This window comes from Tenrec ecaudatus, chromosome 1, assembly GCF_050624435.1.
Source record: "Tenrec ecaudatus isolate mTenEca1 chromosome 1, mTenEca1.hap1, whole genome shotgun sequence".
NCBI classification, from domain to species: domain Eukaryota; kingdom Metazoa; phylum Chordata; class Mammalia; order Afrosoricida; family Tenrecidae; genus Tenrec; species Tenrec ecaudatus.
Genome location: NC_134530.1, coordinates 59,821,900 through 59,893,988, shown reverse-complemented (window position 1 = coordinate 59,893,988; position 72,089 = coordinate 59,821,900). Strand labels below are relative to the sequence as shown.

Here is a 72,089-nt window from a genome sequence, read left to right as displayed (position 1 = left end):
GGAAGAAGTACACCAGCCTGTTTGACCATGAGGTGCTGAAGGGATCAGTTATCAGACAATGGGACTGATGGTTGGTGGGGGGAACACGGGTGGGGGGAACACGGGAGAAAGGAAGTGGGTGTTAACAAACCCAGGAACAAGGGAACATCAAGTGATCTAAAATTGATGGCAAAGAGGGCATAGGATGCCTGATAGGGCTTGATCAAGGGCAATGTAACCGAGAGGAATTACTGAAACCTAAAGGCTAAGCATGATAGTGGGACAAGAGGAAAGTAAAAGGAAATAGATAAAAAGAACTAGGAGGCAAAGGGCATTTATAAAGGTTTAAATATAGCCATGCACACATATAAATATATTTTATATAACTATAAGGAAATATATCTATTTACATATTTCTATGTTAAGTATCAAGGTAGCAGATGGACATTGGGCCTCGACTCAAGTACTCCCTCATTGCAAGAACACTTTGTCTTAATAATCTGGCATTCCATGATGGTCACCTTCCTGACACAATTGTTGAAGATGAAATGGGTGCATAAGCAAATGTGAAGAAAGGTGATGGTGCCTGGCTATCAAAAGATAAAGCATCTGCAGTCTTAAAGGCAAACAAGTGGGCATCTAGCTGAGAAGCAACAAAGTCCACATGGAAGAAGCACACCAGCCTGAAGTGTTTATAGGATCGGGTATCAGGCATCAAAGACCCAGAACAAAAAAATCTTATCAATGTGAATGAGGGGGAGTGAAGAGTGGAGACCCAAAGCCCATCTGTAGACTATTGGACATCCCCTTACAGAAGGGTCACAAGGAAGAGATGAGCCAGTCAGGGTGCAGTATAGCACCTATGAAACATACAACTTTCCTCTAGTTCTTTAATTCTTCTCTCCACCACCCCCCACACTTCATGATTCCAATTCTACCTTACAAATCCAGCTAGACCAGAGCATGTACATGGGTACAGATAAGAGCTGGAAACACAGGGAATCCAGGGCAGATAACCCCCTCAGGACCAATAATGAGAGTAGCAATACCTGGAGGGTAAGGGTAAGGTGGGTGGGGGGTTAGAGAGTCCTCAAGGAGATGGACTAATACAATGGCTATAAAAATGGGCTCAAACATGACAATTCTGAGGATGGTGAAAGACCAAGTAGTGTTTTTTTCTGTGTACATCACCATGAGGCGGAACTGACTCAATAGTACCTAATAACAATTTCCACTAGATGTACTAAAGGGCAAGGAACCCAGTTCTTACTGCCAATGAGTAGATTCCAACTCAAAGCAACTCTGTAGGACAGAGAGTAGAGTTGCCCCAGTAGGTTTCTGAGACTGTAAATGTTTATGGAAATAAAAAGCCTCATCTTTCTCCCACACAGTAACCAATAGTGTTCCAAGTGCTAGGTTTATGGTTACCAGACAAAAGCTTAACCACTACTCCATCAGCGCTCCAGAGTTCTCATTCAAGTGGAGCTTAATTTGACGCCAGTCATAGCAGGTCTTGCTTCTCTCCAGTAGAGGTAGCAGATATCAGAATCACCTGGAAGGCTTGTTAAAACACAGCTGAACCTTGCGTCCCAGGTTTCTGATTCAGTAGGGCTGGGGAAGGGCCCAAGAATGTGCATTTTTATCAAGTTCTGTTTCATTTTCTGCTTTTCTGATTATAGCCTACGTGTAATAATGTGGCAAGTTACCGAACTTTTCTGTCTCTCAATTTCTTCCCCTGTAAATTAGAAATGATCCTAGTACCTCCTCACTGAGTTGCTGTTGAATCTTATATTAGTTAATAAAGATCTTAGAATAATGTTTAGAAGAATGCAAACAAAATGTTAGCTATTATTATTATTGTCTGCTTTTCCCATTATATGTTTCCTAAGAATAGTGACCATATCAGTTGGATCTCTCCCCCTTTACTGCTGACCAAAAAGATGAATCTAAAATTATAAGTAATTTTACTTGACTTGAATCAAACAGATGGCTCACAATGTTCTCAGAGATAGTAAGGTCCTTGTCCTGGTGTAACTCAACTGGGAGGTTTGTATTCTAATTAGAGGATGAATGCCCTGTTCTAAATCACCAGGCTCATACTTAACTTTGTGGAAAGGCACTTGGCCATTATTCTGGCCCATTTATGAAGTAGCTAGTGGAGTCAATCTGGATCTTTCTGCAGTACCTCCAGCATCAAGGATCTTACTCTTGCCTTGACAAAGTAGAGGAGCCCTGGAGGTGCAATAGGTTACATGTTGGGGTGCTGACGAATCCCCTAAAGACTGATAGCTTTGGAAATCCACAGGGCAGTTCTACTCTGTCCATAAGGCCACTATGAGTCAGAATTATCAAGATAACAGAATTATCTTGAAAAGTGGTGGAAAATTCACCAGATAGCATATAAGGAAATATAAGGAAAATCCAGATAGCATATTGCTTTTTATGCTGAGAAATTTCTTCCAGTAATTCCTGATCTACAGTAATACTCAAGTATAAGCCCACCTGAATATCAGCTGGGGCACCTAATTTTACCACAATAACTACATTAAAAATGTGCTGAAAAACTCAGCTTATCCACAAGTATGTATGGTACTTTATACTTTTCAGCACTGTATGTCTCCTCTCTGTTTACAGTTCAGTTCTTAAACCATAGTCCTTAGTTACCTTATATCCTAGGGCCTCTACTCTCGAATCCAGAGCTTAGGTCTTTCCAGCTATACATATTCTCCAGCCCAAAGTTTCCTGGCCCCCCAAAACTATAGAGACAACTTGAAAATAAAAAGAATGTGCATACTCATCTATATTTACCTCACATTACTATTTGAAAAATCAGCCTAGGAACAATAAAATCAATGTACTACAATTAACAGACTTAAATTATATATCCTACTTCAGAAAATGAGTGATCATTAATTCTTGAACACAGCATCCCTTTATCTACAATAAACATGGATTTATTAAATATTTCAGGAAATAGTTGTAAAAAATCAGACATCATAAAAACTGGAGTTAATAAATGTTAGCTGCTACTTTAAAAAGACAAATTGGTAGATCTTTTTAAAAGCTGACATACAATAAAGTATACCTGTGAAACCATCATTGCAAGCAAAAATAGTGAACATGTCCACCTTTACAAAATCTAAAACTCATCACAGTAATTTTAACAAATATAAAGGAATTGATATATAGGGTAATGATTCTGAAAGCTTGATTAAACCTTCTAAGAACTCAACAACAAGACCTGAACAAATCAAAAGGGCAGTAAGAAAAGTGATCTATCAAAGATGATCACAGCTGCTCACCCTCCTCCCAATACAATCTCTGAGGACAAAATGGGTGCACAAGCAAATGGGGAGAAGAAACCTGATGGTGCTCAGCTATCAAAAGATATAGCATCTGGAGTCTTAAAGGCTTGCAGTTAGAAACAAGCGTCCATCTAGCAGAGAAGCAACAAACCCACACCAGCCTGTGTGACCATAAGGTGTTGACAGGATTGGGTAATAGGCATCAGAAGACCCCAAACAAACAATTTCTAAAAAGCATATTGTTGAGAACAATGGGGCGTCGGAACAGAGACCTAAAACCTATCTGTAGACAATGGGACATCCCCCCACAGCAGGGTCTCAAGTAAGGGATGAGTCCACCAGGATGAAGTATAGCACTGATGAAACACACAATATTCCTCTGGTTCCTTGAGGCTTCCTCACCTCCCACTATCATGACCCCAATCCTGCCTTTCACTGCCAGCTAGGCCAGAGCATGTACACAAGTACAGATAAAAGCTCAGGACATACTGAATCCAAGTCAGATAAACCCCTAAGGAACAGAAATGAGAGTAGTGATACCAGGAGTGTAGGGGGAAGGTGGGGAAAGGTAGGGGGAAGAAACCATGGGCGAAGGGAGACAGCAGTCGGTATAAGAGATGAAATTAATTTTATAGTTTATCGGGGTCAAGAGGGTGGGGGTGGGGGTAAAAATAGGAGCTGATAGCAAGGGCTCAAATAGAATGTAAATGTTCAGAAAATAATGGTGGCAACATATGTACAAATATGCTTAATACAATTGATGTATGGATTGTTATAAGAGCTGTAAGAGGCCCCAATAAAATGATCTTTAAAAACAAAAGTACAGTTTAAAAAATATATGATCAAAGAACACCTAGCCAGAAGGTCCATTGTTTAATTCTTCTCACTGTTCCATGCCATATGAACTCTAGAGCATGAAGAAAAGGGGAATTATTCTAATTTGTTCAAAATGGCAACTAAAGATTCTGGTCTCTTGCCAAATGATATTACAAAAGAGATCTCAGTAATATGTACATGTAAAAAGTATAAGTAAAAAACTTGCAATACTCACTGCATCAAGTTAACTTAGACTCATAGTGGCTCTATAGGGCAGAATATAACTGTTCCCTAGAGCTTCTAAAGCTATAAATCTTTATAAGAGATAGCTTCATCTTTCTCCTCAGAGCAGCTGGTAGGTTCAAATTGCTGACCTTGATGGTAGCAGCCAAACTCATAAACCAGTATGCCACCAGGATTTCTTTTAAACCCACTGCAAAGAAGCTAGTGAACCACAGAGGCTCTACAGGCCTTCTACACATGATCTTAGCCAAAAGGCCAAGAAGTGATGTCTACAGGCTTCCTAAGACCTTGTAAATCTATACAGTAGACCACCTCATCTTTCTCCTGCATTGTAACTGGTAGATTTGAACCACAGATCTTGTGGTTAGAGTCCAATACTTACCTGACAACATCACCACAGCTCCTTCATGGAGAAGTATATAGAATTTTTAAACAATTGAAATATAGTGATTTTGTTACTGTTATTATTTAAAACAACAACAAAAACAACTCACTGCCCTCGAGTCCATTCCAACTCATAACAACCCTACAGGGCAGGGTAGAACTGCCCCTGTGGGTTTCTGAGACTGTTAACTCTTTATCCCAGTAGAAAGCTTCATCTTTCTCCCATGGAGTGGCTGGTCGCTTTGAACAGCTAACCTTGTGGTTCACAGCACAACATAGAACCACCATGCCACCAACAGCTAACCTTATGGTTCACAGCACAACATAGAACCACCATGCCACCAGGGCTCCTTTGGTGTTGCTAGGTGCTGTAAAGTTTTCAGACTTGACTCATGGTGACCCCCCTGTACAACTGAAATATTGTCAGTCCTGTACATGATCACAATGGCTAATAAATTGAGTTCATTGTTATAGCCACTGTCTCAATTCATCTCATTGACAGTCTTTCTCTTTGTCACTGACCCTCTACTTTACTAAGCTTTATGTTTTCTCCAGGGACTAATCCCTCCTGATAATATATCCAAAGTACTTGAGACACAGTTTTGTACTCCTTGCTTCTAAGGGACATTCTAGCTTTACTTCTTCTAAGATACACTTGTTTGTTCTTTTGGCAGTCTCCAATATATTCAAAATTCTTTGTCACCAACAAAATTCAAATGCATCTATTCTTCAATCTTATTGTCTAGTTTCCACATGTACATGAGCAAAAATGCTATAGCTTGGGTAACACCTTTTGCATTTTTAAATTTTAAAAAGGTCTTTTGCAGTAGATTTTCCCAATGCAATACTTTTTTAAAAAAATTCCTGATACTGCTTCCATGGGCACTAAATGTGTATCCAAGTAAAGTAAAATTCTTGGCAACTTCATGTTGCTTCTTGGTCCGGTTGTGAGAATCTCTTTTTGTTTATGTGAAGATGCAATTCATCTTTGATCTTCAACAAGCGCTTCAGGTCCTCCTCACTTTCAGCAAGCAAGGTTGTGTCGTCTGCATATTATAGGTTGTTAATGAGTCTTTCTCCGAGCCTAATGTTGCATTTTTTTTCTTACCGTTTAGCTTCTTGGATTATTTGTGCAACAAAAGATGGAAAAGTATGGTAAAAGAATACAATCGTCGCTTACTTTAAACCAGTGGTTCTCAACCTGTGGGTCATGACCCCTTTGGGGGTCAAACTTTCACAGTGGTTGCCTGTTTATTAGCAGTAGCAAAATTACAGTTATGAAGAAGCAACAAAAATAATGTTATGGTTGAGGGTCACCACCATATGAGGGGCTGTGTTAAAGGGTTGCAGCATTAGGAAGGTGGAGAACCACTGCTTTAAACTATATAGTATCTCTTTGTTCTGTTTAAATGACGGTCTCTTGGTCTGTGTACAGGTAGGTCCCATTTGAGTACAAGTGTTCTAGAATTGCTTTTTTTCCCCAATAATTTTAATGGGGGCGCTTATCAAAATCCGTACATATATCCATTGTGTACAAGCACATTTGTACATATGTTGCCATCATCATTTTCAAAACATTTTCTTTCTACTTGAGCCCTTGGTTGCAGCTAATTTCCCCCCCTTCTCTCCCTTTCCCTCTCTCATGAACCCTTGATAATTTATTAAAAATTTTTTTCATGTCTTACACCAACTGCTGTCTCTCTCAACCCACTTTTCTGTTGTCCATTCCCCTGGGAGGGGGTTATATGTAGATCATTGTGATCAGTTCCCCTTTGTGCCTCCTACTTTACCCTTATCCTCATGGTATCGCTACTCTCATTATTGGTCCTGAGGGGCTTATCTGTCCTGGATTCCCTGTGTTTCGAGCTCTTATCTGTACCTGTGTATAGGCTCTAGTCTAGTCGTATTTGTAAAGTAGAATTGGAATCATGATAGTGGAGGGGGCGAGAAGCATTAAAGAACTAGGGCAAAGCTGTATGTTTCATTGTTGCTACACTGCACCCTGACTGGCTCGTCTCTTCCTTGTGACCCTTCTGTGAGGGGATGTCCAATTGTCTACAGATAGGCTTTGAGTCTCCACTCTGCCCCCCCCCTCATTCATATTGGTATGATTTTTTGTTCTGGGTCTTTGATGCCTGGTGCCTGGTCCTGCCAACACCTTGTGATCACACAGGCTGGTGTGCTTCTTACATGTGGGCTTTTTTGCTTCTCAGCTAGATGGCTGCTTATCTTCAAGCCTGTAAGATCCCAGACGCTATATCTTTTGATAGCTGGACACCATCAGCTTTCTTCACCACATTTGCTTATGTGCCCATTTTGTCTTCTGTGATCGTGTTGGGAAGCTGAACATCAAAGAATGCCAGGTTATTTGAACAAAGTGTTCCTGTGTTTAGGGGGTACTTGAGTAGAGACCCAATGTCCATGTGCTACTTTAATACTTAACATATAAATATATATACATATATCTATTTCCCTACCATTTTATATATATTTTTATATATGTACATGCTTGTATTTAGACCTCTAAAAATGTCCTTTGTTTCCTACTTTTTTCCTCTATTTCCTTTTACTTTCCTCTTGTCCCACTATCATGTTTGGCCTTCATTCGGGTTTCAGTAATTCCTCTTGGTTACATTGCCCTTGATCAAGGCCCAGAATTGCCATTTTTTGTAATATTCTCCATAATTTGTTATCATGTACAATCAATGCATTTATATAATCAATAAAGCATAGTTTCAAGATCTCTTTGTAGTACAATGCTATCACAGATAAAAGATAATATCCATATATCTACAAGGATGACCAGTTAATATGACTATTCAAATTTACACACTAATCACAAATGCCAAAGATGAACTATATCTGTAGGCTAATAAGACATAAAAATGTTAATTGTATTAACTAATAGTATTTAATAAAAGGTAGCATTCATTCATAATATACTCAATTTCACTGCCACCAAGTTGATTCCGACTCAGAATGACCTTACAGAATAAGACAGAAGAGACCCGAGAACAAGAAAGGTTCATGAAAGCAGCAGTCAAGAAATTAAAAGATGAGTTGCATTAGGTTAATCTGTTGCACAGACCTCTTTAGAGTGTTGAAAAGGAAGGTTATTTGCGGACTAAGATGCATCTGATACAAGTCATGGTATTTTCAATCACCTCAGATGCATGTGAAAGCTGGACATTGAGTAAGGAAGACCTTAGAGGAATAGACGCATTTGAATTGTGGTGCTGGAGTAATACTGAACTATTTAGCATAGACTGCTAAAAGGACAAACTAATCTGTCTTGGAAGAAGAATGGCCAGAGTGCTCCTTAGAGGCAAAGATGGCAAGACTTTTGTCTTACATACTTTGGACATGTTTTCAGGAGAGACCACTTCCTGGAGGAGGACATCAGGTAAAGTAGAGGATCAGTAAAAAAATGAGTTCGCGCATAGAATGATTGCGAAGATGGCACAGGATCAGGTAGTGTTTCATTCTGTTGTGTATAAGGTTACTATGCAGCGGAACTTCTAGGTAGCACCGAATAAAAACACCACCCTCAAAATGATTATATATGTGTGTTTATATGTATTTTTTCATTTCTAGAAAATCATTAACTACTTTCCCTTAAAAAAGAGGGATAAATAAGATTACATTATTAATGTAACTTTAATACTAGTTCCAAAGTTCTCTCCAGAATAATAAGAAAATTTCAAATAAATGATGGTAAGTATATAAGAAGTATCTTTATTTTAAACAATCCAACTAAGAAAAATACCAAACTAAACCAAATTCAGTGTCATCGAGTTGATGTCACCTCCTAGCAATCCTGTAAGACAAGATAGAATTGCCATTCTGAGTTTCCTAGACGGTAGTTTTTTACAGGAGTAGAAACACCTATCTTTCCCCCATGGGATGGCTGGTGGTTTCAAACTGATGACCTGTTAGAAACCCAGCGAGTAACCACTATGCTACCAAGGCTGCTAAGAAAATATATCATCTTATTTAAATTAGTAAGATAAAGTGGAAAGACTCAAGAAGATACACAAAACTCCAGAGCACTCACTGCTGCATACAACTACAGCAAAGTATAGTGATAAAATACTCAATTCAAAATATTCAGGCCTTCTTGAGAGATGCCTGCAATTTACCGTATATACTCAAGTGTAAGTCGACCCGAACATCAGACGAGGCACCTAATTTTACCACAAAAACTGCATTAAAAATGTGCTGAAAAACAGCTTATACACGAGTATATACAGTATATGGGAAAATCTACAAGAACCAATAAGGAGATATACTTTTAGTATATCTAGTATAAACCCAAGTTAAGTAGAGACAGAGATTAAGTTCCTGAATGAAAAATACAAGGATTGCAATAAATTTTGGTATTTGCTACTTCAGTCCCAAGTTCTACAGACTAGTATCAACTCCTCTCCATTATTCTCATATGTTATGTTGTGGAAATGCAGAGATACAAGAATGGATTGAAGTTAAACCCTACTTCCAAGAAGAAGCAAATATACCTAGATTAGGGCTGTCCAATATAAATATCATGCAAGACATACATATAATGCTAGATTTTGCTAGTGGCCACATTGTAAAAAAAAAAGCAGGTAAAGTTAATTTTAATAACAGAGTCCACTTAACCCAGTATATCAGAAATATTATTATCTTAATATGCAATCAATATTAAAGTTAATGTCATATTTTACCGTATTTCTTCATATGAGTCTTAGAAATCTGATATGCACTTATATCCACTGACATGGAGTTGATTTCTGACTCATAGTGACCATAACGTTATACTTACAGCATATATCTCAATTTGACTGGCCACATTGTAAGTGCTCAATATGTGTATCTAATGGCTACTGTACTGAAAGGCACAGATGATAATTTCAATGCAGTTTTGAATGTAATGACAAAGGCAAGCATAGGTACCCTGGGAACTAAGAGAAGGTGTGGCTAAACCTGCTTGAGTTAGTCAAAATATATTTCCTAGAAGAGATGCCTACTTAAATAGGCCTCAGAGAATAAACAGAAAGAAGCCAGGCAACGAAGAGGGAAAGAAAAGGATGAACAGAAGATATAGGGAAGAAATAGCACATATGCCAGGAGCTATGAATGGCAATATTCTAGCAGAACGACAGAAGCAAGAAGTACTGATAAAAGACGCTAGAGAAATACTCCATGCCCAGATCTGACCACTCTTATTACTCCAAACCGGGGGCAGAGCAGCAAAGGTGATCAGAGGAGCTGTCCCTGGTTCTGACACCCAAGGCAGATGCACAGTTTAGTTGGACCTAGATTTGTAGCCCCATGCCATACAATACCAAGCCAGTTTCCCTGAGTCTTCTTGCAGCATACATGGAAGTCCCAAATGCTAAACTTGATCTGGCAGAACAGGAGAACCCAAGAAAAAAAATTGGGAGGTAGGGGGATACCACTGATTGGGCTGGAGAACATCTAATGACAGGGACAGAACTCTGGGATATTGAACATTAGGGTCAAATATGATCATGAAAGACAGCATCCCTTCCTTTTCCTTTACCAATTCATAAGGGGTCTCAATGAAAAATAATTAAAATACTCAGTAAGGAACTCTGGTGGTACTGTGTGCTAAGTGCCAGGTTGCTAAGCATTGAAACCTACCAGCTGCTCCTTGGGAGAAAGATGAAACTGTCTGCTCCTTCCTGTAAAGATTTATAGTCAGGGTACCCCTATGTAGGTTCATCGTAAGTCAGAATCAACTTGAAGGTAGTGAGGTGAGTTGCAAGATCACAGTAAAGGGGATTTCAAAGAGTTTGTGGATAAATGAAATTAAAAGATAATGGAGTTTTCCCATGAACTGTTGAAGCGCTCTCATATCTACAAGGGGAAATATATAGCTATCATTCTGTCATAAATTCAATGTAAAATAAAAATAAGTTATCATTCTCTATCCATTAATAATTTGTATTATATACTCAATGGTCAAGATATTATTATGGAACTTGTACATTGGTACATTACAGAAGTATGAACTTTTAGAAAATAACGTGACAATATTAACAGTCAATTATCAATGTTTCTGCTCTTTGATTTATAATTCCACCTAACTATATACTGAAATAATCGGAATACACAATCCACGATCATTGTGTCAAGTCTAACTCATAACAACCCTATATAGGGCTTCCAAGCCTGTAGATCTCTAAGGGAGCAGATAGCCTCAATTTTTTCCCACAGAGTGACTAGTGGCTTTCAGTCACTGACCTTATGGTTAGCAGTTCAACGCTTATCTGGCAACACTATAGGGCTCCTTGAATAAGCCATATTCCCATTTAAAAACAAAAATACCCCAAACCCATTGCTGATGAGTCAGTTTTGTCTCAGAGAAACCTTATATAAGAGTAGGAGGTTTTTAAGGCTGTAATGGACCCTGGTGGCAGAGGGGTTACTTGATGGACTGCTAGCTGCGAGGTCCGCAGTTTTAAACCATCAGCTCCTCTGCAGGAAAAAGATGGGTCTTTCTATGCCCTTAAAGAGAATACTCACAGGGGCAGTTACCTTGTTGTATAGGGTCACTATAAGTAATCATGAACTCCAGGGCAGTGAGTTGGTTTTTTAAATAAAATCTTTATGGAAGCAGGCTATTGTATCTTTCTTACACAGAAAACCTGGTAGATTCAAGCCACTGTCTTTTGGTTAGCTGCTGAGTGCTTAACTACTGCACCACCAGGGCTTTCATACGCCCACTGTGAAGTCCAATTTCTCCATCTCTACAAATCTCACAGGGTTGTGAGAGGGTTAAAGTAATAAATGACAATTGTCAAGTAGAGAGATTAGCACTTTTACAGATGTTGGATGTAGAATTCCCTTCTTTTTCCTCTGCTCTGCTTCTGGGGTGGGTCTTCATTACTATTTTACATTATCTTATTCATTCTCATGGCTTTACTTGCTTTTGAGGTCTGTAAAAAATAAAACAAAAGCAAAGTAACTAGTCACACTCCTTGTGTTAGACAGGGGTCTCTAGAGAAACAAAACCAGGGCACTTATGATTTTGTCTATCTATCTATCCATCCATCCATCCATCCATCTATCTATCTAGATACAGCATGAAGGAATATAACAGCTAATTAGTCCACACATCAGTACAGAGGACTCAATTCAACTCACTTCCTTGGAACAGTTAATATACTGGAAGTCCTCCAACTCACGAGAGCTGCTGGCTCCAAGGTCAAAGGAGCAGACATCTTAGTCTTCAGTAGAGCAATGCAGGCAGTCTGGCCACAGGCAACAAACAGCAGGACAGGTCACTAACAGTCGACAGGATCCGACAGTCCCAAGATCAAGGTCTCGAAGAAACCTCAAGCTCTAGCAACACGACCCATGGATTGGGTGTCCCACGTGTAGTTCGCAAGTTAAGGCAGAGAGCTAGCTGCACACTGGTCTGATCCCCAGAGAGCAAGAGAGAGACAGGCAGGGCTTGCCAAGCCATTTATCTCTATGCCCTCTAATCAATCTGAGACCTTATTAATCCCACATGTTCCTGTTGGCTAGGTTGGCACAATAAGCCTACTTATCACACCCCTTAAAAGGCTGATACTTAAATTTCTGTAAGTATCCTTAACACTCAGTAAGAAACCATGGTAGTGCTGTGGGCTAAGTGTTGTACTACTAACCATTCAAACCTACCAGCTGCTCCTTGGGAGAAAGATGAAGTTGTTTGCTCCTTCCTGCTGGGCAATGGGAGCCACCCACAAGTAGGTTACTAGTGTAACAAGTAGAGAGTTGGTGGTACTGTAGCCTAAGACTGAAAAAAAAAAAACCTGAAGGAAGAGCAGGTTTAGTAAGGAGTGAGCATGTTCTTTGATATATTGAACTTCGAGTGCCTGTAAGACATCCTATTACAGATATTTCAGACAAGGTTGGATATACAAGGGAGTACCCCCCAAAACTGGAATTTTTTTTCAAAACTATGTATATAATTTTTTTTTTTTACAAAACAACCTTATCCCCTTCAAAGTATGCTCCATTACACTTAATACATTCGTCAAATCTGCGATTCCATTCTTGGAAAATGTTTGAAAACATTTTTCAAACTCAACTGTTTGGATGACTGACAGCACCTCCCTCATTTTTTCTTCATCTCTTCTACATCATTGTCAAATTTCTGTCCTTTCACATGCCTCTTCATTCATGGAAACAAAAAAGTGGAGTCACACAGAATGAGGGCAGGTGAGCAAAGTGCATGGGACAAGAAAGGCATGCTGGTTTTTGTCAAAAACTGGTGCACTGAGATGACTGCGTGAGCAGGTGCATTGTCCTGGCGGGAAACCAGTCCCCAGTCTGCCACAAATCAGGCCTTTTTTGTGGCACACTGTTATGCAATCTTTTCAGAACCTCTGAATAGAAAGCTTGATTAACAGTCTGACCTGGTGGAACAAAATCAAAACGCACTACCCACCTCACATCTAAAAAACAAATGAGCATCAGTTTTGGGGGGGTACCCCCTTTTATGGTGTAGAACCCAGAAAAACATCATGAACATAGTAAACTGAAGCCATATAATCAATGAAAACCTTCAAAGAAGGTGTGTCACATACTCAGAAACTTGACTAAGGAATAAAACTCCTTAAAAACAAATGACCCAGCCCAACTCATGTCCTCACAGAAATGGTAATAGTAAAATCTAATGGATTCCACTCATTAGTACATTGTATTATTTTCTACTTTTCAATAGTTCTACTGTGGTTAGCAAGTCCAGGTCACCACTAACTCTTGATAAGTGCCATAGCTTCCTCAATGCCTACCTACAGCCTTACTCCCTCAAATATACTATACCACTGCAACCAAGGGATCTTTCCAAAATATAATCATTCACTAATTCAACAAATATTCCTTAAATGCTAATCACTCCGTAAACAAAACAAGCAGAGCCCTTGCCTTTATGAAAATTAGTCTATCAGGAGATAGAGATTATACACAAGTAACCAAATAAAATATATGCTGAGATAGTGCTATTAAGGTCAAGCATAGATGAGAGAGAATGATAGAAAAATCAGTGGTTAAGACTGATATAAATGGTCAAGAAAGTTGGAGTTGTTTTTGTTTTTTAATAAGCCAGTATGAAAAATCTGGTTAATGGGAGTGAGAGGTGGAGAAGTCAGAGTTAAAGTGTTCTAAAGTAATTATACTGTTTTTGATAAGGACAAGGATATTGATTTACTTTATACTTTGGCAAACATATGCAGTAAAACCTCAAAAATAAAACAAAACAACAGAACACTTAACACAACTGAGCAAATTGGAACAGTGGGTATACAATGTAGCAGCATGGAATTCCTAAACCCAAATGAAGGGGAACATGATGGTGGGGCAAAAAGAAAATAGAAGAAAGAACCAGGAGGCAAACGACATTTATAGAGGTCCAAATACAGGCATATACATACACATAAATGTTTATATGTATATATATATCGAGGTGTATAGAACTATGTACTCATATCTATATGTTAAGAATTAAGGTTGCAGATGGACATTGGGTTTTGACTCAAGTATTTCCTCAATACAAGAACACTTTGTTCTAACAATCTGGCATTCTGGATGCTCACCTACCCAAAATGATCTCTGAAAACAAAATGGGTGCATAAGTAAATGTGGTGAAGAAAGCTGATGGTGCCCAGCCATGGAAAGATTTAGCATCTGGGGTCTTAAAGGCTTTATGATAAACAAGCAGCCATCTAGCTGAGAAGCAACAAAACCCACATGGAAGAAGCACATCAGCCTGTATGATCATGAGGTGTCGATGGGATCGTGTACCAGGCATCTAAGACCCAGAACAAAATCATACCCAAGGTGAATGGAGGGTAGGGAGAATGGAGTGGAGACCCAATGCCCAAATGGACATCCCCCTGCAGATGAGTCACAGGGAAGAAATGAGGCAATCAAGGTGCAGTACAGCACCGATGAAACACACAACTTTGCTCCAGTTCTTTGATATTTCCTTTACCCTACTATCGTGACCTCAATTCTACCTTACAAATCAGATGAGACCAGAACATGCACACTGCTAGAAAAGAGCCCGCAACACAGGGAATCCAGGATAGATAAACCCCTCAGGGCCAACAATGAGAGTAGAGATACCAGTAGGATTAGGGTAGGGTGTGGGGAGAAATGGGGAATCAATTACAAGGATCAACCCCCCTCTCAGGGGGATGAACAATGGAAAAGTGGGTGAGGGGCAACTTAACCAGGGTTCCTGAGGGGGAATAAATGGGGAGCTGATATCAGGGGCTCACGTGGGAAGAGAATGCTTTGAAAATTATGGCAGCATATGTGCAAATGTGCTTGACAAACTGGATGAATGTATGGATTGTGATAAGAGATGTAAGGGTTCCCAATAAAAGAATTTAATAATAAAAATAAGAAATATGATTTTTTGTTCTTTGATGCTATCTTCACCACATTTGCTTATGAACACATTTGTCTCCAGTGATCATATCGGGAAGGTGGGTACACATTGATTAAGATATTTTGTTCTTTGATGTCTGATACCTGGTCCCTTCTACACCTCATGGTCACACAGGCTGGTGTGCTTCTTCCATGTGGGCTTTGATGCTTCTGAGCTGATGGCTGCTTGTTTACCTGCAAGCCTTTAAGACCCCCAGATGCTTATCTTTTGATAGCCGGGCATCATCAGCTTTCTTCACATTTGCTTATGCACCCATTTTGTCTTCAGAGATCGCGTTGGGTAGGTGAGCATCACAGAATGCCTGATTGTTAGAACAAAGTGTTCTTGTATTGAGGAAATACTTTTGTCTTCAGCGATCTTGTCAGGAAGGTGTGCATCATGGAATGCCAATTTAATAGAACAAAGTGTTCTTGCATTGAGTAAGTAGAGTGGAGGTCCAATATCCATCTGCTGACTTAACACTAAACCTATAAATATATGCACGTAGATCTTTTCCCCACCATCCTATAAAAATGTATTTACATATGTACGTGCCTATATTTAGACCTCTAATAAAGACCCTTTGTCTCCTAGTTCTTTCCTCTATTTCCTTTTACTTCCCTCTTGTCCCACTATCATGCTCAGCCTTCATTTGGGTTTCAGTAATTTCTCTCAGTTACACTGCCCTTGCTGAATCCTACCAGGCCTCTCACACCCTGCCTTCCTCTCTCCCATGTCCCCACGAACCATCGGTCCCATTGTTTTCTCCTCCAGACTGTTCATCCAGCCTATTTCATCTACATAGACCTGCAGAGATAATAATATGCACCAAAAAACAAGGCATAGCAAGGCAAAGCGACAAAAGAGAACACAAAAAAGAAAACCAATTACTGACCCATAAATAAATTTTTTTAAAAAAGAAAAAAAATTTAAATGAAAGACCTGTAAATAGATTAAGATCTGGTTTTTGACCTCTTAGGCGTGTCTTCCAGTCAAGTCTGATGGGGTTCCACGCACTGGTCCTATTCTTTGCATTCCCTTGGAGGCTCCCTGCTCTGCTCCCCCCGTTGCTCTGCCGAACGCCTTTAGTGTTTTACCTCAGTGTCTCGGGATCAGTCAGGGCCAATCCGGACACTGAGTTTCCTTAGGGCCATGGGTCAGTGAGGGACGTCGTGTCTCATAGTGGGATCAGCCATATGGTCCACTCTGTGCATTGGCTGTTCAGAGCAGGGATATCGTCCTCCAAGCCTGGTGGGCCAGGATGTGCTCCAGAGACCCAAAGCCCATCTGTAGGCAACTGGACACCCCCTTACTGAAGGGTCACAGGGAGAAGAGAGCCAATCAGGGTGCAGGGTAGCAACGATGAAACATAGACCTTTCCTTTAGTTCTTAAATGCTTCCTCTCCCCACTATCATGATCCGAATTCAACCTTACAAATCCAGCTAGACCAGAGGAGGTACATTGGTACAGAGAGGAACTGGAAACACAGGGAATCCAGAACAGATGACTCCCTTCAGGATCAGGGGTGAGAGTGGCAATACCTGGAGGGTGGAGGGAAGGTGGGGTAGAAAGGGGGAACTGATTACAAGCATCTACCTATAATCTCCTCTCTAGGGGATGGACAACAGAAAAATGGGTGAAGGGAGACATTGGGCAGTGTAAGCCATGTCAAAAAATAATAATTTAGAAATTATCAAGGGTTCATGAGGGAGGGGGAGTGGGAAGGGAGGGGGAACATGAGGAGCTGATATTAGGGGCTCAAGTAGAAAGCAAATGTTTGCAGAATGATGACACCAAATGTACAAATATGCTTGACACAATGGATGGATGTATGGGTTGTGATAGAATTATATGAGCCCCCAATAAAATGAATTTTTTTAAAGAAGAGAGAGAAATAGTGGGTATAGTTTTCAAGCAATTAGTCAACATTTCTCTATGATGATGAAAGTGAGCCAGTAAAAACTCTCTCTCTCTCTCTCTCTCTCTCTCTCTCTCTCTCTCTCTCTCTCTCTCTCTCTCTCTCTCACACACACACACACACACACACACACACACACAGACATACACACACACACACCCCAATGCTTTTATAGGCAAGCTTTGCCAGACATTCAAATAACAGATACGTTTAATCTTCTATAAACTTTTCCAGAGAATAAACTCACTAAATATACAAAATGACAAGGAATGTATAAAATGGCATGTTATAGGTCAATCACACCCATCAAAAAGGATATAAAAACTAAACAAAATAACAAATTAAAATCTAGTGACATTCTTGAATATATATGAGGGGACTTCAAAGAGTTTGTAGAAATATTTCATTACCTTTTTATTCTATTTACCCATGAACCTCTTGATGCCCCTTCATATACCCAGACCAAACCAGTTATATTGGGTAAGTTGATTCCAAATCAAGGTACCTCCATGGGTACTCCAGGGGGGCGGGTTTCAAAGCTGTGATCTTTTAGAAACACATCACCGGGCTGCCTAGTATTGACTCGATGGCAATGAGTTAGAGTTCTTTCTTCCAAAGGACCTGTGGGTAGTTTCAAACTCACACCTTTTTTTTAGGTGAGTCTTAACTAAGCAAGAGTGCCCTGCTCCACCACTTTAAAGCTTGCATATCACATTTCAACATGCATAAACTGGAGGTAATAGCACCTACTTCTTTGTAAAGAGAACTAAATAAATACACTTAATATTTCAGAGGAGCTTACAACATTGTCCATAACACTGTGCCCATTACAACAAAAAACTGACTGCCATCAATTTAATTGCAACTCTTAGTGACCCTACACAAGGGTTCCAAGGTATTAAATCTTTACCGCAACAGTGGCTTGTGGGTTTGAACTGCTGACCACCTTGTGGTTAGCAGGCCAAATGCTGACCCAACAGTGCCCCTAGGGAGCCTTAGAGCACACCAAAGCTCCTTGTAAAACCCCCCAAACCGAACCCACTGCCGTCCAGTCAATGCTGACTCACAGTGATGCTACAGGACAAGAGAACTGTCCCCACGAGTTTCCAAGACATTAACTTAAAATTTTTTTTAATAACTCATTTTACTGGGGGCTCTTACAGGTCTTATAACACTCCATATATCAATTGTATCAAGCACATTTGTACTTAGGTTGCCAGCATCATTTCCAAAACATTTTCTTTCTCCTTGAGCCCTTGGAAGCTGTAGCTCTTTATGGGAGTAGAAAGGAGTGGTTGGTGTTTTCAAACTGTTGAATTTGTGGATCATCAGTCCAACTACACCGCCACCAAGGCTTCTGTAAGTGCTCAATAAATGTTACCTATTGCTATTATTCTGGAAGAAAGATGAGGTGGTCTACTCTCACATTAATTTAGTCTTTGAGACCCTATACACAGGGTGGCTACAAGGTGTAATCAACTCGGTGGCAATAGATCTGTTATTACTATCCGAAGAAAGTTTCCAACCTGAAAGTGGTATTACAACAGTAAATACTACTCAAACAAAATAGAGGCCACTCAAAGGGAACACATGAAAAACCCTTTCCCCAAATTCCATGTTATAGGTCCCAAAAGCGCAGAGTGCGTTGCAATTGTTAAACCAGAGCATATAACCACCAGAACAATTTAAAAATATTAAAATAGCAAAAATTAAAAACTCAGATGAAGCAAAACAAGTTGCGAAAATTATCCCACAAAGTAAAACCGAGAAAATAAAAGAGCCAGAAAATAGGAGAGTCAATAAAATAAGAGGAGTCCTGTATCAATTGAAGACGTGATCATGGGGAGAAGAGACAAAATGGGCGGGAAGAAACGAGCAAAGAACTAACGCAAGAAACTTTCTCAGAGCTGTAAGGGCGGATCCGTTTCCAGAGAGAGGGGGCCATTTCGTGCTCGGTGTACTGAGCAAGAGGAGGAAGGAGAGGAGGGGAAAAGAAGGCGCCATGATGAAGGCGAAAGCCACCTTTGATCGTATTACAGTCAAATTCCAGAATGTTAGGAAAAATTAAAAATAAAAGACGTCAAAGCTTATCAGAGACCCCGTATATGTATTTTTTCGTAATTGCTTATTTCACCTTGTCTGGGTGAGGGAAGGGACGATGGGCACCTTGCTCAGGAGACAATATCCTGGGCCTTACGCGGCAGGGGCGGCAAAAATAAAGAGGTGTGTTGTTTTGCGGACTCACCCTTGTGTCGTTTTTAAACACACACGTATCTGCCATTATTCCAGCGGCATTAGCCCTGGTCCAATCAATCCCTCGACCGGTGTGCCAGATCTCACGAAGAATGCGCAGAGACCAGGACAAACAACTATTGCCACCGCCTCAGAACAGGCGGTTCGGCCCCTCTCCGCCGCGTGGTCCACCTCAGAGAGAACGCCGGATTCCTGGGACTTGCCCAGGGCTCGAAAGCCCTGCGGTCGCTCCCGGGTGTCCTTCCCACGGAAGGTCACGTGGAGGTCGGTGTGAGGGGCAGAGCGCATTCACCTCTTGGTGTCAGCGGTGGAGTCCCCACACCCTTCACAGGGCTCCCGGCGATGCCCCTCAACAGCGGAGGCCACGGTGCGGGGAGGAGAGGCCCTCTCACGCTTCAAGTTCCCACGTGGAAGGGCCTCGACGCCGGCGCAGCTCCGGGTCTCCAGTCACGAGCTTCCGCCCGGAGGGAGCCGACCCGGACTGCGCATGCGCAGACTAGCTCTCTCTCGCTCTCCCCCCCCCCCCCGTGCCGCTGCATGGCTGTCCCGGACTGCGCACGCGCAGACTAGCTCCTCCCTCCAGGCCGTGGCTTTGCACGTGAGTCCATCCTGTACTGCGCATGCGCAGACTAGCTCCTCCCTCCAGGCCGCGGCTCCGCTAGTGAGGCTGCAGGAAGCTTCCTGTCCTCCGTGCCCCTCGCTCAATGGAGGTGTACGGCAGTCAGGAAGCTGCTCGAACTTCAGCGGTGCCATTGGATGCGTTTAAGCATAGGTACGCACACAGACGATCACCACAATAAAGGTCGCGAGTTTCTCCGAGACTCCCCCGAAGTTTCCTCTGGACCCCTCTGTAATCCTCCCTCAGGTTCCACTGCTTTCTGTCACCTTCGCGTAGTTTTCATAACGCTGCATAACTGGAATAAGCCGTTTTTGTTGGTTTGCTTGCTTCCTTCACTTACAGTAACTACTTTGCGATTCATCTATTTTGTGATGATGTGTTTTGGTTGTCGCTGTTAGTCAAGAGCCAGTCAGCTGGCTTCGTGGTGAGCCCGTGCACAAGGATCCAAATGCTGCCCCATCAGCGACATGGCCACGCTCTGCTGCGAACTGGTCCGGCTGCTCGGTGCTGTTGTCTTGCGGAGTAGCGTTTCATTGTATGGTCTATCTCAATTTGTTTATCCATGCACACGTTGACAAGCATTTGTGTTGTTTCTGGGTTTGGGCTCTTACAAATAAAATAATTGTGAACATGTGTATACGCGTCTTCTTCAACTTGTTTTCTTTTGTGTGTTTACTTTGGTTGTGTGTGTTCTACTATCTGATGTTTTATATTAAAAAGGTTTTGTTTTCAGGAAGAAAGGATTTAATCAAACAAGCCAAGTCCCATGTGGTTGCCTCAATGGCAGGCACCAGGAGATCCGGCAGCCCCACTGGCCCTGGCAAACTTGCCCATTGTTTTGTGCAATGATGTCTTCAAAGTCGTTCCCCACTTAACTCACGGACGACCTTGTTGGGCATGCGGTCATCCACCTCAAAGCTCACTGTGTCCAGGATTTTCTTGACCTCCTTGGTGAGGACGGAGGTATTTCCCCTGAGATCTGCCTACAGGTAGGAGGCAACCTAGCACATCTTGGTGGGTGGCTCAGGGAGGGAAAATAAGGCAAGTTTTAAAAATATTTTTTCTTTTCTCTGGGGTTAATGCCTAGGATTGGAGAGGATAGGTTTTCTGGTAAGCACATAACGTTTGAGGAAAAATTTAATTATATATAATTAATATAAAATTTAATTTAAATCTAAGAATGTATTGAATGTTCAACAAATGAGATACCAAAAGGGGAAATAAATTATTATTGCTAAGAAAATTGCACAATTCAATAAAGTAATCTTTCCTATACATCAGTTGCCTACAGATCAGTTCCAAAAACCATGGTAATTATCCTCTTGGGGAGAGGAACTAATAAAAATAATTGGACACACACACACAAATGATTAAATAATCTTTCAGACAAAAGGATAAGATTTGTCATCAGCATACCTACCTTGAAGGTCATAATAGAGGAGAGGTAGGTTTTTAGGTATAATATAAATGAGATAAGATGAAAGTATGAAAAAGATAGAAAACACAATAGAAGAAAATGGGCTAAAGACTTGCATAGCCCCCTTAATATACAATAACAACAACAACAACCAAAGTTCAACTTCCTATTCAACACAGAAACATAAATTGAGATAGCACCACATTTACACCCAAGTATCAACAAGGATGTAGAACAGCTGTAACTCTCACTGGTGGTGAGAGTGTGAACTGGCAGAACCACTTGGCAAGTCCATTCTTGGGTATAATAACAACAGAACTGAAACAGATGAAACCAGACACGAATGTAACAGCTGGAACAGCCAATGGATGGTGGTCTGTTCATGCAGTGGAATACTACACAGCCATAAAAATGAGCTTCCCCCCTTTTTTTGCTACATGCAACAGTAATAAGGAAAGATCTCAGAAGCATAAAAATGAGTGAAAGAAGCCAGACACAAAAGAATATACTCTTCATATTTATATTTGGATAGACTTCAAAACAAACAGAACTATCTATGATGCCATAAGTCAAGACAGTGGCTATCTTTGGACAGAGTGGGCTTCAGTCATGACAGAGAGGGGGCCATTGCAATGGGGGGAGAGCGAATTCTGAGGTGTTGGTAATCTTCTGTTTTCAAAGAACCAGACTGCCACATCTCTTTCCCTTGGATCAAGTGGTGGGTTTGAACTGCCACCTTTTTGCTAGCAAGCAAGCACTTAACCACTGCACCACCAGGTCTCCTACTCCCTCCATAGTAGCATATACTTTTTTGCTTGAGCAAATATACTGAATTCAGACAGGCCTGGATTAAAATTCTAACTTTGTGATTCAGTAACTATGTATTATTCAACCTCTTTGAACTTGTCTCCTCACCACTATTAACCTCAAAGGGCAGGGGCTGGGATTGAAGATGTCAATAAATAAAATGATGAGCACATAACAGGCACTCAGATAACATCAATCTTATTTCCTTCTCTGTCTATCTCATTCCATATTAGAAACAAATTCTTTGAAGAATTAAGTGTTTACCCTTCGGTACCTCCTGCACCTATGAAGAACTTGGCATGTAGCTGATTCTTGATAAATGTTTGAGAAATGACAAATCTGGACAAGAGGCTATTGTGCCTGTGGATAAAACAACCACCTTGTAGTCAAGTTAGCTATATGTAGGATTAGCATTTTGGTAATCTATAAGTTCCTGGAGAATAAGACTGTATTTTATAAACTTCTGTACTGCCCCTGCCACAAGTTAGCAAAAAGACTTTGCTGTGCGAATTTAAAGACAGACTTGTGAGATTGGATCGCCACAGGTTGGATGGTTTGGATGAGTAAGAGCCCTTCTTTGGACAGGCTGTCTGATCATGTAAAGTATGTAGCCATACTGCCCTCTGGAGACTGTACATGTGTCTCAAGATATCCAATTAAGAGCTGCACTCAGGATCCTGGTTAGTCTTATTAAAAAAAATTATATGTGAAGTGTAACTGAGAAGCTCTTGTAAAATTCCCAAGAAGCAATTTCTAAAAATAGACTGTGGACATAAGGAACACAACGTTTTTCCATTATTCTTCCTTCTCAATAAGTTGCTCAAAAGAGGAAATGAGTTTTTAAAAAGGACCATATGTGTTGCCATTGCAGTGTACTCCATATTTATTTGACGATTGGTAGGAAAGAAAAAGAAAAACAGCTTTTGGCACCAGAATGCCAATTTATTCTTTTTTTTGACACATGAACACAAAAATTCCCTGCAGGCCCAGTAAGAAAAAAAAAAAATCAAAATTTCAACAACCATCATCTTATTTCAACATGGGGATCTAACCCCTTCCTTAACAATTTAGAAAGTACCTCGTATTGCTAGAGACATACATCCAGTCCAAATTTAATAAAATACATTTTAGAACATTACAAGTCTAACAATATAGAAACAAAAAATTACACCATTAGCGAAATGAACAAATGCAAACATTTCCAGCCACTAGACAGGGAAAGAGTATGACTATGTCAATAGCAAGGGATAAGAAAAGTATTCATCAATAACAAGACCTTTCATTTTACAAGGAAAAATCCTTGGAGTTGAAACAGAATTGATACAATGCCCTCAATCTCCACTTTCTTAAAATGAAAGCAGAGCTACCACCTTGCTATTGCGCAAGAAAACTTTACAGCACATCCACAAAAGGTCGCTAGGGTCGGGCAGAGAGGGTGAGCCTTGTGAAACTGTCTCTGCACAAAGATTACCTTTTCCTATTGGAAGGGCACGTAGCTGAGCCAGGTAGGTAAGGTCTGAAGTAGGCTGGGCACCAGATCCGAAAGTACAGGCCACAGAAAACATGCCTGCTTATAAATCAACACCTTTGGAAGCAGCAAATAGAATTAACAGTAAGAATGAATACACGTTGCCTGTCCAGACTGCCGGCTGCTTTAAACCAGCGTGTTCGCTTTTAGAAACCGTTCAAAAGGTAACAGCTACCCACAGTAAAACAGAATAGAGTCCACATTTGGGTCTTTATGGCTCTCTGACCTAATCCTTCTCTGCAAATTGTTACGCTTTTTAACATTGCTACATTTAAATCTTTCACACCACATGACAGTGCCTACACAGGCCGCATTGTAAAAAACAAACATACAAACAAACGAAAAACCCAAACACCCTAAAACTACTTCTAGCGAATGCACACCTCCCATTGATTGACACATGCACAACGATTCGGTGAGTTTCAAGGGGTTACGTATTCAAATTGTCAAGCCAAATTAGACAAAAACTATGCATCCAGACTTGGTGGCGACAGTCTTGCCACAACTCTGATTTTGCAACGATTAATCTCTTAAAGATTCACTCCTCAGCAAGTTTTCACCCCCGATAATTCTAGTTCTTCTAGATTTCTTTCCTGTGTCCAAAAGGACAGCATTGCACCCTTACTGGTACGGTTTTCCTATCAAAACAGGCCTCCCGGCTTTTCCTCCACCACACTGAGTTGCCCCAGTTTCGCAGGACTGACTCAGGTCTTACAAACTGTATCGGTCGAGGTCCAGCACACTGCAGGCCAGCCAGTCAGGGCTTCCCAGCGCTGCGCCTTAGCGCCCTGCTCTGTACAGGCCAGGAGATGGGGAGACGCAAGCATTTTCCGTGTGTTACCGACAAGCAACCCCGAGGCACTCAAGTGCAGGGGTGGCAGCCACTGGCCAGCCAGGCAGCCACCACGAGTTCTTCACATGCTGGACTCCGGTAAGTCCTCTTTCTCCTAAAAAACATTTCGATGGGTCCTCCTCGGGTTCAGAGTGGCCATGCGGAAGGGTATTTTTCTGTGCTCTCCCTGAACAAGTGTGAATAGAAGCAGCAGCCAGCCCCTCACCAACATGTCCTGATTTGTATCATCCAAGTGAGGTATTTGGGAAAAAAAAGAAAAAGGAAACTCTTAAGAAATGAACACCTGCCATCTCTTGGCTCCTGCCTATCTTGTGCCTCGGTGACAGAGCTTGGCTTCCATCCCGCTCTCCACAGAGGGTAAGGACCACTGCTCCCATCTTCCAGACTTAGAGGACTCCACAGACAGAGACGCTCAGAACACCAGTCGTAGCAAACACTGCTGGCGCCTCCGATCAACAGCACATGGGAATGTAAACGTCAACATATTTATGTATTTACAAGCTTCTTAAAAGACGGAAGAAAAACCGTGCTTTCTATTGCTGGGGTTTTGAGAAGGCTAGTTTAGAAGACTGGAGTCCGGCTAGTAAGTCGTCGCGAATGAGGGCCTCTAGGAGTCAGAATTGACTAGATGGCAGTGAGTTTTTTTTAATGAGTTCAAGCAAACATGCTTCCCCATGAGATCCAGTGTTTCCCCACCAGCAGTCTCCAAGACAGAGGAGGCAAAATTGTTTGGACCCCGTGGAGCTGTCTCTTCCTCCAGCACCTTCCTCAGTCATATAGAGTGGGGGCTCCAGGCCTTTTATCTCCTCCTCCATCACTGATTCCTAAAGTCCCCAGATAGAGAATTACAAATCAGTCCAATCTGGGCAGGGACACACGAGCTGGAACTACCGAGACTCTATGTAACTGTCGTCCGTTCACAAAGTATTATCTACATTAAATACAGACTATGAGCCCTGGTGCACAATGGTTAAGCTCTCGGCTGCTAACCGAAAGATTAGAGGTTCGAATTCACTAGCTGCTCTGTGGGAGAAAAGGCCCGGCAATCTGGTCTTGTCAGGATTTTAGCCTTGGAAACCCTTCCAGGCAGTTCTACTCTGTCCCAAATGACCGTGACGAGTCAGAACTGACTCGACGGCGTAAAACAACAACAGATATAGGATGCCTTTCCCCCTAGATTTTAACTGAGGCTTGCTTTAGATAACGCTCTTTGTCTAGACGAGAAAGGGATCCCCGGCTCCCTGGGAGTGGAATCCCAAATCTGTTAGGAAACATTAAGCTTTTCTACACAGTTTCAGTTGAGCAAAAGGAAGGAAACCCCACCACGTACATTAGGGTTGAAAGAGAAGCGAAAATTTTGGACTGCACGTAATTGCTGTAACTTTGATCCTCTGGGTAGGCGGGATGACTTGAAATGCTGGTGCATTTTTGCAGTTGCAGCATCATACATGATACCTTAAGGACTGGCAAAGCCTACCCAATAAGGAAGCATCCTGCTTCTAGCTTATTTTAAAACAAAGTGACAAGACACCAACTGTGGCTACAAAACAGGTAAAAATAAGTCTTTAAGAAGGCATGGAAATACATGTCTTTTCTGACCAATTTCTGAAATTGCCAGATTATGATATATAAGAAATAGTTGATAAAATCATACAGAAAGCTCATCTAGAAAACTACACTGTTGGGTGGGGGTGCGGGGAGAAGGGCCCTTAAAAATGTTTATTGCCAAAGTTAACTTCCTATGAGAAAAGTTTAGAAATCATTTAGATCTAACAAACCACACAGCAGCATAAAATGGGCACTTTTGAAAACTTGGAAAAATACTAAAAGCTAATCTTTTCTTTTTTTTTTCAAAGAGGGGGAGACGTGAGTACTTTGACCATGGCAGTGCTATCTGTGACTGTGACATGCATCACACCTGCTTATGTTACACATTCACAATAGTCCACAAAACAGGAGAAGTGCCTGTCTGAGTCTGCAGCCAGATAAATAGTGCAATTGCCTGGCAGCCTGTACTTGCACCAGCACAAGTCTGCAGAGATCAAGAGATAAAGTAGTAAGATTAATAAAACTCTGTAAAACTTTCCAAAAAGTAATGCTCCTTAAAGGCATTTACAGTGGTGAAGTCAGAAATCTCCATTAGCAAGTCTATGGACCCACGTGATCAAATAGGTGGAACTGAAGTAGCTTGTTTGATTTCTCGCTCCCACTTACACGTCCACCCCACTTGATGAATACCAAAACCAGGGAATAATCCTCTTTTATAAGACTAGCGAGATGCTGCGGTGAACACCACAGCTAGCAAAACAGTCCACAGAAACCTTCCCTGGGAGGTCCTTTAGAAAGTTCAGGCTGATCGCCTTTGCACGTTGAGGTAAAAATTCAGTCCAGTGCATCAGAAAAGAGACTCTATGAATATCTATTGTTTTTAAAAAATGGCTCAATTTTGTTGATGCATCAGACAGTGCTGTGAAGTATAGATTCAGTGCAACTATCCCGAGCTGCTGGTAGAAGACCACCTGAAGTCACTGGCTCCATCTAGAGGCAGTAGGCATTTGAAACATTTTGAGGGCTGAGTGGGGCGTCAAATTGGTCGAGTCCTTTTTTTCCCCCTGAAACTCTCAGGCAAAATACATGGTGTGCTGGGTATCGTGGTGGATCTGCACTGCCTTCGCCAAGGCCTGAGGGTCCCGGCCATTGCTCTGTCCAGACACATGACTGCCTTCCGCACTGCAAAGAGAACAACTAAATTAAAAAACAAACAAAAACACAAGTATATTGCAAGGCCATGTCAAAGTTCACATGTTCTAAATAGCACAAATAATGTTGCATCTTAATAAGGTGACCAGACGTCCCGCTTTTGGCAGTACAGTCCTGATTCCTAACAATTTTCCCCGTGTCCCATGGCGTTTTAAAAAAGTCCCGATTTTTGGAAAGAATGCACGACAAGCTAGGGTATATGGTTTTTGGCTGCCATGTGGCTGTTTCGCCAGGATACGAGTTTTAACAATGGTGTCCCGCTTTACCAATGTGAAAATCTGGTCCCCTTAAGATCTTGGACCCAAGTCTCAGCCCCTTAATGATTGAATTATATCTATGCTACTTCTTCTTTTTGTTGTTGTTCAATAGAAAAATGCAATACAATTTATTTAATTGAGTATTGGGAGAATTGGTAAAGTAGTCATCAATACAAATTGTTGCAAGAATTGGTAATATCCCAAATCCTGAACAATACCTAAGTAAGAATTTCTGCTGCCTGTTATATCCAGCTAATTCCTACTCATCCTTCAGTCTTCTTTCAAATGTCAACCCCCCTAGTCGCCTGGAAAAAAAAATCTTCCCAGGCTACACAGTCCAGGTCTGAGCCACCTGGAACCGTTGACCCAGTCCCCTGTGATTAACTTGATAAGAAACCACCAACTTTGCCTATCTTTTCACCACTGTACCTGTATCCCTGGTGCTGGCACATAGTCTACTCATAGTCCCAGTAAATATTTGTCAAGTTGAATTAACGCGCCTAGCTCAGTGCTGGTGCACGGAGACGCTCAGCCCATGTGAGGGTGCCAGCAAGTCTCCTCTTGCTTTCCCCCAAAGGCTGCATGACCCTGTGCAATCCCAACTCCTCTGAACTTTGGTTTCTTGGCTCAATCATAACAACTTCTGATCATCTTTGGCAAAGGAGAAATATGATATAAAAAACTCCATTCACTGTAAATCATCAACCTCCTTGTTATTATTACTCTTATTGTCTAGGTTTATATCTCAGTCATCTTTTACTTCATCCTCTCCTAAGTTATTCACCTGCAATTTTAACAGTCAGCTCTATCTATTCTGCCTCAGGAATGTTATTTTTCATTGAACAAAGACAAGCCTGCTCGCATATACTTTCCCAGCCTCCTCTTGACATGCATTTTTAATGTTCTCCAGCCAAAGAAAACTTGCTGCTATCCAAACATGTCATTTGTTTTCCCTCCTTCGTGTCCACGGTTCCTTCTGCTTGGAAAATCGTTTCCCTCTCTGTAGAGCCAAATCCTGTCCATCCAGTTATGAAATACTCTCTGCCTTTCCTTTGATGCCCCATCACATTAAAAAAAATTTTTTTATCTATACTGCTCTGGGCCAAGTTTTTATATTTTCCTGTATTGTGTCCTACAGTAAAACACAAAATCCCCATGGGCAGGAAACAAGTCTTATTCATTTCAGGACTTTCAGTACCTAGCAGAGTCCTGGGCACACAGTCAATACCAAACAAAGGTACTGAATGAACGCATGTCTATTACAGAATGGAAGGGGCGAAGCCACAGCTGGGCATCTTCCATAATAGCACATCTTCAGCCCTTACAGAAATAGACTTGCAGTGGAATGTCTACTATTTAGCAGCTGAATTTGACTTGGGGAAGAGCCCAGAAACTGCTACATTTCACAGCTGGTCATTTTTTAGGGGGGAAATTAATGCAGAGAGCCTATTTAGGTATTTAGTAGTGGCTCAGTAACAGGTCAAAATGTTTTGAGATCCCTACTTAGGGGTAAGAATGGTCTGACACTCCACCCCTTGACATACACCCAGGTTCACTCGAGTGCATTCTTCCAGATGATACTAAAAACAAAGTGAGCTGGTAAGGACTTCCCCCTTACAGGAGGTGAAACCCACAGGACTCCATAACTGGAGACCAGGCACTGGGCTGTTCACTTTTTGAAGTTACCCAGGCCAAGCCCTGGTGGGGTAGTGGTTACTTGTTGGACTTGGATGCACATAGTTGGCAGTTTGAAACCACCAGCTGCTCTTCGAGAGAAAGAGGAGGCTTGCTAATCCTGTAAACAGTTACAAGTCTTGGACACTCATAGGGACTTGTTATGAGTCAGGATTAACTCGATGGCAGTGAGTTAGGACGAGAGCAGATCTGAAATCCATGGGAAAACCACAGCAGTTCCCAACTAGATTCTTATCCTTGGGCAGACTCCCAATGAGTATAAATAAACAAGTCTCAGCCATTCTGGGACCAAAAGACACCAGCACTCTCAAAAACACGTGCAATTTTTATTTGCTCTTTGCAATCTAAACCCTGCAAGGAAGTTTAAATTTTCCCAAAACTTGTCTACAAGTTACTCATTGTTTAGCATGCTCGTAAACAGGCAGAAAGAGATTGTATGCTGGAGACACTTGCCTGTCATGATCTTTATCCACCAGATGATACCTTGCCCTGAATGCCACCAGGCGGGCATAGTAGGCAGGGGCTGGAATAGAGACGGAGCGTGTGCACCGTACATAGGTGTGGCACAGCTGGTACGTCAGTAGCTGGAGTTCATCTGCAGTAAAGCAGTTGTCATCCCACAAGACCTGGTAATGTGAGGGACGGCTGGTTCCCTGGAGAGAGAGCATGTTATGATGAAGGTATTGCCGATCAGGGATGACTACCTGGGAGAAAGGAAGAATTGAAACCTACTCCTTACACTCAGAAGTATTTTTACCAAGCACACCCAGACCAAAGGGCAACAGCTTTAGGCTATAAGCAGCAACAGAGCTATGCACGGCATCTAAAAACAAGTCTACTCAAGCTAGTTGCTGTATGAGTGTTTACAAATATCGCCCTATCAAAGCAAAGATCTGGACCAGCTTCCAAGTGTACCTGAATTCCTGCATGACTGCAGAGGTAAAAGTCAAACTCTGATGGATGTGTGATGGTACTGTCCACGGTAGTGCCTGCTGGGACATTGCCACTTTTCCCCACCTACCAACAAAAGCAAAAAGTCGTTAGTCATCCAAAGGCCACACTCTGCTCAGACATCCCCCACCACACCCCATCACACTTTTTTCTTTCATGTGTAAGTTGGCAACAAGTTGGCCAACTGCTTGTAAGTATTAAAAACCAGTTTCATTGCTTCTCGGCCTTTTGGCTAAGATCAAGTGCAGTAAAAACCAGATTCATGCAAGGTATAGACTCCTTTGTCATTTTCTGTCACTCCAACCATTTCATCCTTACACGTTTCTTCAAACAAATAGATTCCAGGGCCTCTCTAAGTGGATCCAGTTGGCATACTGGAATGCTGATAGAGAGAAGAGAGGGGGGTGGGGGATACCTTTCACATAGGACAATAAAAGAAATCATAAGATAACCAGATTTGTTCTTAATACAGACTAACCCCACATCTCTGTGGGAGAGAAGATGGCTGAGCAGGCCCCCAAATCCGTTCTGTTTGTATGCCTGGGTAACATTTGTCGATCACCTATTGCAGAAGCAGTGTTCAGAAAACTTGTCATGGATCAAAACCTCTTAGAGAAGTGGATCATTGACAGTGGTGCTGTTTCTGACTGGAACGTGGGCCGGTCACCAGATCCACGAGCTGTAAGCTGCCTAGGAAGTCATGACATTAACTCAGCTCATAAAGCAAGACAGATTACCAAAGAAGACTTTGCCACATTTGATTTTACACTATGTATGGATGAAAGCAATCTGAGAGATCTGACGAGAAAAGGGAATCAAGTTAAAAACTGCAAAGCTAAAATTGAACTGCTTGGAAGCTATGATCCACAAAAACAACTTATCATTGAAGATCCCTATTACGGGAATGACTCTGACTTTGAGACTGTGTACCAGCAGTGTCTTAGGTGCTGCAAGGCATTTTTGGAGAAGGCAAGCTAAAGCTGCACCATTCACTGCTGCTAACGGCCTACTGTGATGAGCACCTTCCCGCGATGCTAAGTAGTGTCAGTTGGAGCCCATGTTAAAGTGTAGTCCTGTTAGTCCCATAGCTCAGAGTCACAGCTACTTCTTCAGTTGACCTACTGTTTCTTCCGTGGAAAATTATTGTAGCTGGAAATCAGTTGTGATTGGCAGAAGAATAAACATTTGATTTATGGGGTAAAAAAAAAATACAGACTAACCCCCGCCCCCCTACTTTCAGTAAAAGTTCAGATGAAGGAATCTTTTACTGGGTCCGCTAAATTCAACAATACAAATCCTCCTATGGGGTCCCTGAGAGAATTGTAGTCACCAGCGTACTTGTGGCGTGGAAGGGGGCATGGAAATAGCCTTTGGACGTGAGAGGCTGGCATTGCGATTCAGCCCTGCAGCTGCGTCCCTTGAACAAGGCATCTTTAGTGCTCAGTCCGATCACCTGTAAACCGAAGTGGTGGATCTCTCACACATTTTCAAATTTCTACAGCCCAAACCTTTGGGTCCCATCTCCAAGGAAGGGAGTGAGAAGAAGGGTGGCAATATATCTACCAAGGAAAAGAGTGAAATCTTGTGTGCTGGTCAGTTTTCATTCTCTCCTATTGTACCGTGGGTTTCAGTCTGAGGACGTCTGTTTAGCAGATAGGCACACATTTGATGGGTCTGCTGCCTAAGTTTTTACATTTACCTGGTGATTGTATGCTAATTTACACAACAGCATCTACGAGTTTAGGGATAGAAAAATTCTTCCATCAAATTTCTCTGTGATCTTGGGGACCACGCTGGACAAGAGAAAATGTCATTGAGTTATAGTGGTTCTGGTATCGGAAGTCAGGTCCCCAAAGCGTATTCTTTAGGAAGATGAGCTCTGCAGTGTATATCCAGCGACCCCTGCTGGCACTGTTAGGGAACTGTTGGACTGCTACCCATCGCCATCGAGGGAGGACGATGAGGCTATCTGCTTCTATCAAGACGTATAGACACAGAAACTTCCCGTAGGCTTGCTAGGAGTCCGAATTGACTTGATGGCAGGGGGTATGGTTTGGGGGTGTCATGGTCACGCACATTTGATAAACACTGGGTTCTCTGGTGGTGCAATGGTAAGTGCTCAGCTGATAACCAAAAAGTCAGCAGCAATTTGAACATAACCACTCTCTGGAGGAGAAAGATACAGTAGGTCTATTTCCTAAAATGAGTTACAGACCTTGGAAACCCTATGGGGCAGTTCTACCAGCCTGTAGGGTTACTGTGAGTCAGAACTGACTCAGTGGCACTGGGTTTGGTTTTGTGATTAGGGTTAACCCAAAGTTCAAAAGACCTTGCTACTGTATGACTTTCTAGACCCTTTATTTTGAAATACATAATTTGATAGAGGAAGTTAAGAGCACATTGTATTTCATTCCATCACACGAATCTCTTGAAAAACACAAACAAATGAAAGCCTAAAGAGGTGATGGCCCAAGGAAAGGGGGAGCAAAACAAATTCAACAATTACTGCGTGAGTGGCCAGGTGCCACACTCGACCGTCGATGCTGGAGACATGAAGGAGAAGGGCACAGACCGCAAACGAACCTGCCCCCCTGCCCTTCATGAAGACCACACTCAGTGAGCCGCAGGGCAATGTAAAAAGGCCACTGTGGGAGACACAGGAAGAGCTGAGGGATGGGGGTACGGATATTTGAGTCATGCCTTATAGATTAAGTAGGAGTTGAGAAGGAGGATTGAATGAAAACCAGGAACACCTTCAAATCTCTCTAAACCCAGGAATGTATGAACAAACTGTCATACACCCATACCAAGAAGTATGACTCTAAGAAAAGGATCCAACTATGGACACACACAATAACTTGGATGAATCTGAAATGCGTAACTTAAGCCACGTAAAAGAACCCAGATGACTCCGAAGGCCTCTTTTTGCCTTCCATTTATATGACTTTCTGGAAAAGGCAAAAGTACAGAGACAGATCAGCGCTTGCCAGGGGGCTGGGGTTGGAGAAGGGTTGGCTACAAAAAGGAGAACCTGGTGTGATGGAATTGTTCTATATTTGAGTGTGCTGGTGCTGACACCACTACCTGCATTTGTGAAAGCTCACAGAACTGTACCCTAAAAGGTAAATGCTGCTCCACGACGTTTTAACAAAACCAGCGAATGCAGGTGGAAGATGAAACTAAAATAGCCTGCCTTGACTCCCTTGGGAAAGTCTTGGGCACTGCAGGAGAATCCTGGGGGATTTCTGCACAGGGGAATGGCACAAGAAGGTCCATATTTTAAAACCCAGCCCTGCCAGCAGGGTGGCAGATGCACCTGTGATGTCGGGATGCAGAAAGGGAGACAGCTAGGAGTGACCTGCAACATGGCAGAGTTGTGCCTAGGGCAGTGGGAGCACAAAGGAGGGAGGAATTGGCAGGAGAGAGATTTCGGGACAGATCACAGAGGGGAGATTTGACCAGCTGGGTGTGGGGAAGGAGGAGAGAGCTTAAAGACAACTCTGAAGGTTCTCGTTTGCCAGTCTTGGTATAGTGTGATGCCAACTGAGAGGCGGTAAGGAAGCTAGGGGGAGGAATGCAAACTGGATGGAGATAGCACAGTAAGCAGAATGCCTGGATGTGTTTTGCTTGAAATGTTTATTGTAGACTTGTCAAATATTCCAGTTGCCTCCCACCAGCGTCCATCCCTGGGGTAGGGGGTGGATTATATACCTCCACCCACTTACCTGGGCGTGGGAAGTGCTTGTGTGACTTGCTATGGCTAATGTAGCCTGAAATGTGCTACTTCTGAGCAGCAGCTTTAAGAACCAGCTTGCCGCTGGACCTGTCCCTTTCCCTCCCCCTCTGCCACAAAGCCTGGCGAGGTTACAGAGATGCTTCTCTGTCAGCCTAGGCTCCAAAGGGAGGACATCAGGGTCACAGCTGCAGCAGACCTGCAGTGAACATGTGAAGTCACTGGGATTTTGTTTTGTTTGGTTACCACTGCACAGGCTAGTCTGATACACCACTTTTAGGGCATCTAAGTAGATATGTCGGGGAGATGATTGGAAGTGCAGATGAGGAGTCACATAGAGAGATTTGGGGCTGGAAACGCAGATTTAGGAATCTATAAGCAAAAAATAAAAAATAAAAGGACCCCTGGTGGTGCCATGGTTAAGCACTCAACTGCTAGCTGAAAGGCTGGCAGTTCAAACTCATTCACTAGCTCTGTGAGGGAAAAGACTGGGTGATCCGCTCCTGAAGAGATTACAGCCTAGAATATGCTAAGGGACAGCAGTTCTACTCTGTCTTATGGGGTCCTCACGGGTCAAAACGCAGACTTGATGGCAAACAGAAACAAGTAAACAAATAAGTAAACTCAGAAAAGTGGATGGGATGAAGGAGAGTTGAGACTGAGAAGAGAAGAGGGAGAAGTAGGAAATGCGAGGTAACATCCCTCTTTAGTGGACGGAAGGAGGAGGAGAAGTCAGAGAAAGCCTCCTCCGGGAGGTGGACAGTAGACCTTGAAAGTCATAATGCTAAGGCCAAAGGAGGCGCATGATTTTCTTAAGTTTCACAAAGAGGTCAGCATGGGAAGCTGACAAGTGCCCATCTGGATCTGAAGTGAGCAAGTCATTGAGAGAACACCATGGAGCTACCTTGGCAGCAGAGAACACAGTATGGTACAAGAAAGCAAGCCAAGGATTTGTTTCCTAAAAGTTTGATCATGAAAGGCAAAGCAAGATGGCAGGTGGACCGAGGGGGAAGTGGGCAAAGGGGTGCTTATTGGGACAGCTGAAGAAGACTTGAGCTACTTGGCAGGGGGAGGGTAGAGTTGACAACAGAATGGAAAGGATTGAACGCTTTGAAAAATAATAGGTAACCACTGAAGCCAGATTCTAGAAAAAGCACAAAGGATTAGCACCGAAGCACAGGTGGGAGGGGGACATATACAGGAGAACATTTTACTAAGTGGAGGAGCAGAAACTGAGAAAATTCACCTCTAGATCTGTTTTCTGGGGGAAAATAGAAAATGATATTTGCTAGCAATTAAGGCCTCATGGACAGGGAAGGGACTGAGAAGACTATAAAGATTTAGGGCAGATGCTTTGGGGAAAAGAGTAAATTAAAGAAATGCAAAGTCGTACTCTATGCCTGGCTAGATTTCCTCTCTTACGTTTCTTCTCTCTCTCTCTTATATTTCTAATAGGTTTATTATTAAACAAATGATTTTTCTCTCTCCTCTGTAAATGCAAAGCCAGTGAACAAGTTGACAAGTCGAATATTGACAAGATGGAGATTTAATAGAGAATTGAGGACGTTGAGGTGCATTACAGATGCAGTATAAACCAAGGGCTGAGACTGTCCATCTCAAAAGATTAATAGTGTCTTTACTCTCAGACACTAAATGGCAAAGAAAAAAATTATGAAAATAGCCCGGGTTTTTAGAAAGATAACCCAGTTCATAAAACAAGCCAACACAGAGATGACAATAACAGATGAGGAGGGGCTAGCAGGGCTGTTTTATACTCAAAGCTTATGCAAGAGTTCAGAGAATTTAGATTAGCAAAGCCCTAGAAGAACTATTGACTCAGAGTTTGGGCAATTTAGAAGATAGGTCTCTTAATCCTAGCTGATTAGTGGACCCATGGCGCAAGGATAAGAGAACGATGTTTCACTAATGACCCAGAAAAGACAGAGAAATAGCTCAGTCTAGGATGGGAGACAGAAACTATGGACTACTCAGAAATCATCAGAGTGACAATGCAAGGGTCTAATCTCCTTGGACAAGATAAAATAATGTCATCAACCGAAACCAAATCCCCAGTGCTGTGGTATCGATTCCGACTCATAGCAACCCAGACAGACAGAGTAGACCTGCTGTGATCTGTGTGGAAGAGGACCTGCCACACCTTTCTCCCTCGGAACTGCGGGTGACCCGAACAGCTGATCTTTTGGTTGGCAGCCGACTGCTTCACCAGCAGGACTCTAAATAATGCCATAAGCAAGATCAGAGGAGCAAAGTGACTCAACTTTATGTGTCTGTAACTGGGTGGCCCAAACATTGCGTGGTCCACTACTAACTGAACGGTTGTTGCTTCCAAAAGGTCACTGCCTTGACCCCTGTGGACCAGTTCTGCTCTGTACGAACGGGGTCACCATTCGACAGGACTAACTAGACAGCAGCTGGTTACCGATCTTTGCTATCCAGAGCTGCTATGACAGAAATTCCACAGCAGGTGGCTTGAATAAACAGGTATTCCCTTTCTCACAGTTTAAGAGGCCGGAAGTCTGAATTCCACATGCCAGTGCCAGGGGACACTTGCTATCTCCATTGGCTCTGGAGGAAGGTCCTGTCTCTTCTGCGGCGGCTTCCTGGTTCTTTGATCATCTTCATGTGTCCTGGCATCTATTTTAAACCATTTCTGCTTCTCTTGCTTAATCTCTTTTATATTGCGAAAGAGATGAGCTCAACACACACCTGATACAGATCCTGCCTCATCAATCTAACCAAGACCACGCACTTCCACAGACATATTGTTAGGTGCCCTTGGGTTGGTTTTGAAACCATAGCGACGCTACGCGTAATTGCTTGGTCCTCACAATTGTTCCTATGCTTGAGCCTACAGGCATACAGGGGAGGAATTATAATCTATATGAGGATTTGGGTTAGGGGGCACAATTCAAGCCACAACGTTACTTTACCTAGTTTCGATATAATATCAAATCGTAAGTAGAGGAATAACATAAAATGCCTTATGTCAAGTGCCCAAAGTTAACATTCCTTCATTAATTTAAACAAATATTGTTCTTAACCCTATTTTACAGATGGGAAAATATTGTGGCTTACAGGGCAAAATAAACCAGCCATATAGTTAGAAAGTATAACATCATAAGCATTCAATGTTTGTGTCCTAAAACTCCACTGCATTGGAGTAAAGCAGTTTGGAACAGAAATCCCCCTTTGTATCCTAGAGCCTCGGCTCAGACACTGACCACAAAGAGGAGCAAATGCTACTGAAGTCTAAATAAATAAGGCCTTCCTTTGAGAGTTGCCTGTGTGACCACAGTGAACCACATGTGTTTCTGACTCCTGAGACTCTCTCACTGCCATCAAGTCAATGCCGACTCAACGCAACCTCACAGGACAGAGGAGCCCTGCCCTCGGGGGTTCCTGAGATTGTAGATGTTAATGCAGAGTGGCTGGTGGTTCTGAACTGCTGACCTTTCAAATAGCAGTCCAACTTGTAACCACTATGCCACCAGGGCTCCCAAACTCCAGATATGACCACTTCTATCACACAGAGAAACATCCCATCCTGAATCCTTGCATCTTTCAGAATTGATAACTGAGCTCAAGTGGAGTTCATATTATGTATGAAATGGTTAATAGGCACTTTCAACTTTTAGATTTAAAAAATGATCTATACATCCATTCGTAAAACACATCCACCTGCAACAGCCTGCCACAAACAAGGCTGATACTAGGCTTCTTACCCTTTCTGTTTTGTCTGCACAGAAGAGTCTCGTGTGATGTCTTTTCTGCACCACAATGTAGGTTATACCCGGCCGGTAATCTTCTTCCAGGCTAATACACGCCTTTCGGATTGCAATTAGTTCTGGCCAAGCTACCTAGGAGTAAGAAATGGAATTATGTTTCATTGAAAACTCTCCTAGCGGCTCCCAGATCTGATTGTTCAGAGGGGAGCAGATGGGCAGAGGTGCCAAGAGACTTCGGAAGCCCAAAGAGCAACACTGGTATAACGAGCGCGCACCTGTTTCATCTGTCCCTCAGATACTCCTCCGCGGTAATAGATGATCCGAGTGGGCTTGAAGCGGGTGGATTTGTAGAACTGGATCAGTAGCTCTCGAACCATGTTAGTCAGGTCCTGGATTACCTCCTGACTGTAGAGAAGCTCCTGGGAGAGTTCTTGACGTGAGGTCTGCACCCGAACGGTGGCGCAGTACCGGCTGGGGTGGCCGTCCATACTGCCAACCACGGCAGCAATGGAGGGCTTCTTCCCATCGCCCGCAGGGGGGTGCGTGACGTCGGCCCCCAGGAAGATGACCGGCTGCTGGAACACTGAGGGCCTGCTCAGATTTAAGGAGACGTTGCTGCCATCAGGCACATATAAGAAGATGTTTGTGTTTAGTAAGCCTGCCAGGTATCATCACAGGCGTAATTTCATGAAAGGTGAATAAAGACTTGTGTCCACTGAGACACAACTTTAATACCCACCAAGTATCTGTAAGGTGAGCCCTGGTGGTGTAGTGGTTACACGTGGACCACAAGGTCAGCAGTTTGACACCACCAGTCCCTCCCCAGGAACAAGAGAAGGTTTTCCACTCCTGTAAAGCATGACAGTCTCAGACACCCACGGGGGCAGCTCTACCCTTAGAGGTTTGCTGTGAGTTGGAATCATCTCAGTGGCAGTGAGCTTGTTTGTTTGTTTTGAAGTATCTGTTTAAGGAGCCTTGGTGGCACTGTGGTTAAGTGCTTGGCTATGGACTGAACGGTCAGCAGTTCCAACCTCCTACTTGCTCCGTGGGAGGAAGAGGAAGCTGTCTGCTCCTGTAAAGATTTACAGTCTTGGAAACCCAATCTGGTAGTTCTACTCTGCCCTACGGGGTCACTCTGCGTGAGAATCACCTTGAAGGCAGTGGGCATTTATCACTGATATCACACATTTAACTCATTTGTTTTATGGTCTAATCCTTTCCCCTGAGGATGTAAACCCTCTGAGGGAAGGAATTTCGTTTTGTTCTGTCTTGTTCACTGTAGTGGCCCCAGTGCCTGGAACATGGCCGGGCATTCCGTTTATTGGCTTCTCATAAACAAGCTGTTGAAAAATTGAACTCATCGTGTGACACTGAGCGCTCAATCTACAGGATCTGTTCGCGAAAAGCCAAGATTCAGCAGGGTAAGCGGAAAGAGGACAGAGATTGTGAGGATGGGACAGGACAGGCAGTGTTTCTGTCTGCTATACATAGATTCGCTGAGTCAGAGCCGATGGGACAGCACCTAACCACACACACAGCGGCGTGAAAGGCAAAACGCAGACTAGATGGAGGGTCTGAGGATGTAAATGTCTGCGGAAGCAGACTGTCTCACTTTCCACCCATCCAGGGACTGGTGGGCTCAAACTGCTGACCACTTATTTATCAGCCCAGCGCACCAATGAGAATTTCTTATAGAACCACCCCCTCTGTTCCCATTGCCTTAGTTTGAGCTTAACAAAACAGGAGGAAAGCTCAGCCTAGATGCTTACCTTTGATGAGGCACAAGCACATTGTTAATTCCTCCGAGCTTGGCATTGATCTTCAGACAAAGATTGGAAAGGGTCTGGGGAGAGGTCTTCACGACATTTTTCACTTGAACACACTGTGTGGCCATGCCCAGTAGGGTATCTCCAACGCGTTTCACCTCCGCTACAAAAATTAATTAATATGATAAAATGATCAATAAAAAATAAATTAAAATAAATAAACTAAAATAAAATTTTTTTTAATGTTCATATGTTTTCCTAATGATTAAGAATGAAGGGGTGGGGTCACTCATTAACTTTATAGTGTATCTACTTACGTACTGTACACGGGGCTACATGCTCCTTTTTTGTCAGCTCGTTCATCTAGAAACCCCTGGGCGTTTCCCCTCCCAGTTTGCATAGCCTCTCCTCACTTTTTTCCTTCCCTCCCTCCAGCGGGTTCCCTTTACAAGTTGACGCTGCCTGCCACCACTGTCTGACCTTCCTTTCCCACAGGACTGCACTGCAAAGGAACCAGTCTCCCCAGCCGGACTCCCTCTCTGTAGACAAGCCAGCCCTTTGAATTCCAAAAGCTGATTTGTGTCCTCTACCCCCGCCCTCCTTGTCTAGACACTGGGAGATAAACAGAAAATAGTAACAAAAGAAGCAAATGTAGGGAGGGTTGAAGAAATTTTAAGAAGTTCAAGCTGCTGGTTTATAGTTCCTAAGGCCCTTAAATGATAGCCAAAAAGAACTTTGTGTCATTCTTAAAACAGATACAACCTAATCACTTCTCAGCCTTTTGACTAAGATCAAGTGTAAAACAGATACAAACAAAAGTGATCCTTTTCTGGAAGTGCCAGGCTCGCCCACTCATCCTCGTGTACTTTTCTCCAAACCTGTGCAGTTCTCCTGCTCTGCCTCTACAGACCGGAGTGCATTGCACTGCTTGCCCCTCAGACCCACTGCCCCACCCAGGGTCGGGTAGGGCCCCAGAGCTGGTTGTGGCTCAGCTGTTAGTTGCAGATGTACACAACCTCCAGAGCGCCCCTCTCCCTCTGGCACGAGGACAATATTCCACAGAACAGGAATGAAAACTCAACTGGTGTTGCTTTGAGTCTCTTGAAGTTTGGGGCTGTTCGCTATACCCTAGACTATTCTGACTGATACAGCTACCATTTGTTAAAACGACCACAGCTCATTCAGCAATAGACAACAGTCCATACCATACACGGGTGTCTTTCCAGGCAAGATAACTACGATTAGCTGCAGGCCCACATAAGTCATCTTCAGGTGCTTAAACATGGGCTCCACGCTGTCGGCCCCCTGCGCATACTTGCAGAAGCACGGCTGGCCCTGGATGGGCATCCCTGCGTCCTTGGAGATCTTACGTAGCTGATCAGTGAAACTCCTGTGAAAACAGAACCAGTGACCCACTGCTTCCATGAAAGAAAACATTTTAGGGAGGTTAGTTCTTAATTTCCTCCTAAGAACTGTTCTCAGTTCTGTCAATTCTTCTCACTGCCATTGAGTCAATGCTGATTCATAGCGACCCCTGTGGGTTTCCAAGGCTGTAACCGTTACGGGAGTAGAAAGCCTTGTCTTTCTCCCAAAGACTGCTGGTGTTGGCCAAAATTAAAAGCCACAATAACAAATTTAACTTGGCTGCCCCAAACAGGCTAGCAGTTGCATACTACAATGATAGCTCAGAAGGATCTGTATTATTAAGCTTTCAAGTTATCATTTAAATTTTTTATTAATATGTAAGTCATAACATTCCACAGTTCAATCACGTCAAGCAAAATTGTGCCATTGCTACCATAATCAGTTTCCAAACATTCTCTTTCTACATGGACCCCTTGACGTCACCTCCCTTCACCCCTCCTCCACAGCCCTGAGTCTACTTGGAGTCTCTAGAGCAGAGGTTCTCAACCTTCCGAATGCCGAGACCCTGTCATACAGCTTCTCATGTGGTGGTGACCCCCAACCTAAAATTATTTTCATTGCTACTTCATCACTGTCATTGTGCTACTGTTATGAATCGTCATGTAAATATCTGATATGCAAGATGCATTTTCGTGGTTACAAATTGAACATAACTGAAGCATACTGATGAATCACAAAAACAATATGTAATTCCATATTGTGAAATATTTATTTCTAATGACAAATCAATGAAATTTTGTCTTGAAGCATGGTGTCGCATGGATCACAGTTTTCAAGCCGGTTACTCATAGCCAAGTGTATCTGCATGTGGGTGGACCCGTCTGGAGAGGATAGAGGAGCGGTGTCTGGGTTCCTAAGACCATCGGAAATATGTGTTTTCCAATGGTCTTAGGCGACCCCTGTGAAAGGGTCCTTTGTTCCCCCCCAAAGGGTCGTGACCCACAGGTTGAGAACCGCTGCTCTATAGGTTCATCAGTCCTGGGTTTCATTTATTTTTAACATTTAACTAAGTATGTCTCAACTGGGTCTCAGGAACCAGAGGAGCATGGCTATTCAACAACAGGTTCAAGTCAGTCATGCTGGCACAGAGAAAAGCAAGGTCAAGGGGTACCTGAACAGTCGCGTATGCTTGTGCTCCACTGACAACCCAGAAACACAAGGTCACAAAACAAGTGTACTTAGATTCATGCAAACACACTAGGTTCAACACGAAAACCAATGAAATCATCCCCGCTGTACACCAGTGATCACTGCAGCATTTTTCATAACAGTCAGAATGAGAAAACAATCAAAGCATCCAGCCACAGGCGGATGAATAAACAAAACACGATCTACACGTACACGGACTACTACTCGGCCGTAGGAGAAATGAAACCCTGATGGGTATCACCACACGGACGATGAACTTTGAAAGCATGCTGATTGGATTACGTCAGTGGATTAAGTCACAAAAGGACAAAACATTAAGTAGTAAAATCTATAGAAACCAAAAATTACTAGTGATGACCAGAGGTGGGGAGGAAGGGAGCATTGACTTCAGGCGAGCAGGGGGCAATGGTTTGGAAAGGGGCAGTGAGATAGTGGCACAACTTGAAGACTATAATCAATATCACGAAATGATATAGATGCAGAAATGATGGGGGGGATCACTTTAAAAGAATACAATTCATTTTGAATTTTAAATTGAATTGTCAATTTTGGCATTACTTCCACAATGTGTTCTCCAAGGTCCACAGTTCAAAAGTGTTCTGCAAGGTCCACAGTTCAAAACTGTCGGCTGCTCCGTGCAAGAAAGGTGAAGCTTTCTCCTCCAGTAAAGAGTTACAATCTCAGGAATCCATGGGGCCAGTTTTATCCTGTCCTATAGGGTCACATTGAGTCGGACTCAATGGCAGTGAGTGAGGTATCTAAAGCTTTCAAATAATTTCTTTTGTGCATTTGCCAATATTTCTTTTATTTTTTTATTAAATACTTTTATTGGGGGCTCTTACATCTCTTGATACAATCCATACATCCATCCATTGTGTCGAGCACATTTGTAACTATGTTGCCATCATCATTTTCAAAGCATTTTCTTTTCTACTTGAGCCCTTGGTATCAGCTCCTCATTTTTCACCCTCCCTCTCCAGCCTTCCCTCTCTCATGAACCCTTAATAAGTTATAGATTATTTTCATCTCTTACATCATCCTCTGTCACCCTTCACCTACTTTTCTGTTGTTCGTCCCCCTGGGAGGGGGTTATATATTGATCCTTGCGATCGATTCCCCCTTTCTCCTCCCACTTTCCCCTTATTCTTCTGGTATCTCTACTCTCCTTGTTGGCCCTGAGAGGTTTATATACCCTGGATTCCCTTGTTTCTGGCTCTTATCTGTAGCAGTGTGAATGTCCTGGTCTAATCCGATTTGTATGGTAGAACTGAGGTCATGATAGTCGGGGGCGGGTGAGGGAGGGGGGAGCATTAAATTTGCTAGTATTTCATCGGATTCTTTTCTTTTATATAGATAGCTCCATCTGTAAACTGTGATTGGAAAGTCTGAGTCAGTGACCCTGCAGTCAAACAAGCACTCTAGCAAATTAAAATTATAAAAATAAACTCATTTTTATTTTAGTTGAGATGATACAATTAGTATCAAAGAAGGTGAGCTGTGGAAACTTCATCAAGAACTCAAGAGTCGCCAACCAGCACTGGCTGCTTCAAGCTGATTAGTCACGCACATTGTTGTGCTAAATGGAAGAACCCGAGTCAGATTCTCAATGGAACTCCCAGGTTTGAAATGTGAAGGATACAGGGTCTGTTCCATACAGTCAGATGATGTCATGATAACAATCAGGGATTTAGTTCCAGGCCACACAACACTATTCACATCAAAAACAGCCTTTCCTACCACTGCAAAGATACTCACTTGAGCAAATCTTCCCTGCATTGTTTCTGAGGTGCAAAGCAAGCAACGGCCCACACTTTAATTTCAATGCCAGCATAAAACTGCTTTCCTCGCATGTCCCAGACACCCTGGTTGGGTGTAGCGACCGTTTTATTCTTCAAAAAAAGAAAGAATGAAAGACATTATAATCCAAGACCACCTATTACTGGTAGGTGATAAACCCTTTTTGGTCTTTACCAAAAGGAAAGTAAACAGAAACACACAGAATACCCAAAACTAAAGGCCAATCCAGTGTGTTATGGTGTGAAACCCTTGGATCATTCTGCTTTCACCTGGTAGTGGGTGAAGCTTACGTAATAAACCGGAAAGCTTACCCGGCCTCCGTATTGTAGCATCGGTGCTGGGAGCACCCTGCCTGTGAGCTCTGTCATTTCATTGTGGACAACGATGCCAAACTCTTTAAGGTATGGATCAGGTCCGCCCACCATGCTGTTACTCTTCACCTAGAGAACAGGAAAGCCTGCAGAGATCAAAACCAAAGAGGAACTGCGCCCCGTCAGGAACTGTCTACATCTTTTCCCTTCCATCTGAAAGTTAGCTTATCTTGAAGACCATGCCTTACTGACCAGCCTGCTGATTTCTTCCTGTCGGTCAGGAGCGGACCTTGCGGTTGCTTTGATCATAGTAGAAGTCTGATTGTCTGTGAGCTTCTTTATACAGCGCTGTCCTGCCACTATGTTGCAGACCTGGAGAGAGGCAACGAGAACTCAGAGGGGGGCACTGGACTTCTACATCCTTGGCCTTTGTCAAATTAACTGTCAATCGCATAGCTAATCTCTAGTAAAATAAAAAGTCCATTACACAGTGAAGTTAGATAGTCAAAATGCTATAGGAATTGGTCTCAAATTCCACCACTAGTTTAGAACAAACTTTTAAACAAAATAACTGGTTCAAAAAGTTGCCAGATTGGTAAAAGAAAAGAAGATTGTTACGCTTACCTCAAGGGGCAAGTATGTATGTTTTTGTTCTTGTCCCACTTGGAGACAGGGAAGATGAGGGTATTTCAGCTGCAGGCTGTACTTTTGCTTAAAATATTGAGCTACTGTACATTCCATAGCTTGACCATTTTCTAGCTGTAAAGGAAATCTGGAAGAAAAACTGACGTTTTAGAAATTTCTTCAGGTTCTATTTTTTTAAAAAAAGAAAACAGAACAACCTACTAATAGCTTCTGTTACTTAAAAAAAAAAAAAAAGCCAAACTCTATTTCAACACTGTCACTCCAGTGACAGTAGAACTTAATCAGGTGGTTCTGTTGGGTTTTTCCACATCTATTGAAGCCAGGATGAGAAAATTAAAATGGTTTCCTTGTAATTTAAAGAATTGAAAACAAGTAGCTACAGAACAACAACAACAACAACAACAACAACAACAAATCCACAGACTCTGTAGAGGTCAAATAACACCTTCAGATATAAATATAATCATTGCTGGTTTCTCAAGGATATAAATATATCATTGCTGGTTTCTCAAGGATACAAAAGTTTACACAAGGTCTCAGAGCATCTGTTAAAGAGCACTCACTGTAAGATGAGTGTAGCCCAGTTACTGGCATCACCTTTCCAGTTCCCCAAACCGAGACAAACACACGTGGATTTGTAGGCAACAAGACCAACCACATGACACTGACATTGTGCCAGGATATCTCCTAGAAACTGGGGAGCATGCTCTAGAAGATTCTTTATTTAGCTCTTCTAGTGGGTGAAGCTCCCAAGCACCTGGCACGATGTGGCTGTAATGCTGCTTCTGTAACTATTACAGCCCCCACAGGTAACACGCAGAAAAGCTCACCGACGTGTCATTTATATCCGTGCACTTTTAAACTTGGTGCAAAGATTCTGCAAGGGGGCTTCAAAAAGTTCATGGAAAATGGAGTTAAATGATGACGGAAGTTTCCCACCAACGTTTTGGGGTCCTCGTCTCTAGCTCTATAAAGCTCCATGTTTTCTAGGCCCTGAAGGACCACATGCTTCAGATAGCAGAGGGTCAGTGGAAAAGAAGACAGCCCTGAGATGGGCAGACAGAGTGGCTACAGTCATGGCTGAAAACAGCAGTTTTGTTTTGTTATATAAAGAGTCCTTCTGAATGAGCGCTCATGTGACTCCAAACTGACTCGATGGCACCTGACAGCAATAAGTGAAGTAATTAAATCATGAAGAAGGTACAGTTCTTGAAACAAATGTTAAAATTCTCGACCGTTTTTCATAAGGTTTGGGTAACTTTTCCCCCCCTCTCCTTAGAAAAGAGGTCTGCATTGCCGTATGGGAAGAACTGGAGGAAATCATGCTAAGTGAAGTAAGCCAAGCACAAAAGGACAAGTGTAACACGAGTCCACTGAGGTAAGCTTAAAAAATGGGTCAGAGGGGAAAAGCGACTATATACACACATTCCTGGGGGGAGGTCTGGGTACCCTGGGAGGGGCCAAACCCAATCCAGGGACACACGACAACCAACTAAATAGGAGGGGGAAAGAAAGGAAAAAAAGACATGGAGGGGTGGGAGCAGGGAATTAACCCATCCAAGGGGAAGGTATTGTTTATATCTCCACAGGCGAGGGAGAGAGAGACCAGATTAAGCCCAGTGCTGTGCACCAAGATGGGAATACAACATACCTGCATGTAGTAGGGAACCAATAGAGAGGTTTGCAGGGCTGGCCCCAATCCCATGCCAACTATGTGGAAACCCCACCTCCCCACTAGAATGCACTTCAGAGGACAGCACTGAAGCTACAGCTCAGGGAGAGGGGCACGTCTGATCAGAGCACACAGAAGCAAACAAAGAGGGAAGGAGAGTGAGAGTGGAGCACATCCTGGCCCACCAAGCCTGGAGGACAATATTCCTGCTCAGAGCAGCCAATGTAGAGAAAGGACCATAAGACACAATGTCCCTCACTGACCCATAACGCTACAGGGAACAACACTGGAGACAGTGTAGGAATTATGCCCAATCTGACCCAATCACACTGGGGCGAAACACTAAGGGCGTGCAACAGAGCAGCAAGGGGAGCAAAGCAATGAAGTCCCTGGGGAATATAAAAAATAGACTGGGGATAGAGAGTGGCACCCCAAGAGACTGGACTGGAAAACACTCCTAAAGGTCAAAACAACAGACCTGAAACTGTTTATAGGTTTTTCTTTTCTTTTTTTTTTTTGTCATTGGCTTTCTTTTTGTTGTTATTTTGTTGGTGGTGGTACTGGTGATCTTGTCTTCCTTTGAAGTTTTGTTTGGCTTTGCCTTGTTTTTGCACTTACTAATGTCTCTGCACGAATTTAGAGGAGAAAATAACAGGACTGACAGGTCTGAGGGGACACAGGAGAAGGTGAGGTGGGAGAAAAGATGGGGGAGGGGGAATTCAACCAACCTAGGGACAAGGGAACAACAAGTGAACTAAAATCGATGGAGAGAAGGGTGTAGGATGCCTAGTGGGGTTAATCAAGGCCAATGTAATAGTGAGGAATTATTGAAACCCAAATAAAGGCCAAACATGATAGTGGGACAAGAGGAAAGTAAAAGAAAATAGAGGAAAGAACTAGGAAGCAAATGACATTTATAGAGGTTTAAATACAGGCATGTATATATGTAAATATATTTATATATAACTATAGGGAAATAGATCTATTACTTATATTTATGTTAAGTATTAGGGTAGCAGATGGACATTGGGCCTTGACTCGTGTACTCCCTCAACACAAGAACACTTTGTTCTAGTAATCTGGCATTCTGTGATGGTCACCTTCCTGACACAATTGCTGAAGTCAAAATAGGTGCCTTGCTATCAAAAGATATAGCGTCTGGGGTCTTAAAGTTTTGAAGATAAACAAGCGACCATCTAGCCGAGAAGCAACAAAGCCCACATGGAAGAAGCACACCAGCCTGTGTGATCATGAGGTGTTGATGGGATTAGGTATCAGGCATCAAAGACCCAGAACAAAAATCTTACCAATGTGAATGGGTGGGGGAGGGGGTGTGCGGAGTGGAGACTCAAAGCCTATCTGTATACAATTGAATATCCCCTTACAGAAGGGTCACAAGGAAGAGAGAAGCCAGTCAGGGTGCAGTATAGCACTGATGAAACATACAACTTTCCTCTAGTTCTTTAAAGCTTCCTCCCCACACTATCATGATTCCAATTCTACTTTACAAATCTGACTAGACCAGAACATATACGCTGCTACAGATAAACCCCTCAGTGGCAATAATGGGACTAGAGATACCAGGAGGGGAAGGGGAAGGTGAGGGGAGAAAGGGGGAACTGATCACAAGGATTGACATATATTCCCCTCCCAGGGGTACGAACAACAGAAAAGTGGGTGAAGGGGGACAGTTGACGATGTAAGAGTTGAAAATAATAATTTATAATTCATCGAGTATTCATGAGGGAGGGAAGGAGGTTGGGAGAGAGAAAATGAGGAGCTGATAAAGAGCTGTAAGAGCCTGAGATGAAATTATTTAATAAAAAAGAAAGAAAAGAAGTCAGTAAGATAACATGAACAGGATACAGAATTTTCACAATTTCTAACAAATTCTTATAGTGTACACATAAGGCGATGCTGCAGACATTCAAGTCAGATGAAGACATAAAACTCCTTGGTTCAGCGGTCACAAAAACGCATCTGCTGTTTAGAACAAAACCCGTTAGCCCTTCTGATAGATGCTAAAGCTTGAAAGTTGACAGTTGCTGACCCCAAACAAAGATTACAACGTAAGACACCAAGCAAACATAACAAAAGCTCGCAGTGCTCTAAGCAACCAAAGTTCATGTAACATTCATATATGTAAGTTCACATCTTCTACTTCGAAGTGCTGATCTAGTTTTTAAAGGATTCATTGTGAATTAGGTGAATGTTGATGGAGCTGCCCTTTTGAAGTCAAATGGTTGACTAAGGTGTGTGCACCACACTAGCGTTACAGCTTCCCCGGAAGAGGTCATATTTATTTGTATGTCAGACATGAGCTCAATGATCTTGATTACTAAAAATAAAACATGTATTAAGAAAGCACTTCCATAGATGTTGTTTTCTTTAAACATAGCTCACAATGGAACAGAAATTGGGTGATTAGAAAAGTAAAAATGAGGATACAGAAAGGATGCACTGCAGAAGCATGCCTGACACTGACACAGGGAAGAGTGAGAGCTAGCTACAAAGTGAGGAGGAAAATCTACCCCAAGATTCAAAAGGAATGTATGTCTCCATGGGACAGGCCCACATTCCTTATAGGCCTTCATAGACTATGCGGGTCGTATACTGGGAGTTACAGTAAACGATAACATGAGGGAGGTCTGCACATCTTAGAATAATCAGCCACTTGAGGTCAAAAGGACAGCATGTACCCAAGGACAAAGTTCAGGAAGGTTAGGAAAGAAGGAGAAACGGCGACAGGAAGCAGAGGGAGGAAGTGGGATAAGTGAGGCCACATTGTGGGGATTGCAATCAATGACATGAAGCAGAATAGGATGAATTGGCTACTGGAAAGCTGATGTGCTCTATAAAGCTTCACCCAATTCACAATAAAAGATAAAGAATTACTAACTACATTTACAATACTCTAAATAACACTTAGCTGATGCTCAGCATGACTCTGTAAAAGTTAACCAAGGCTTAGCACATTCTGTTTAAAAGGGTGATCAAAATTAAAGGCAGGAAATGAGTTTGAAGGAGGAGTTCCTTGACCTTGCGTATTACAGTACAGGATCGCTATTTCTCTATGGGTTAGAGTGGCTTCACTCTGTTACCACATCTGTGGTGCTATCTTTGAGATGTGGTTCACATACGTTTGATGACTGGCTGGCCGCCTTGTCACATTACAGACGCGATACTTTCGTTTCATCTGTCCACAGTGTGTCACCTCAACTTTAAGACCTGAAGTTTAAACAAACAAGCAAATAAAGGCACAGAAACATTAGTCACCGTGACAAAACCAGATTTTTTCCTATTTATTTTTTTACCTGTAATCAATTTTAACAAGTCGGATGGATCAGATGTATATATATTAAATGTTGTCACTAAGAAAGCCTGACTCACAGAGATAGGGGGAAAATTCATCTTCTATAAGTAAAAATGGGTTGGCAAAACCAATGAGAAGCTAGGTAGCTTAAGATGCTCCCTGACTTTTTAATTCGTTCAGTAACTAGTTGGGCGGCTTCCACTACGGTCTGGATGCAGACGTGTTCTGACAGGGTGACCCTGGTGGTGTAGCGGTTAAAAGGGCAGCGATGGAAACTCGCCAGCTGTTCTCTGAGAGAAAGACATAGCTTGCTCCACTCCAACCAAAGGGTCTCTGAATTGGAGTAGACTCGATGGCAGCAGTTGGCTTTGGTTTGGTATGTGAGAGCCCTCCTTATACAGTATGGAGACAGACCTCATGGAATTTACATTGTAGTGAGATAAAATGGTAATAAGCAAACAAGAAATAAAAAAATATTAGGTAAAGACGTTATTTTATTAAGATGGGTGCTTTTAAGTGGGTAAGAGTAGTATGTATTGAGTGCTGTGTATTGAGTGCAAGTACAATGCTGAATGTGTGATAAACCTAATGGTATCTAGTTCTCCAAACAACCTATAAGACAGGCCTTCTGATCCTTCTTTATAGGTGAATAAATGAAGGCTCACGGGTGTTAAGTAACTTGCCCAAAGTCCCACTGGTGGGGCTTTCTGGAAGCCTGGGTCTGCCCAAATCCAAAGCCCATGCTCCAGACACAACTCGGAGCTGCCTCTCCAAGACCACATTAGCGCGAACACCTACCTCTGATTTCTTTGGTAAACTTGACACGCTGCGAGTCTGTCAGCGGTTTGGTCTGTTCGTTGATGTTCTGAATGTCTAAAACCTCACACATGAACTCAATGATAGGCTGAGCCCGGTAGAAAGCCGTTGCAGACACTAATAAACAGAGAGGAAGGATGCTCAGCTCGGGAGAGAGGAAAAGGATCCAAACAGCAACAACAACAACAACAACAACAACAACAACAAAAGAATCCAAGGAACCACACGAGGCAGAGCGCTCCAGCATACCGTCAATGTTGAGCATCATGTTCCACATAGCAGGTCTCACAGACTGATGAAAGCCGAACCAAACCTCCCGGCCCCCTCCCAGAGGGTGGTAATAGCCTTCAGGAGGTGAGAAAAAGGAGCGGCCCACGGGAGTGTACCTGAAGAAATCAGAGTTTGAATGTTTCACCATAAAAATTAGAAAGGTCTTTAATTTCATGAACTGAAATCAAGCTCGAAATAAGATTTTTTGTTGAAAAAAATGTTTTAATGCCTCTGTGCAATCTCCCCCAAACACCTGCCATTGGTGGGAACGACTTCAAATCAAGGTACTAACCTCATCGAGGGTAGGTGTCTTGTGATAACATCAAGCGCTTGTACCGAGTCATCTGGGACTTCATTCAAGTGTCCGGCCAAAGCTTCTAAAAGCAACTGAAGGCTCACAACTGACACCCACTGAACAGACACCTTAAAGGTTTGATCTTTACCTTCACCTGGAAGGGTCACCTCCATATCAACCTAAGGCAAAAAATACATACAAACACACATGACTTACAAAGACTATGGGGTCATTTGAGGAATTTTCAATATGGTATAGGCATAAGAATGTTTATTTTAACATTTTCTGCAATTTTGTAACACTGGAAACCACCCAGAGCATCCGTGAATAGGGGACTCATTTCACTGGGACTCGTACCCAACTGCTAAAAAATAAGGTAGACCCAAATGCGCAGAACAGGAGCGCTGGTGCGTACATGCTGGGCTGCTAAGCACAAGGCCAGCAGTTTAAAACCGCCAGTCCTGCTGGTGGAGAAAGGTTTGCAATCTCTGAAGCCCACTGGGGCAGGCAGTTCTATTCTGCCCTCTAGAGTAGCTATGAGGAAAAATCAACTCAATGGCAATGACTTTGGTTTGGGTTTGAAATTTACAGAAATGGAAAAATCTCCCAGATACGTTGTGAAATGAAAAAAGATGATCATAGAAAAATAGGCCAAAATAAGAGTGGAGAGAATAGGCACAGCCAACACACACACACACACACACACACACACACACACATCCAATTATTATTAGTTTCTTCTGAAGAGAAGAATTATGGGGTAGAGTCAGCTGGGAGGGGGGCCAGGAAATCACAAGATTAAAATATTATCTGGATAAGTTTATATGTATATATATTTATATATTGCTTTACTCATTTAAAAATAATATTAATTATAATAAGCAAAAGATAGGAACAATCCAAATGTTGATGAGCAAAATGAGGTACATACATACAATGGAATATCACTCAACCTTGAAAGGAATTAGCTACTGATACATGTTATAACATGGAAGAACCGTGAAAACATTATGCTAAGTGAATTAGGCCAGACACAAAGGACACATATTGTATGATTCCATTTATAAAAGACTCTAGGACAGTCAAATTTCAAGAAACAGCAAATAGAACAAAGATTCCTAGGGGCTGGAGGCGCTGCCGTTCAATAGGTATGTAATTTGGGATGACGAACACATGCTGCAGACAGATAGTGACGGTGGTTATTTCACCGCAATCTCTTAAAACTGGCTAAATGGGGAGCTTTTATGTGATGGACAAGGGTGAGTCAAAAAGTATTGCTATAAAAATCATAGAAACCAAAATATCAAAACATGAAACTATTGTTTCTTGACAGATCTTCCATCGAGAACTAGACACTGCTAAAGGAGGTGTTTCTATCTCTTTAACCCTTCCCCAGAGGAATCTACGCTCACTGATTCCCATCACATTGAAACAGCAGCTGGGCCTCCTCCACGCGTGTTCCTTTTAAATGCTGAGGAAGTGGTCAGAAACAGGCCAGATATATTGGTCTAGTGGAGGATGATGGGTCCTTCCTCACTCTTCAGGCCTGGACCTGCACTCTCTCCCACGGCTTATGGTTCAGTCCCACAACAGACGCTGGAAGCTATGCCGCCGGAATTTCAAATACTAGGTGTCAGTGGAGCTTCCAGATGGAGACAGATTAGCAAAAATACAAAGGAAGTGATCTACCACTTCTGAGCAAGGAGCCATTGAACACCCTATGAACGTTGAACATTGTTTGATATAGAGCCAGAGCGACGGTCCCCAAGAAAGAGGGAAGCCCTTAACGGGCAGCAATGGCTGCATCAACAAGCTCAAACAGCGGGGAGACTGTGAGGTTGCTGCCGGCCCAGGCTCAGTGTTTGGTGCTGCTCTGCAGAGGGTCATCATGAATAGGAACCAACTCTGAAGAGCAACAGCAATAACGCCAAGGAGGGCCACATCCCTTAGAACAATCACAGGAGCGCAGCGAACACGGAGTGCCCAGACACAAAGCTCAGCCTAAAGGAAGACGTCACTGCCATCAAGCTGGTTCTGATCCACAGCAACCCTATCCGACAGGATACAACTGTCCCCTTTGAGTTCCTGAGACTTCAAAATCCGAACAAGAGCAGACAGTCACATCCCTGGCCCTTGATAGGGAAGAAGGATGAAGGAAAATGATGAACCCAGAAAGGAAGCGTTACGTTGTTGAGACTGGAATCCATGTCATGAAACAAAACGCATAAGAGTTGTTGACTAGGGGGGACAAACCTCCTCTGTAAAGCTTTCACTCAAAGAAAAACTTTCACTTTTTTAAGAATGAGAAGTTAAAAAGTATAAACTGAAACACATGTTGTTTGAGTTTGGGGACCAAAAAGAAGTCTGAAGGGGAAAGTAAGAGATGTGGAGTGGATGGGGGAAGTTTCCCAATGAAACACTGCGGGACACAGCCCTTGCTCCATCATAGAATGAGCAGGCGCATCGTCGTGACTGAAAAGACTCTTTGGCACAGCTTTCCTGGCTTGTTTATTCATCAATGTCGCTTTCAAATTTCTTAAAAACTTCACAGTAAACCCCCGTGACTGAACTGTGCTTATCAAGAAAATCTATCCAGATGCTTACACCTTTGTGACCCCACCTCCCAAAGTCACCATATCCTTCTGAGCTGACCTCTCTGAGGTGAATTTAACCAGCCTAAAAGCTTCCCTTGGAAGGCCATTCTCTTGACTGATCCTTGTCTTCTGGATCAAATTGATAAATCCAGGAGTCATCCCAGTTAGGATTCAGTCCATGAAATAGTCTTCATTAGCTTGGGGCTTGCTTCAAAGACTGATGGAAAGATGAGCTCTTTGAGCTACCTGAACTTTGCATCCTGTTTTTCTGCAGCATGCTCTTTTTAAGGCGAAGGCCAGTACATTATTAAGAGACTCTGCCTGCAGTCATTCCGAGATCACAGAGACATGCTCAAGCGCATTTGTCTGGCATCAGCCCGTGCATAGATGAACTTGAGCAGCCACTTTTTTTCTAACTTACCCTCTTAGTTACCATACAGACACGCAAACAACAACAATGCTGTTAAAGTATTGTGAATCTATACCAAATCAATTTTCCTAAGTGGGTACTATAGAATCTTCTATTTTTAAAAAAATTTTAGATCATTTTATTGGGGCTTATACAACTCTTATCACAATCCATACATACATCAATTATAATCTTTTATTATTTACAAGAATCCCAATGTTCAGAGTTGGGCAGCACTTTAACAACGTGAAGCAGTCTGAGTATAGAACAAGACGGCTTCACCAACCTCAATTCTAATGCTCACCTCATTTTCAGCCTTCGTTTAACTAAGGGACCGAAGGACATGGACAGAATAATATAAATCTATCAGCACCACACTAGTCCTGCTGATGTAGTGGTTATGAGTCAGGCTGCGATTGTATGATTGGCAGTTTGAAACCACCAGCATTTCCGAGGGAGAAAGAATGGGCTTTCTACTCCTGTCAACAGTTAGGGTCTTGGAAACCCAGAGGACAAGGGGTGGGGGTGTCATTTCGAGTGAGCAATGACTCAACGGCAGTGAGTTTTCCGGTTATCGTCACCATGAGAAACAATTCTAAAACTTAAATGACTAGAAAAGAAACATGTTATGGTCATGACTGTGAAGTAACTTAGATCTAATAGACTTCTTGGGGGTAACACTCACCCTGTCCCGTCCAATTGGCAGCGGATGTGCAGTGTACATGTTCCTCTTGCCGTCGTAGCCAGGCTGTCGATCACCAAATATCTGCATCTTGAAGTGCCGCACCATGGTATCCACCACCTCCCTTAGCAGTAATGGAGACACTGGTGGTTAGCCTTGTGAAATGGTCAACAGCAAGGAAAGCTTCGCCATACCTTTAGGTTGTCTACATTTAGAGCAAGTCTGCTCAGAAATGGTAAGGGTAAAGTAACTAACTAAAGAAAGATAAAAACAAGTTAAGAAAAGTAACTATGAGATGATAACAGAAGGTGGCAAAAACGCAGGAACGAGCTTAAAATGGGTGGCATGGCATCCGCTCAGACTCCTGCTTTCTAAAACCCTCTCCGATCACAAGCACAGCTTTCTAAGAATAACCTCTCTTGGGTGCCTCAATTTGGCATGGGTTCCATCCACGTCAATTCTGACGCACAATGACCCTGTATGAATGTTTCTGAAACTGTAAATCTCTATGTGAGCTGACGGTCTCATCTTTCTCCCAGAGAATGGCTGGTGGGTTTGAACACCTAAATCCACGCAACCACCAAATAATGATGTTAGTTCAATCAACACCCTCATTGAAGTATACTGATTTTAGAAAATGAGAGTGGGCAGGAATGTAGGAACCGGAGACTCAGAATATCGAAGATGCATCACACCTAGAGGAGTAAGCCAACCACTTTGCCTGATGCTGGGGATTTATGATTCTGAGTACTATTTCGCTTTATTCCACAGTATTCCCAAGAGAGTGTTTTAAAGTATTGTCCTGGCCAAATAATTACTGACATCACTTACTTCTTTTTAAAATAAAAAGTTTTTCTCTCGGTCATGCATGTGTAGTTTTACTTAGGTGTTCTTGCATCTATGAAAGATCATACTGTATGCAGGTCATGAAATACATGAGGCTTCCAGGAAACTGGAGTATAAAGCTTAAGATATTGAGATTTTAGAATATGAGTCAGTGAAAAGCCAGGTACTATACAAGTGCAGGAGGCATGAGGTAGGACAGATGGCTAATGTGCTTGGTTGTAACAGAAAGGTTGTTGGTTCTGGTGGTTCTCCATGCAGAGAAGCTTCATAAAAAAAGGTCTGGTAGTTTGCTTCTGTAAGATAACAGCCCCCCCCCCCAAAAAAAAGATAACAGCCCCTAATATGGAGCCACCATAGACCTGACTCAAGCATTAAATAGACTCAACAGTAACTGGTTGGTTTTATAAGGTGTAATCTGACCAACAAGAATGAGCGCCATGGAAATTGTATCTTTAAAGTCAAAATATATCACAACTAATGTTTAAATATTATTACAAATGGGGAAAAGCATTGCAAATGAAGCCTGTGTCAGAGACATATGGTAAATTGCATGCAACTGAAAAACTAATGAAAAAATGTAGTATCATGTATGCCCCATAAGAAAGCTAATTTTAAAACTATATATTCTCATGCTGGAAAAGGGTAATCATTTCTTTACATTCTTAAGTTTTAACTATAAAGAATTTCACCATGGCCAAGACATTTTCACCTCTATCCTTATTTAATCTTCACAATAACTGTGAGACAAGTAGGGGGACGATCATTGTCATCATGTTAAAGAGAAGAAATTAAAATTCAGAACAGGCAAATGATCTACTTGTGGTAGAGCTACACAACCTTGGACAAATTAAGCTGTCCCATGTCTATTTCTCCATCTGTAACCTTCTGGTCATGATAATCTGTGGAGGTGGTGGTATCGTGTAGACAAATACACATAAAGTAATCAGAACAGCTCTGGTCAGCTAATAAAACCCATGGTAATTGAGTCAATTCTGACTCACAGCCATCCTGTACATGGTTTCCAAAGACTTGAACATCTTTACAAGAGTAGACCGCCTCATCTTTCTCCAACTAGCAGCTGGTGTGTTTGAACGACTCACCATTCAGTTAGCAGGCTCTTGCTCCCATAAAGATTTATAGCGTCAGAAGCCACATGTAGGAGTCACTACAGGTATGAGTCAGAGAAGGAGCTCTGATGGTGTCGTGGGTATGTGTTGAGTTGCTAATCACCAACGTAGCATGTGGAACCACCAGCATTCTACTGGAGAAAGAGGAGCTTTTCTACTCTCATTAAAAATTACAGTCTCTTTGAGAACGATGATGGCTACAAATGTACAAATGTGCTTGACACAATGGATAGATGTACAGATTGAGAAGAAGAGTTGTACAAGCCCCCAATAAAATGATTGAAAAAAAAAAAAAGAGTTACAGTCTCAGAAACTCAAAGGAGAAATTCTACACCGTCCTATAGTATAGAGCAGTGGTTCTCAACCTGTGGGTCATGAGCCCTTTGGGGGTCGAATGACCCTTTCACAGGGGTTTCCTGATTCATAACAGTAGCAAAATGACAGTTATGAAGTAGCAATGAAAATAATTTTATGGTTGGAGGTCATCACAACATGAGGAACTGTATGAAAGGGTTGCGGTATTAGGAAGGTTGAGGACCACTGTTATAAAGTTTTTGGAATCAGAATCAACGCAATGGTAGTGGGTAAAGATATCACTTCAACAATTTTCCTCTATCCTCAATTGTCAAATTTTCCCTCTATAAATATACTCTAATTTCTCCACTCTTAAATCAAAAGAATTTAAACTCTCTTAACTCCTCTTCTTCCTTGTCTGACTATCCTATTGCTCAGCTCTTCTTCAAAATCCTTTGAAGAAATTATCTCTAAACACTCCCTTTTGCTCTTAAAGATACTCAGGTTTGGGTTTTTCCTCTACCCAAACTATTTTTATCAAAGTCCTTAGTGATTTTCACTTTACTAAATCCATGCTGCTTGACCACTGGATGGAAGGTCTTCCATCTTAAAACACCTGCCCTTGACTCTAGGTCACCACCCTTTCCTGGTTTTCGTCTATCTTTATAGCCCCTTAACCCCCATCTTGCCGCTGATGTTCATCTCCCAACCTCTAGGGGGGCTCAGTTTGAGAGTCTAATTTTCTCTAATCACACCTACGTTTTACATGAGCTCACCGGCCCCCCTGTTTTACCACCACAATGCCGGTGTCTCTCTCAAATGCTTGTCTCCAGCTTCATGCTTCATGTATTCAATTTCTGCTCAACATCTTTAGAACCGCTACAATGGACAAGCCAATCTAACGTTCTCAAAACAGGTCTCCTGATCCAAACCTGCTCTTCCTATATTCTTCCCCATGCTAATAAAAAGCAACTCCATTTTTCAACTGACTTATGACAAGAAACTTGGGATTCATCATGACTCATGGTCCTTCTTTCATACCCCATGTTCAATCCATCGGCAAATCCTCTTGACACTACTTTCAAAACATTTGTAGATACTGACTAGCTCTCGGCACGATCATTTTTTTTCCTACCCAGGTCAAAGCCACTATCACTTTTCATCTGAATTATTACAAATGTCTCCTAATCGATTTTCAACACAGCAGCCAGAGTAACCCATTAAAAATCTAAGTCAACCATAGGCGCCACTGCTTACAAGATTCTGTGTAATTAGGGCCCTGTGGAGTTTCTCTCACCTCGTCTCCTATCCCTCCCTCCCTCCCTCCCGCTCCCGCTCCACTCAGACACACCCATTTGTTCATCTTTAAACGAAGCAAGCTTTTGCCTCTGCCTGTCATGCTCTTCACTTCCATGCGCTCTACCTTTCCACGTTTCTTCTCGAGCAGCACCATGCAACACCTGCGAACTCTTCCATGAAATAAATTTATATGAATATAAATACAAATCTGTCGATGGCTTGCCTCACTGTGGTAGTTATATAATTGTCAACTTGAGAGGACTATGAGTGAAGGGGTGGAGTCTAGTTTGTCAATCAGATCTTAGCCAATGAGGCCTCTGTGTGGTCTTGGCCTTCTCCTGAGAATTCTGGGAAATCCAGTACTTTCCTCATTGGAGGTGGGAGACTCTCTGCTCACACCCTGGGAGACACAGCAGCTGACAAGACACATGGACCCACCTTGATGCAGAGACCCCTGCCAGTGCTGAGATGTTTCCAATGCCACTGGATCCAAAGACCTGTGATCTTCTACATTCGGTGTCATTGCATGTGTTTCATGAGTCTGAAGAGGACTTTATAGATTGGTGTGGGACAGATGGGCTAATATCGGACTTATGGGCTTGATCTGGATTGGGCTGTGATGTTTTCTCAATGTTCAATTGCTGTTGTATATAAAGCTCTTTCTTATACACATATGTGTGTCTATGGATGTTTCTGTCATCTACCCGGACTGATACCCTCACCTCCATTCCTTATCTTCCATCACTGGTTTATTTTTCTCTATAGCACATATCACCACGAACAACTATCAAGTGTTTAAAATTTATTTGCTTATTTCTAGTCTCCTCTCACTAGATAGCAGTTCCTCATGGGTAGAAACCTTTGCCTGATCTGTTCACGCTGCATTCTAGAGTCCAGAACAATACTTGCACATAGTAAGCACTCAGTAAAATATTTACTGCAGAATCAATGTTCATCAATACTACCTACACTTCTGCCACAACTGATCTCTGTCATATAACAGGCAAATCTCTATGACCTCACACGAGATTGAACTGTACTAGAACGCCAAATTATTGACTTGTCAAGAGAAAAAAACAAACTCAGAGAGCACAAAACATTTTACTAAAACAAACAAACAAACAGAATTCTTAGAACAGCAAGAATCATAATATCTAAGACACTCATGGGGTCAGGGACAAGGAAAGTGACATTCTCCACACACTGTAAGACTTGTAACAGGTCTTGGGGTTCACCCTGGTGTAATCTCCTAATCAGACCACAATATTTTATCTCTTGTCAGGGCCTCTCTTGGACAACACTAGAAATAAAAAAATTTCTCTTTGACCTTACTTTTTATAGTACTCCAAGATGATCTTCTGTCTTTACACTTATTATATATATATATATATATATATATATATATATATATATATATATATATATATATATATATATATATATACACAGTCTAATTATAACTCTTAATAATATAGTTTGAATTTCCATGTAGTTTCCTTTCCCACGGATGCTAACATAAATTTCTGCTAGGCTTGGTTAACGAAACAGGGACCTTCTTCTCTTTCATTATATAACTGTCTACTACTTGACCAGTGATGTATCCAGGACTCTGCGAGGAGCTGCGCTACCAAATATGAACTGCAAATCTGCCATCAAGAAGCTTAACATCCTGGAGAACAACAAAGGCCACGTGATATAAGACTTTAGAGAACAGCGTGGGTTGTACATCATACGTTTAATCAAACAATTCTACTTTTTCTAATCCTTACCTGTTGACTCTGCGAGGCCGTTTTTCTGGTTTAATGTCCACATCATAGTGATACACATCTATTTTAGGGATCTGAACCTGAAAATGATTGGCTAACAGTCGAATTGGTTTTCCAACAGTCCCAAGGCCAGGGCGGCGCGGTGGCTGGAACAGGCTGGTCGGAGGGCCTGAGGAGATTGAAAGACATTTGGTATGCTATTTATTTGGACATGAAGGACAATATCCTTCAGTAATCAAGATGATTGCTTCAATTATTGATATTGAACAGGTGTCATTATTGACCCAGGCTATGGTATTTTTGATGTCTCCTATGCATGTGAAAGCGAGTCAATAAATAAGGAAAACAGAAGGCGAGTTGCTGCATCTTAATTATGGTGTTGGCAAAGAATGTGGAATCTACCACGGCTGCCAGAAAGAAGAAACCAATCTGTCTTGGAAGAAGCAGAGCCAGAATGCTCCTTGGAAGGACAAGCTATTAGGAGAGACCAGTCCCTGGAAAAGGACGTCATGCTTAGGAAGGGAGAAGCCAGTGAAAAATGAAGGTAGTAGCTACAACAGTGGGTTAAAACAGCGACAACACGAGCAGGGAACAGGAATGAGCAGCAATGTTTCATTCTCTTGTACACTGGATCACTGGGCGTCGGAGTGACTCAATGGCTCCTAACAAACACAATTGCTACAACAAGTAGAGAAGGGGAAGTTAGACGAAGTTATCAATGTACTTCGGAACGCCCCTGCTCATTCTTCAAAGTAGCAGACTATCCTATGAGACTTTCTTTGCGAAACCTAACCCCGTCCACCCTCCAGCCCAGGTCTGGACCCTTCAAACCTATTTTCAGTCTCCAACCCTGAAGAACATTGAAAAGGAACATGCCTGGAGTCCCGCGATGTCACACTGCTGTGCTAACGTGGTATGAATCAGAGAACAGAATTCTTCGGGGGGAGAGTTCAATAGAGAAACAGCACTTTCAGAAGTGTACAGGCCCACATGGAGGATATGTGGAGAAAAAAATAATTTCCCATTTTGATAATTTTGTTTAATAAAGGTTTATTTGACTTTGTAGAAAGACTTACCCTCATATTACTATTCAGTAGAAAAGGTTTTATACGGCATGATTTGGGAGAGCTGTGCCCAGAAGGAATTTCACTCTCTTATCATAATAAGTGGCCATTGGCCTGAAAGTCTTCTTTTCTGCTATGAATAAGGGCTGAGTACGGTGGGCTGTGGTTCTCTCACTGCAATACTTCACGAGAACAAAGCTAATCACAGAGAAGGCAGAACTTTGAAGCAAGAAGCTGCTCTGCTCCAACATTTAAGGCAGTGGTTCTCAACCTTCCTCATGCCGCGACCCTTTAATCCAGTTTCTCATGTTGCGGTGACCCAAACCATAAAATTATTTTCGCTGCTACTTCATAACTTTAACTTTGCTACTGTTACTAATCTGGCGACCCCTGTGGAAGGGTTGTCCCACCCCACCCCCCAAGGGGTCTGTATTGGACAGGGTTCTCTAGAGAGACAAACCAGATTGCTAGTAATTATATATAAATATACTTATAAAAATATATATATATAATTCAATAAATAAACTGCGAAATTACATACAGATAGATAATACAAGAAATTAACAGTTAAATTATAAAGCAGCGAGACACTAGCAGTCCTTCAAGGGTTGAGAGCTGCCACTTGCCAGTCCCCTTCTGTAGAGAGAGCTGGGCTATATATACCCAGGTAGCAAACAGCAAGGCAGGTCCCAACTGTCATCAACTGTCAGTCCCCAGCTCCAGAGATGAACATTCCAATCGTGTGGGCTTAAAGGGACCTCAACTTACAGCGACACAGTCCACAGGCTAGGCATCCCACAGGTAGTGTACCCCTTAAAACTGAGGCACAGAACAAGCAAGGTGAGGCTCACCGAGCCATTTATCCCTCTGCCCTTCAGTTAATCCTACTTGTGTTTATCGGTCAGAGTGGCACAATAAACTATAGCAATGTCGCGACCCATAAGTTGAGAGGGGTCGCAACCCACAGGTTGAGAATCACTGATTTAAGATCCGAGCAAACACTTATGAAATGTATGTTTACTGCTGACAGATCAGGAGAAAGATGGGGCTTTCAATCCTATAACGGGTTACAGTCTCAGAACCTACTGGGGCAGTTCTACCCTGTCCTTCAGGGTCACTATGAGTTGGCATCGTCTCCATGGTAATGGGCTGGGTTTGTTTTTTTGGTAGTGACAGATCACCTTACACTAATTTTTTAAGTATTCAAAAAAATCTTCACATATTAAATCCATTGTTCATTCTTCCCCTAAATTCTTTTTTTTTAAAGCAGAAATTTATTAGTTTTTAATCATTTTATTGGGGGCTCTTACAGTTTTTATAACAATCCATACATCCATTGTGTCAAGTACATTTGTATATATGTTGTCATCATCCTTTTCAAAATATTTCCTTTTTACTTGAGCCCATTGTATCAGCACCTCATTTTTCCCTCACACCCATATGAACCCTTGATAAATGATAAATTATTATTATTTTTCTATCTGCTGTCTCCCCTCACCCATGTTTCTGTTGTTCATTACCCTGGGTGGGGGGGTGGGGTTATATGTCAATCATTGTGATTGGCTCCCCCTTTCTCCCTCCAACTTCCCCCTACCCTCATGGTATCACTATTCCCATTATTATTCCTGGGGAAGTTTATCTGGATTCAATGTGTTGAGAGCTCTTATCTGTACCAGTGTAAATACTCTGGTGTAGCCAGATTTGTAAGGTAGAATTGGGGTCATGATAGTGGAGGGGAGGAAGCATTAAAAAAATAGAGGACAATTGTGTGTTTTTTTGGTGCTATACTGCACCCTGGCTGGTTCATCCCTTCCTTGTGACCTTTCTGTGAGGGATGTCAAATTGTCTACATTGGGTTTCCACTCTGCTCCCCCTCACTCCCATCCATATGATTGTTTGTTTTGGGGTCTTCTGATACCTGATCCCGTCTACACCTCATGATCACACAGGCTGGTATGCTTCTTCCATGTGGGCTTTGCTTTCCCTAAATTCTTAAAACAACAACAAAACCCAGTTGCTAATCAGTCGATCCCAACCTCTGGTGATCCCAAGTGTATCAGAATAGAACTGTGTGTGCTCCATAGGGTTTTTCAATGGATTTTCACTTCTCTTCCAAATTCAGGTCAGCTATGACTGCACTGGAAAACCTTTCTTGATTCTCCCAGACTCAAAGATTTATCTTTCTGTGTTCTCAAGACCGTCTACCTAGGGGAACATTTAACACAAGTATGTAGAGATCACTTATTAAGTTACTCTGTCTCTTCCACAGAATGTAAGCTCTGGGAAGAAATGGACCTCCAGTTCATGTAGTTTTCCCACTTCAACGACCAGTATGTTATATGGATTCAATAAGCCTTTAACTGAACAATTTGAATAAGCCTTCTGGCAGTTCTCGATAAAAGCTAAACAAAAGCCTTGCCTGGTAGTGGTTGCTGTTGATTCTAACTTGTGGAGACTCCAAGCATGGAGAACAGAACTGTTGTGCACAGTTTCCAAGGCTGTGAATTTCAGAAGCAGAGCACCTAGCCTGCTTTTGAACTACCTCTGGGTGGGTTTCAACTGCCAATCTTTTACCTCGTCGTTGAGCGCTAACCATTTGTGCCACCCAGAGAGAGTGGTGCTGGGTCCCAAGCACTGACAGTTCTTTTCCAGTTAAGTAAAAGCACATCACTTATACTAAAAATATTATCACTTGAACTTGAGCTCTATTCTGGGGCACAAAGGAATCTAAACCTAGGCAAGATAACACATTAACAAATAGGGTATAAAATAATAATCTATAACTTATCAAGGGTTTGTGAGGGAGGGAGGGCAGGAGAGGAGAGGGATGAAATGGGGAGCTGATTTCAGGGGCTCAAATGGGAAGAGAATGCTTTGAAAATGATGATGGCAGCATTTGTGCAAATGTGCTTGACACATGGATGAATGTATGGATTGTGCTAAGAGATGTAAGAGCCTCCAATTAAAAATATATATATATATATGGTGTTGTTGATTGCAATTGAGTCCATTTTGATTTATGGTGGTCTCATGTAAGGGGGTTGAAAAAGCTCATGGAAAAATGGAATGAAAAGATAATGGACTTTGTCCATTGACTTTTGGAAGTCCCCTCATATATGTAGAAATAGAACTGCTCTGTAGGGTTTGAAGGCTGTGAACTCCTTAAAGCAGATTGCCAGGCTTGTTTCCCAGGTGCCTCAAGAGGGACTTAATCTGCTAAGCTTTGGGTTGGTGGTCAGGTGCTGACACGTGTGCATCCCAGGGATGACATAAATAAGGTACGAGGTACATAACAATGTCAGATGTGATGGGCATATGACATTAACCCAACTAGGTAATATCGAGAACTCAGCTCTGCATATTCAAATGTATCCTATAGCTGGAAGAACTCTTCCATTTGGTAGAAACTTGGAAACAGTAAGTTCAGTAAAATGACTTGCCCAAGGACATAGGACTTTGACAATAAACCACAACTAAAATCTAGGTTCCCTAACTCCCAGTCCAGAGCTTTTTCTTGCCCAATATATTTCACAGTAGTGTTTATATCTTTCTGAAATGCCTGATGCCCAAAGGGTAAAGGAATTGAAGGAAAGAAATTAAAAAGCCGAGAAAATAAATACTGTATGTCCTTTTCTTACCAAGTGAATTGAGTGTGAGCAATCATTGCTCTTAAGAAATTTGGATTTACTTAGAAAACTATAGCCTAAACTTTTCCATTCCAAAGCTGGTTTCCTTGAATTTAGAATCCGGTCTACTTAGGAGGCAATAAAGTACCATGCATAAAGGGATGAAACTCAATTGGCTAGGTTTGAATTCTGGTTTGACTGCTCCTCCATTGCATGACATTGGGCCAGTTTTGTAGCCTCTTGGTGCCTCAGTTTACTCATCCAAAGAATGGACCGATAAGAACAGCATGTGTTTCATAGGTCACTGTGAGGACTCAGGGGAGGGATATATGTAAAAAGCTCAGCATAATGCCTAGTAATAGTAAACACTAGTTGTTATGATTGTATTCATAAATATCTATATTTTTATATAAGGACATGTGGATTACAACTTAATAAAAAGAAAAATTCTACAACTGTACGAATAGAAAACATAATGATAAACAGAGAAAAGACTGAAGTTGTCAAGGATTTCATCTTGCTTGGATCCACAATCAATGCTCATGGAAGCAGCAGTCAAGAGATCAAACACATTGCATTGGATCAATCTGCTGCCCAAGAACTCTTTAAAGCATTGAAAAGCAAGGACGCTACTTTGAGGAATAGGGTGCACCTGACCCATGCTGTGGTATTTTTAATTGCCTCATACACACACGAAAGTTGGACAATGAACAAGGACGATGGAAGAAGAATCAATGCATATGAATTATATATATTGATAACATGTCCAAAGTGCATGAGACAAGCTTTCCCACCCTTGCTTCTAAGGAGCATTCTGGATGTACTTCTTCCAAGACAGATTTGTTTGTTCTTTTGGCAGCTCATGGTACTTTCGGGAAACCTTGTCTCATGCACTTTGGACATGTTATCAAGAGAGACCGGTCCCTGGGAAAGGACACCATGCTTTGTAAAGTACAAGGGCAGCAAAACAGAGGAGCACCGTAGTCGAGTTGGCCTGACGCCGTGGCTGCAAACAAAGCAACAGACGGGGCAGTGTTTCAGTCTGCTGTGCATAGGGTTGCTACAAGTCAGCATGGACGTGGTCGCACCTTAACAACTAACAAGGCAACATCCGACATCCTTTGAAGTGAGAAAAATATATAAACTCAACATAGAATGGATGAGGTCAGCTTTCAATGAAGAGGAGCGCATTCGACTAAGAGCTGGTCAACTCATCTACATGCCTCATTTCACCATTCAGCCTTGAGAGAGACCTTGATGAAATCACTTAAGCGCCCGACCTTGAGTTTTCTAATTTTCAAAATGGAGACAATACCTGCCTAGCTCAGGTAGCATAGGATCAAATGAGCTCACAGATAGGAAAGAGCTTTCTAAACTATAAAGCACTACGGAAGTATATAACTAAAGAACCAAATATAACCAAAATAATGGCTGCAAACCTAATGGCATTTCTGAATTACCGTCAGAAACTAACGGACGATGGAACTGGGGGCAAGGCAGGACTAATCATGCTTCAGGGGTTGTTCAACGGAGGAGGGCACGAAGCACTAGATCGGTGTGCTCTTAACAGAGAAGCAGGAACGGATGCTCCCTTCGGTTCTAACACAGCTGACTGAAACATCCCACAAGACTATCAAGTCCCTCTGCTCCCAGCCTATGCTCAGCAAGCAGTCGCTTGTTATTAATTGGGTTTCCAAGGTACTGCAGCACAAAAAGGAGTTTGCTAGACACCAGTCAGGGACACTTCCAATCAATGATTTAACTTACTTACTTATTAGTGTCATATAAATGTGATTCATGAGAATTAGTTTTCCACAATCTGAGCAATCTCATGCTATGCTAAGTCCACACATCTGCAAAAACTAAAAATCAGAAACTTTGCAAGGGGGAAATGAAGCAAAAAGGTTCCTGGGCCCTCTCTGATACCACAAGTAGGTCCTTTCCTGTGGAATTCAGCGTGTGCCTGCAATTAGTCTCTTACATTATCAGCTCATAAATGCAACAGTTTCTTCAATTACAGATACTAACAGAGGAGGGAGGAGAACAAAACAATTGTTGAGCATCCACCATGCCCTTGTGTCTACAATAAGACTTGTCACATACATACATTATCGCAATTCATTTTCATAATAACCCTGCAGCACATAAGTATTATTACTCTTATAATATGTATTATTATAAGTATTACTTTATAGATGAGGGAATGGAAGTTCAAAGGCATTAGGAAATTCAACCAGGGTCGTACAATTACTAAATTCCCAGGTTGAACTTGAACCGAAGTCTATCAGCCTGTTACATTCCTAAAGACCAGGTGATGCCTTTCACCAGAAGTCATATCTGAAGCACCCGAGCGTAAGACTCACAATGAAATTTGATCAAATAGGATATGCCAAAACAAATTAATTTTTAAGGTATTGATGATAAACACATTTATAAACACCTTTAAGAGGCAAATTATGGTGGGGTTCAATCGTGCAGCTATCCAAACAAGCCCTGAGCAAACAAACCTGCAAAGTTTCGAAACTCGAATGTAGAGTTCCGTTTTCCGTGCACTAACACAATGAGACGTTACAACGAGGTCCACTTTGTAGGTGAAGTTTGAATATCAAGTTAATTCCACCACAGCCCCAAACCCTGTCCTATTTTCGGGAGCGCCAAAAACACCTGGCCGGAGATCATTAGGGCAGAGTGGGAACGAGAGTCACAGCAGGCAACAGCTGACAAAGCGCTTTCTCCGTTTCAACCTCACAACCAGCCATAACGCAGGTAGAGGCAGGTCTTGGGACCTGTGCTGGACCGGAGTGACTGGTGACTCCCTGTCACTAAGGACTACTAGCCCAGGCGACTCTGGGACTGACAGAGGCATCCGGCCAACTTACACGGGATTTCGGGGCCTTCAAGAAGGGTGGGCACTTGGCCACTGGACCTCGAGGAGTCCTGAGCGGTGGCCGGGGGAAGCGCTTCCTCCTCAGCGTGCTCTGGACTATTATCTACCAGTGCAAAGGACGGCAGCCTGCCGCTCAACCGAGAACGCCCCTGGGAGTAGGTGGGAGCCCTGCCCAGAGCCACCAGGCCTCCTCTCCACACAGTGCAGACTGCCCCTATGAGGCCCGGACCGGCCTCCCCGCGACCCTGGAGCGCTGACCACCACCCAGGGCTTGGATCAGTCTCCGGGGGTACGGTGGGGTGGGGGGACGCCGGTTACCTTCCAGGGACCCCACCTTAGTCGTTGCTCTCTGGGCCAGCCCTCCCGGCAGGCGCGTGGTCCCCGCCCCCCGAGGCCCGGGTCAGTTGCCCTGGCCTGTGCGATGGGGAAGGGGTCCAGTTCCCAGAGGCCTGACGGCCCGAGCCTGGGGCAGCGCGTGCCCGCGGGGGCCATGGGACAGCGACAGTCCTGCCCGCGCGCCCCGGCCAGCCCTGCCGGGCCTCCGGCCCCGGCCTCCGTCCTCGCGCGCTCCTCACCCGGTCCCAGCGCCTCCATGGCGGCGGCGGGGGCCGCCTCGCCCCGGTCCCCGGCGCCTCCTGCTCCGGGCCCCGCCGCCGCCGCCGCCGCCGAGGACCGCTGGCTCTCCGGAATGTTGGCGCTGGAGCGGCGGGCGCCGCGGAGACACGGGCGCTGGGCACCGGGCGGCGGCGGCGGCGGCGGCCCGGGGACGGGGACCCGGCTCCCGCGGCTCTTCCGGCCTCAGCGACAACAAAAACAATCCCCGCCGCCGCCGCCGCTGCCGCCGCCGCCAGCGGGAGCGGGAGCCAGCGCGCGCGCCCGCCGGGTGGGGAGGGAGCGCGGGGCGCGCGCAGCCCGGGGTCCCGGCTCGCGGAGGGGGCGTGCGCGGCCCCAGGCGCGGGGTCCCGGGAGCCCGGCGGGGGGCAGAAGGCGGGGGCGGGCGGGGGCGCGCGCGCGCCCGGAGGGGCAGTGCCCAGAGGACGTGGCGGGCACGCGTCCGCCCGCACTTCCCGGTCTGCTCTGGGCGGCCCTCCTCGGGCAGGCGGCACTGGCGGTCCGCGCGCCACCCTCCCACTGCGTCCCGACCCAGTGCCCCGCACGAGATCGGCGCCCGGAGGCGGCGACTGCAGACACAGGACTCCCACTTCTGTCGGTGCCAGGTCCTGAGAGTCAGGTCAGGCGCGCCGCCTTCCGCCCCAGACCGCTGGGCTCCTCTGTCCCTTCCAGGGACACACAACCAGAGGGTCACCTAGGACGCAGCGCCCTGCCTGCGGTCTCTCTATTTCACCGCCCACGGGATGCCACAATGGCTAGCTCCTTTGGCCAGCAGGGAGTCGGTCATTTCAGAAGAGACCACAGTCTTGCTGTGTCGTCTCAGGCGCCAGGCGTCAGAGACCGCTCCAAGGCAGCTATGCCCAGCGCCACGGACCAGGAGGGCTTGCGGTTCCCCGACTTCTTGACGGAAATAAGACTCCAGGCCAAGACGCAGAAGCAAAGAGCCCTTTGTCCACTCCTTTAAAAGTATCAATGTGTGCGGTGAGAAATTCATTTGAGCACCTACCGTGTGCAGACCGAGAGTCAGGTCATTTTTATACGCAGTGAGAGCAAAATGTTACAGCCGGGCACTGTGCTACAGGCTTCCCATCCCATTTCATCTTCAACCCCTTTATGCGGATGAGGAAATGGACGCTAGGTTAAACGAAGTAATTCAGGCTTTGTGTGACTTGACACACAATGAAGTATTTGAAATAAATAAATTAAATGGACCCCAAAGGTTTGAATTCAAGTCCTAGAGGATCGCATCCCTGATTTGGATGTGCATTCAGGACTTTTAATCTCATAACCTAATTTAGGAAGACTGACTGACACTGTAAATGCTCCACCCGTTTCCCACGGTACCATGCTGTCCTTCTGTTCAGCCAGCCAGGTATTAACTGGACAGGAGACAGAACGTTTAGTGGGGTTACAGTGAAGAAGATAAGAAAAAGCAGTTAAATGTCAAGGATTGAGTGATAATGTAGCCACCTCTTCTCTCTCCTCTAGGCTAAATTTCTCCCACCTGTTTAAACAGTTCTGGTTACTTCTAGCCTGGGAAGGCTGACTTCCACAACAATGAATTTCCCTTGCGTTCTATTTGGTACCCTTAACAATGACTATACTTTGTTCTCTGGACTGAAAATAGTGCTATTGCCTAGCCCCAAGAATTAGGACCTTAACATCTCATCCCCCCCATTTCTCCAGCCTAACATTTTTGATCATTCAGACCTACATTCTGATTCCAAAACTCACTCCCGTTCTGGTACCCACTTCTCACTGGAACCCCGTCTTTCTGAACCCCAAAGTTCTGTAGTCGAGCAACTCTCTAAGCCTCGCCTGATCAGCCAGCTCTCGCTCCATTTCCTGTGAGGCTGAGATGTCGTGACCCAGAATACCACTTCCCTTGAAGCTCTCTCTGCTGGTGACTGCTCATTCTCCTCTGTCCGACAGACGTCCGAAACAAGATCACAGAGAGATGGATAGAGATTTGGCCATCTTTTGGCTTCCATTGCAGTTTCCAAACCTTAAATCCTCATTCTCACATTAAAGCCCCTCCTGCATGTCCTTGTCTTTGGGCCAGACTATCTCTGGGGCTCCGTTAGTGGCGTAAGGAACTTGGTTCCTAGTTTTATGTCTCGGTTCAGCGTCTTTCACAACACTGTAACTCTTTGAGGGCAGAACTCGCTTTATTTAGGTATTCATGTTTGTGTCTCTGTTGCTTCACACCATGTCTGGCACTAAATGCCTACTCCAGAGTATTTATGGAATGAATGAACGAATGAGCACCAAATTACATTAATATGGACATTCTAGTCACGATCTAGAAGCTTTAGTGGCATGATCACTATGAGTCAGGATCAACTGTTCAGTGAGGTTTTGTTTGTTTGTTTGTTTTTGGAGTCATGATCTAGAAGCCCAAGTGGCACAGCTAGGTCAGGTTTGGACTGTTAACCCCAAGGTTCATGGTTCAAACCCACTCATTGCTTTGTGGGAGAAAGATAAGCTAGATGCTCTCATATTGCCTGGGAAACCACATAATCTCTGTTGTGATGTACTATAAACTCTAACTTATTAGAGAAGCTGGATAATATGAATAATTGGAGTGCAAAAAGGCTTATTAACAGCCTATGATGTGTGGATGACACAACTTTGCTGAAAGTGAGGAGGACTTGAAGCACTTGCTCAAGTTCGAGGATTGTAGCCTTCAGTATGAATTACCACTCAATATAAAGAAGACCAACATCCTCACAACTGGACCAATAGGTGACAACATGATACATGGAGAAAAGATAAGAGGTTGTCAAGGATTGCATCTTACTTGGATTTGCAATCAATTTTCATGGAAGTAGCAGTCAAGAAATCAGACAATGCCCTGTATTAGTTAATTCCACTGCTGTCAGAGGAAGCCAGCTTCTAACAACTGAAGGGTCATTAGATGCAAATGTATGGTTATTATATCATATTTACTATGAATATCATAGAGAATAGGAGAGTGGAGAGCGAATGCTTTGAAAATGATGAGGGCAAAGAATGTACAGATGTGCTTTATGCAACTGATGTATTATGGATTGTGATAAGAGTTGTATGAGTCCCTAATAAAATGTTTTTTTTTAAAAAGAGAGAAAATAGGAGAGATAGGAGCGAGAATAAAGGAGTCAGACACATTTTATGACAGCATGCTCACCTCATCCCCTCTTGGTGGTCCATGTGGAGGTGGGAGAAGAGAAAGCATCTTTACTGTCCTGGGACATTTATAGATAGCCATAAGACATGCATATTCAGTAGTTGCATACGTCACAAGGTGTGGGTGGTAACTACAGTAAGGTGCCTGAGCTCACAGGTGAGGAAACCCAACACCTGCAGTGAGGCGGTGTGGGGGTAAGGTCTGAGGAGGGCTGGGTGACAGTCAGAAGAGATAGCAACAGGATGTCTGCTTCTCTAGGGAGATAAACTCTATTGTGCTCACTTTAAGGCAGCACAGCTGTTAGGGGAGAATCTGTGGGAATGATATTTAAAGCAGGACAATGTACTTGGACTTTATCTCTAACTTACCAACATGGAGGCTCTCCTACCGTGGAATACTAGCTTTCCAGATTCCCTCTGTTGTAAGTGAGGGAACAGAGCTCTTGTCGTATTTCCCTCAGTGTGAGTTTCCCACATGCTGCACAAGACCTCTTTAGAGTGCTGCCAGGCAGCGAGGTTACTTTGAGGACTAAAGTGTGCCTGGCCCACTAGAGCCAATCTATGGTAT

General features: G+C 43.0%; 1 protein-coding gene and 1 pseudogene across 1 annotated transcript; one reads left to right on the top strand and one right to left on the bottom strand.

Annotated features, from left to right (window-relative positions):
* Positions 1–21,389: 21,389 nt before the first annotated feature.
* Positions 21,390–68,467, bottom strand: AGO4 (argonaute RISC component 4). Its single transcript, XM_075553846.1, has 18 exons — positions 68,320–68,467; positions 60,171–60,336; positions 54,839–54,959; positions 51,148–51,329; positions 50,835–50,971; positions 50,568–50,702; positions 49,597–49,684; positions 44,764–44,911; positions 44,392–44,511; positions 44,140–44,268; positions 43,787–43,920; positions 40,663–40,847; positions 39,461–39,620; positions 37,967–38,282; positions 37,689–37,823; positions 30,177–30,278; positions 29,715–29,914; positions 21,390–27,279 (listed from the first exon to the last, which is right to left on the bottom strand). Exons 1-18 carry the CDS (start codon positions 68,336–68,338, stop codon positions 27,171–27,173), a joined length of 2,586 nt encoding a protein of 861 aa, XP_075409961.1. The 5' UTR covers positions 68,339–68,467; the 3' UTR covers positions 21,390–27,170.
* LOC142434420 (low molecular weight phosphotyrosine protein phosphatase pseudogene) lies at positions 30,700–31,421 on the top strand (annotated as a pseudogene).
* Positions 68,468–72,089: the final 3,622 nt, after the last annotated feature.

Excerpts from the sequence above, each read along its gene's own strand:
- AGO4 (XM_075553846.1), bottom strand. Across the intron at positions 54,960-60,170 it reads CGGCCTCGCAGAGTCAACAG|GGAGGTGGTGGATACCATGG; the intron begins GTAAGGATTAGA and ends ATTACTGCTAAG. Across the intron at positions 44,269-44,391 it reads AGGAAGAAATCAGCAGGCTG|GTGAAGAGTAACAGCATGGT; the intron begins GTCAGTAAGGCA and ends CCTGTTCTCTAG.